At 46.4% G+C, this 67,058-nt stretch overlaps 1 protein-coding gene across 2 annotated transcripts; it reads left to right on the forward strand.

Moving 5' to 3' along the window:
• The first annotated feature begins 32,157 nt into the window (after nt 1-32,157).
• On the forward strand, nt 32,158-60,585 carry OBI1 (ORC ubiquitin ligase 1). Of its 2 annotated transcripts, none has more exons than XM_083501213.1 (6): nt 32,158-32,347; nt 43,264-43,399; nt 44,788-44,879; nt 46,590-46,838; nt 49,187-49,275; nt 58,019-60,585. In XM_083501213.1, the coding sequence occupies exons 1-6, from the start codon at nt 32,276-32,278 to the stop codon at nt 59,586-59,588; spliced, it is 2,208 nt and encodes a 735-aa protein (XP_083357339.1). In that variant the 5' UTR covers nt 32,158-32,275; the 3' UTR covers nt 59,589-60,585. The 2 variants fall into 2 exon arrangements, with proteins under 2 accessions (XP_083357339.1, XP_083357340.1); XM_083501214.1 differs by lacking the exon at nt 32,158-32,347 and adding an exon at nt 32,515-32,932.
• Nucleotides 60,586-67,058: the final 6,473 nt, after the last annotated feature.

The following is a 67,058-nucleotide window of genomic DNA, read 5'->3' on the forward strand; positions in this document are numbered from 1 at the left end:
CCCTCTGAAATATACTAGTTGCTATTGACCTCATGTTCTGCTTCTAGTGTTCCCAGAGGCAACTAGTTGTCCACGGTGGGAAAGAAGATGCTAAACTAGATAGATCTTTGGTCTGATCCAACATAGTTCTTCTTACAGGCTCTGCATAAATCCTTCTATGTGTGCGTGGCACATGGAACTCTGCATGATGTATGTTTTTCATAGTGACACTGTCAGGAAGACTATTGTGCCTTGTAATCAGAGGCTGAACTAGATGAGCTTTCAGCCCCTTCCAATACTGTGGCTCTATTATATTGTATTTAAAACCTAGTCTCATAATGCAGTGGTTTTCAACCAGGTGTGGTGATCACACAGGGTCCCCGGAGGTTTCACCGTCTATTGATCCCTGTGCCACCACTTTATTTCTCGCTGCCACCACCCAGGCCCTACCTGGGACAATACTGAGTCCAGTCAGGGTTAAATTGAAACATAAACTTCTGTTTGTTTATTTCAGTTTAACAAGCGTGTAGTCTCATAAACAGTCTCAGTCAATTACAATCATGAGGTGCCTATCCAGACCTATAACTTCCGCTACCTGCTCTCATTCACTAAACCACCTCTCAGATATTTACTTGTCTTCCTTGCTCCTAACTGTTCCTGACTCAGCTTATTTTGCTACACTAACTCAACCTACCCACAAACTCTATCCCAACTCACTGCCACTCCAACCAACCACCCAACTCCCAACGAACTCCTCAACCCTCCCAGAGCTGGTTTTATAGTCCCTCTGACTCTACCCCCTGGGTCCAGATTGGGTAACCTGTTTACCGTATTTTTCGCTCTATAGGACGCACTTTTCCCCCTCCAAAAATGAAGGGGAAATGTGTGTGCGTCCTATGGGGCGGATCCAGTCTTTTGCTGAAGCCTGGAGAGCAAGAGGGGTCGGTGCGCACTGACCTCTCTCACTCTCCAGGCTTCAGGCAGCTATCCGCAAGCCTTCAGAGCATGGTGGGAGTTCCCGCCAGGCTCCGAAGGCTTGCGGATAGCAGCCTGAAGCCCGGGGAGCACAGCGCCAACTCCCGCTGCACACCCCGGGCTTCAGGCAGCTATCCGCAAGCCTTTGGAGCCCCCCCCTAAAATCTAGGTGCGCCCTATGGTCCGGTGTGCCCTATAGAGCGAAAAATACGGTAACTATTTCACCTCCAGCACTCTCTCCTATGTTAACGTCACACCAGGCTACTCTGAAAGGTTAGCAGTGTTTTGATTTGTGCATTTTTTTCTGGGAAGGGCAAATTGGATAGGTCTGCACTGACGTGTGAACCGAACTGATCTTCTGTCCCATCCCCACCATGATGCGTGAACATGGCCCATGCAGGTCCCACCATTCATTTGGAAGCCTGTGGTTGTATTTTGATTTATGTGCAGCACCTAATTACCAAGGGCACTCTAGAACTTACTAGCGTTAATAAAGCCCGACCATGGATTTCAGTACCTTAAAACTCCCCTGAATTAGTTCCACCTCATTCTGCTACATTTCTAGATCCAGCCACAGCCTAGAGGGTACAAGGTGGCACAGACAGGCGGTTGGAGAGAATGAAGTAGAACATTTGCCAGGCTGTCATTTTATAATGCACTATATCCTGTATCCTTTAGACCCAATTACTGGCTCAGCAGTTCTCAATTCTCATTTCCTTACCTGAAGCATGTTTTTTTTCTCCCCCTCTTTCTCTCTTGCCTGTCCTTCAGGGCAAATTATCAGAGGCATATTTGCCTGTTGGCACGGAGAAAGGATTTACAGCATCCGCGCTAATATACATGATGGTAGCAGTTTTTGCTGCCAGCTATCAGAAATGAAGCACAATTTGGAGTGCACACCAAAATCCCGGCCGAGTACAAATAGGCTCCCACTGTACTCGAGGGGGAGAGAGAGGAGCAACGGTCGTACAGACTTGGAACCGACAAATGCAATAGCAAGAATTGTAAGGATGGGCATGGGCAAAGCAAAGCAAAGCAAAGGGAGAATCGACTAATTAGGAAAGGCAGAGGTTGGGGGAAGCATCAGGCTTCCAGAGAAAGCCTTGCACAGACAATGCCAATAACAGACCTCAGAAAAATAGCAAGAATAGCACCATTGTACTGCAATTTTATTTTATGGTGTGTGGTTTTTTTTATAAGCTACCACAACAAGTAATGTGAATGGAGATCTGTGCATTTGCGACACAGGTGGGATATGGAATTTTTGTCTACGCAGCTCTAAGACAATCCTCTTTCATTTAGTAAGTATGTAGCAAAAAAAATTTGTACAGTGGTACGAAAGCACGTCAAAGTGCAAGTAGATAAATAGGTACCGCTCCGGTGGGAAGGTAAACAGTGTTTCTGTGCACTGCTCTGGTTCACCAGAAGCGGCTTAGTCATGCTGGCCACATGATCCGGAAGCTGTACACTGGCTCCCTTGGCCAATAAAGTGAGATGAGTGCCGCAACCCCAGTGTCACGACTGAATTTAACGGTCAGGGGTCCCTTTACCTTTTTACCTTGGGTTACGAACTTAATTCGTTCCGGAGGTCCATTCTTAACCTGAAACTGTTCTTAACCTGAAGCACCACTTTAGCTTATGGGGCCTCCCGCTGCCACCGCGCCACTGGAGCACGATTTCTGTTCTCATCCTGAAGCAAAGTTCTTAACCCGAGGTACTATTTCTAGGTTAGCGGAGTCTGTAACCTGAAGCGTCTGCAACCTGAAGCATCTGTAACCCGCGGCACCACTGTCTAGCGCTTTCAAGTGATCAAAGCACTACACATTCATGCTCCAGTTTTGATCCTTGGAAAAGGGGGCATGGCGGGGTGCTGGGCTCAGAAGCTTCATGAATACCAGAAGAAGACCTCAAGAACACTTACTATAAGATAACATAGGAAACTGTCTTATCTTTTTTATACTTTTAGTCCATCTAGCCCAGTGCTGTCTACACGGAGTGGCAGTTGCTCTCCAGGGTTTCAGAAAGGGACCTTTCTCAATTGAATTTAGGACTTCCGCATACCAAGTGTGGGTTCCATTGCCTAGCTATAGTCCTTTCTCAAGATAGGCTAAGCTGAGAGTCACCCAAGATCATCCAAGAAGCTTCTTGCCTAGTGGGAATTTGAACTCAGCTCTGACACTGCTACCACTATTCCATGCTGGATATACTTTGGATTGTCTAAATCCTTTGCATGTTTTCCATGTACCGGTAGCTAAGATAGTTATAAACTACATGGCGCTCAGACCATTTGCAAAGAAATGCAGATGCGAGATTGTTTTTCCCTTGTTCAGATTCAGCACAACACGGTCCTTATTTTGAATAAAATTAGGAAAGTGCCTTTGCCTATCAGTTCACTTTACTATGACCTTTGGGGATTTCTTTCTTTTTAAAATGTAAATTATACAAAATCCCAACTTCAGTGCTCAGCTGAAGAATGGAACTCCCCTCTTCTCAAAGATGGATTTTAAAAGTGCTTGTTATCTTTAATGATTATGACAACCAATCCCTGTGAATTAGTATAGCTAACACACACATGCACACCTTTTCAACTTAATGCTGTGTGCACCTCATTTTTCATTGAAGAAGTAGCATGTTCCTAGACCTCATGGGCACATAAGGTAACTCGGAAGTGTATCTATTTGGCATCCTGGCGCTCAGAGGTTGTTTCCAATTTGCCAGCACTTTGATTGTACCCTAGGTCAGTCAATGCAATGACACAATGCCTTGTAGCAGAGGTTTTCAACCTTTTTGAATCAATGGCTCCCTTAACCGACTACTGGTGTTTGGAAGACATCTGAAGGCAGCCCTGTTTAGGGAAGTTTTTAATGACTGTTGTTTTAATGTATTTTAAATTCTTTGTTGGAAGCCGCCCAGAGTGGCTGGAGAAACCCAGCTAGATGTGCAGGGTAGAAATAAATTATTATTATTATTATTATTATTATTATTATTATTATTATTATTACTATTGTTGTTGTTGTTGTTGTTATCTTTCTGTGGCACCCCTATGGGGCTCAGGAGCCCAGTTATGTCACCTTTTTCCTGCAGAGCTGGCAGCCTCTCACCCTTTCTCAAATACCCACCCTTGTGGAGTGTTCCCTCAGCCTCTTCTCCCCTCTCCTTGGGAGTCCTCTGGGCAGCCGCTGCTGCTGCCCCTGATTTCTGAGCTGCCCCCAAAGAGAGGTGCCTCCTCACACTGCCCCACAGGGGCCTGGGACTTGTTTTTCCATTCCCAAGGCCTGGCAGGCGGGTGGGCTGAGCTCCCTCACCTGCTTGCTTGCTTATTCCAAGGCCACCTCAGCTCCTGGTACCCAGCACCCCCTGGCCAGCACCAGAGACACCATTCGCCTGGGGAGCTCATAGCCAGGGCTGCTGCAACAAACAGCTGTGCAAACCTTTGGGAGGCAGAGACACAAGAGGGCATCAGAGGAGGGAGGGAAGGAAAGAGGGACTGAGGCCAGTGTTGCCCACGGCACTCCTGACCACCATTCAAGGCATCCCAATGGTTGAAAACCTACTACAGTGGTACCTCGGGTTACATACGCTTCAGGTTACATACGCTTCAGTTTACAGACTCTGCTAACCCAGAAATAGTGCTCCAGGTTAAGAACTTTGCTTCAGGATGAGAACAGATTGTGCGGCGGCAGCAGGAGGCCCCATTAGCTAAAGTGGTGCTTCAGGTTAAGAACAGTTTCAGGTTAAGAACGGACCTCTGGAACGAATTAAGTACTTAACGCGAGGTACCACTGTATATGTAGGCTATAGAACAGGCATAGGCACCCTAAGGCCCGGGGGCCGGATGCGGCCCAATTGCCTTCTCAATCCGGCCCGTGGACGGTCCAGGAATCAGTGTGTTTTTACATGAGTAAAATGTGCCCTTTCATTTAAAATGCATCTCTCGGTTATTTGTGGGGTCTGCCTGGTGTTTTTACATGAGTAGAATGTGTGCTTTTATTTAAAATGCATCTCTGGGTTAATTGTGGGGAATAGGAATTTGTTCTTTTTCCCCCCTTCAAAATATAGTCTGGCCCACCACATGGTCTGAGGGACAGTGGACTGGCCCATGGCTGAGAAAGGTTGCTGGCCCCTGCTATAGAAGCTGTGATATATTGCTGGGGGGGGGCGGGGCTGGAGAAGAGAAGAAGAAAGCAAGTCTTCAGCCACCAATTTTGTTGATGTTTCATCCATCATTGGCTCCCAGTATGTTTCCGAGCACAATTCAAAGTGTTGGTGCTGACCTTTAAAGCCCTAAATGGCCTCGGTCCAGTATACCTGAAGGAGTGTCTCCACCCCCATCATCCAGCCCGGACACTGAGGTCCAGTGCCAAGGGCCTTCTGGCAGTTCCCTCGCTGCGAGAAGTGAGGTTACAGGGAACCAGGCAGAGGGCCTTCTCGGTTGTGGCGCCTGCCCTGTGGAACACCCTCCCAGCAGATGTCAAGGCAATAAACAACTATTTTGCTTTTAAAAGACAACTGAAGGCGGCCCTGTTTAGGGAAGTTTTTAATGTCTGATGTTGTATTGTTTTTAATATTTGGTTGGAAGCCACGCAGAGTGGCGGGGAAACCCAGCCAGATGGGCGGGGTATAAATAAGAAATTATGATTATGATTATGATTATTGATAGTATAGCCAGAGACATTTTGACAGATTTTAAATATCCACCCAGAGAGAAATGTTACCCCTGAAAAAGAGGGTGTGTCCTGGAAAAAGAGGACACATGGCAACCCTAATGTGACTGCCTCAGGCGGCAGAATCCATACAGGCCAGCAGATCCGAGTGTCAATCTTCTCCCACCACCACTTCCTGATGAAGATCTTCCCTGACTCCCCCTTCTTCCCCAGCTGCACGGGAGCGGGATGACATTTGGGGGTCTGCCTCAGGTGCCAAAAAGTCTCAGGCCATTTTCATTTCATTTCACTTTTAATTTGTATATTGTTGTTGTTGTTTAGTCGTTTAGTCATGTCCAAGTCTTTGTGACGCCATGGACCAGAGCACGCCAGGCACGCCTGTCTTCCACTGCCTCCCGCAGTTTGGTCAGACTCATGTTTGTAGCTTCGAGAACACTGTCCAACCATCTCGTCCTCTGTCGTCCCCTTCTCCTTGTGCCCTCCATCTTTCCCAACATCAAGGTCTTTTCTTCTCATGAGGCGGCCAAAGTATTGGAGCCTCAGCTTCAGGATCTGTCCTTCCAGTGAGCACTCAGGGCTGATTTCCTTCAGAATGGAGAGGTTTGATCTTCTTGCAGTCCATGGGACTCTCAAGAGTCTCCTCCAGCACCATAATTCAAAAGCATCAATTCTCCCGCGCCTCAAAAAGGCATCTATATACACATTTATTTCAATGTAGTCAATTGATTGGAATCTGCTAAAGAGAAAATCGTGACAGGGGTCATGGTGAGTTGCAGCACCTTTTTTGTAGAAAAATAGCACTGGTCACAGGGCAGAATTAAATTGAATTGTCTTTCAGCTTCAATCTTTGCACTTTTTTCCTTCGCACAGAGCTGACAATGGAGGGTCTCACTCTACGCATCAAATGAAACCTTATGCCATAATATTTTTTTGTTTGTCTTTAAGACTCCTTGTTGCTTCTACCTGGCATAGTCTTAGCTCTTGCTGGACTGACTGGTGAATGCTACACACATAGGACTCAGCTATACAGCTGCAAAAAAACAAAAACGTTTTAAGTATGTTTTAAGTGTAATATACAATGTGACACTAGATGGCGACGGTGAGCCTTATGGAAAATTCAATGTCCTCTTTTAAAACATTGTATAACAGTTCTTTATATGTGTGTAGATTCCACCATATTTTTTAAGATGCTGTCTAGGTTTGTCATTCCTTTTCTCCCAAGAAGCCGAGACATCACCTTGCCGACAAAGGTCCGTATTGTTAAAGCTATGGTTTTCCCAGTAGTGATGTATGGAAGTGAGAGCTGGACCATAAAGAAGGCTGATCGCCAAAGAATTGATGCTTTTGAATTATGGTGCTGGAGGAGACACTTGAGAGTCCCATGGACTGCAAGAAGATCAAACCTCTCCATTCTGAAGGAAATCAGCCCTGAGTGCTCACTGGAAGGGCAGATCCTGAAGCTGAGGCTCCAATACTTTGGCCGCCTCATGAGAAGAAAAGACTCCCTGGAAAAGACCCGAGAAGACTCCCTGGAAAAGACCCTTATGTTGGGAAAGATTGAGGGCACAAGGAGAAGGGGACGACAGAGGACGAGATGGTTGGACAGTGTTCTCGAAGCTACTAACATGGGTTTGACCAAACTGCGGGAGGCAGTGTGAGACAGGAGTGCCTGGTGTGCTCTGGTCCATGGGGTCACGAAGAGTCGGACACGACTAAACCACTAAACAACAAGATTCCACCATATGCTAGAATGTATACAGAACTAGAATGTCAGGGGAGACATGCTAGGGTATGTTAAAACTTTCACCTTGACATGCTGTACTGAATGTACAGATAATTTTGGGTGTGCGCTATTTGGAGTGGGATGGGGTCGAACATGGGACATAACCAGAATGTGAAATGGTATAGCCATGCTGTCGGAAAATTGACAAAATGTCCAGAGCTTTAAGGTTGATTGCCTAAAAACAGCTCAACAACTTTGTTTTTCCTAAAAACAAACAAACAAACAAACAAACAAACAAACACAACCCACCAACTTTGATTTTTACTTCTAGACATTTTACTTCTAGAAATATGGCAACGCTACTACAAGTTTTTATGGGAAAGGCTAGCGGTTAGGAAGGGGGTAGTCAGGCCTCATTGCATGACCTGCTGTAGGATAGGTAAAGGTAAAGGGACCCCTGACCATTAGGTCCAGTCGTGGCCGACTCTGGGGTTGCGGTGCTCATCTTGCTTTATTTGCCGAGGGAGCCAGCGTACAGCTTCCGGGTCATGTGGCCAGCATGACTAAGCCACTTCTGGCGAACGGAAACACCGTTTACCTTCCCGCTGGAGCAGTACCTATTTATCTACTTGCACTTTGACGTGCTTTCGAACTTCTAGGTTGGCAGGAGCAGGGACAGAGCAACAGGAGCTCACCCCGTCGTGGGGATTCAAACCACCGACCTTCTGATCGGCAAGTCCTAGGCTCTGTGTTTTAACCCACAGCGCCACCCACGTCCCTTAAGACTCTCCTCCTTCAATAGAGGGGAGTGGTTGTGGGCGGGTTCCGATCCAAGCCTCAAGCAGGGGGCATTAGCCCCTGCCACCCACTCACCTAGCTGGCGCACCACGCCCACGGACAGGCGGCCAACCAGGCGGCTAGAGGGGGGCGTGGATAGGAACTTAACTAGTTGCTGCGCCAGCCATGCGGCCTCACTTTTCGTCGTCCCGTTGCAAGTCACCCACCCTCCACTCCCTTAGAGCTCAGGGTTCCAATTCTCTTTTGGCCTTGCTATGGACCTTAGGTTGGTCGCCCTGGTTGGCTGGGGGGCCTGGTAGGAATTTTTCCATTTGGCATTTGGCTTTGTGGTTTTTTCGCCTACCTCATAGCAATCGTCACAACTTTCGTGGTATTGGTGGGTAGGTTAGGCATTGGAATATGTTGCGGTGTGTGGAAGGGCTAGGTGTGGCCATCGCCTACACCTTCAATTTTTGGGTATTCTGTTAAAGGAATCCGGTGGTCGTGGATCCTGTCCGATGCCTGTGTGGCGGGGGGCCATGGCACAACCCTCGGTGACATCAGGGGAGAGCTTATAGTTGTATTAGCATCAACGGGCTCCACCTACTGGTGAATAACCCCCCCCCCTTTTCAGACTCACCCCTCTCCGAGTGGGTGGAGTCAAGTCACCTGATCCAATGCCTAAGCCAATACCTTTTCACTTGCTGTAATCAATAAAGTTGTGGCCTTTTCTTGCCCATTAATCTTATATTACTTGTCCTTGTGTCTTCATTTCACTACGCGGGGATCGGGACCTCGAACCACAATTAAGTGTTTAAAGGTACCCCTGCCCGTATGGGCCAGTCGTGACCGACTCTGGGGTTGCGCGCCCATTTCGCTTAAGAGGCCGGGGGCTAGAGCTGTCTGAAGACACTTCCGGGTCACATGGCCAGCGTGACGAAGCTGCTCTGGCGAGCCTGCACCAGCGCAGCACACGGAAATGCCGTTTACCTTCCCGCTATAAAGCGGTACCTATTTATCTACTTGCACTTAAGGGTCCTTTCGAGCTGCTAGGTGGGCAGGAGCTGGGACCAAACGACGGGAGCTCACCCCACCGCGGGGATTCGAACCGCCGACCATACGATCGGCAAGCCCTAGGCGCTGTGGTTTTACCCACAGCGCCACCCGCGTCCCCAATTAAGTGTTTAGGGGTTTCCAATAAGTCTGGTTTGTGTTCCTGCAATTCTTCCCACACACACCCCAGTCCAGAGAGACGTCAGTGATAGTACATTGGCAAAATCCTCGCTTGACCTCTCCCAGATTTAAGACCCACAGGAGAGTCCTTTATTGTCACAGGTACACACAGAATCAGAAATCCCAACAGCACCGATTTACCCCTTAATCCTATCACAATATTACCTTCCTCAGAATCTATTTATTGAGAAGGAAAAGCGCATCACCTTTTGGGGAGGGTTGCTTTGTTTTGCTTTGAATATAACATCAGGTTACCCTTAATCACATTGCTCAGCTACTGTACTTAAGTATACATCTTTAAGTAATGGTGAAAAATCAGAGGTGTCATTGTTTTCAAGGTTGTTTTCTTAATAAAGGGGCATAGATTTGCATCCTGTATGAAACAGCTGGACCATGACGAGATCCCATTAGCACTAATTAAAATTATATTTTTTGGGTGTAGGGTTGTGTTTTGTGCGTTTTGGCTTAATCCCACTTCATTGGACTCAAAAGGATTCTGGAAAATCTGAAGTCGAAGCTGTTGTACAATCTGAGCATCAGGATAGCATGAAATCTGCCTATAACCGTATTTCCTTAAAACTCTGACCCCATAAAGTCAGCATTAAGGTTTTATTTTTATTTTTATTTTATTTTTAAAAAACGGTTATAGCATTTCCTCACCAATATATGAACTTCATTTAATTTTAAAAAATTAAAGGCTTTAATTTTTTTTTCCTTGACGAAGGGTGGGGGGAACTACAATATTAAATGAAATCGCTTTGCAATGTTTCTCTTCCTCAGCTCACTTTACTGGGTCCCTGTTGTTCCCAGCGTATAATTTGCAAAACATATTGCTTCAATACTTACAATCAGAGAGGCGGCCCAGCTGTGGGAGGGAAAGGACAGCAGTCTCCAATATTACCATAATAGTCTGCCGAAGGTCCCAAGAGCACTCGGGTATATACAATTCTCTATACTGCAGGCCCCAGCTGGAGAACATTCTCTTGACATCTATGCCAACCTTTGCCTCCAGCAAAAAAAAAAAAAAAAAAAGGAAGGGGGGGAGGCAGGGAAGTAATCATGAAAATAAAAAATCTTGTCAACTATATCAGGGATGCTGTTTCTCTCTCTCTCTTCCCCTCCCCACCACTGCAATAAGCAGGCCTTCTGCTAAAATGACAAGACTCTTTAAAAAAGAGAAAAGGATGCAGCTGGTAGATATTTAGCTGGGGGAAGCGGAACACGGGTGGATTGTATTAATTCTGCAATTTAGACACTGGGGGCGGGAGAAGGGGAGAGAATCGCAGGCCCTGGTGCTCTTGCTACTGTCATTGAGTGTGTGACAGCTTTATCTTCCACCTCTTTCATAGGCTGCTCATCACAGAGCCCAGGTGACCAAAAAAAAGAGAGTCCTTGTGGACTGGGAGGCTCACGCAGCCTCAAACCAGTCTTTGGCTATGGCAGACCCTCCAAATATCCCTATTTTCCAGGGAATTCCAGTCCCAGACTTACAGAAGCCGTCCTGGTTTCTGATTTTACCCTGGAATGTCCCTCTTTTCCTTAAAAAAGTAAAGGGACCCCTGACCACTGGGTCTAGTTGTGGCCGACTCTGGAGTTGCGGCCCTCATCTTGCTTTATTGGCCGAGGGAGCCGGCGTACAGCTTCCGGGTCATGCGGCCAGCGTGACTAAGCCGCTTCTGGCAAACCAGAGCAGCGCATGGAAACGCCGTTCACCTTCCCGCCAGAGTGGTACCTATTTATCTACTTGCACTTTGATGTGCTCTTGAACTGCTAGGTTGGCAGGAGCAAGGACCGAGCAACGGGAGCTCACCCCATTGTGGGGATTCGAACCGCCAACCTTCTGATCGGCAAGCCATGGCTCTGAGGTTTAACCTACAGTGTCCCCACTTTTCCTTAGGACATCTCTATTTTCATTGGAGAAATGTTGGAGGTACACCCTCCAACATTTCTCCAACAAAAATAGGGACGTCCTATTCCATTAAAAAAAAAATATTATTTATACCCCACCCATCTGACTGGATTGCCCCAGCTACTCTGGGGGGGCTTCCAACACATATAAAAACATAATAAATCATTAAACGTTAGGAAAGCTTCCCTATACAGGGCTGCCTTCAGATGGCTGAGGGGTCGGATAACTCCATACCCTCCAACATTTCTCCGATGAAAGTAGGGACAACCTACCATACCCTTCAATATTTCTCTGATGAAAACAGGGACATCCTAAGGAAAAGCTGGACCTTCTAGGATCAAATCCGAAACCAGGACAATGTTTGTAAATCTGGGACTGTCCCTGAAGAATAGGGACACTTGGAGGGTATGGAGTTATACAACCCCAAGGCAAGGAGATAAGTAACTATGCAACCTTTAGAAGTGGCTGGGGCAACCCAGTCAGATGGCTGGGGTATAAATAATAAAGTTGTTGTTGTTGTTGTTGTTGAATGGGACGTCCCTATTTTCACTGGGAAAATGTTGAAGAAGAAGGAGGAGGAGGAGGAGGAGGAGTTTGGATTTGATATCCCGCTTTGTCACTACCCGAAGGAGTCTCAAAGCGGCTAACAATCTCCTTCCCCCCCCCCCTCAACAAACACTCTGTGAGATGAGTGAGGCTGAGAGACTTCAGAGAAGTATGACTAGCCCAAGATCACCCACCAGCTGCATGTGGAGGAGCGAGGAAGTGAACCCAGTTCACCAGATTACGAGTTTACTGCTCTTAACCACTACACCACATTGGCTCTCAGTGTGACTTTGTTGCTGAACAAGCAAGTATACCTAACCACTACACCACACTGGCTCTCACGCTATGAAGGGCATGCTATGGACTCAGAACATGCACAGCAGTCTCAGAATATAGTGACCCCCATCTCTGTTGTTGACTGTGAAACCCCCTTTCCTCCTGCAAAGCAACACAGCAAATATTCCATTGACTGTGAGGAAAGGGAGCAACAGGTCTGTAGTCAAAGAAAGAAGCCACTTGCAAGGATCTCATGCTCAGTGTTCGAAACTCCCATTGTTCTGGGCGCATTTTGCGACAGGGAATTTCATTAGTGTGAGCAGCCTCTGAGCTCTGGGCGCAGTACTGCGCCAAAGATTTCAGATTAAAACTGCAGAGTAGAAGGAAAGGAGGACCTTTTTCCGCCTCCCCACTTCCAGCTACTCTCCAAAGTCTGGAGAAGAGATCCTCTTAAGAATATTAGACCATGTGCAACACGAATGTAACATTTTAGCTGCAGTTGATTCATTTTCAGCTTTGTATTCTTGTCCTATAAAAAAGCGTTGTGACTTTACATATGAGAGTGCTGGAGGTGAAATAGTTAAACACGTTACCCTATCAGAACCCAGGGGGTGGAGTCAGAGGGACTATAAAACCAGCTCTGGGAGGGGCGAAAGGAGGAGTTCGTTGGGAGCTGGGTGGTTGGTTGGAGTGGGAGTGAATTGGGATAGAGTTTGTGGGTAGGTTGAGTTAGTGTAGCGAAATAAGCTGAGTCAGGAACAGGTAGGGGCTAGGAAGACAAGTAAATATCTGGGAGGTGGTTTAGTGAGTGAGAGCAGGTAGCAGAAGTTATAGGTCTGGATAGGTACGCCATGTTTGTAATTGACCGATACCGTTTATGAAACCACACGCTTGTTAAACTGCAATAAATAAACAGAAGTTTATGTTCCAATTTAACCCTGACTGGACTCTTTATTGTCCCAGGTAGGGCCTGGGTGGTGGCAGCGAGAAATAAAGTGGTGGCACAGGGATCAATAGACGGTGAAATGTCTAGGGACCCTGTGTGATAGCCACAAGCATGTCTAGGCATTCCATTGTTGCGCCCATGGCCTAGGTTTAAGGTGCCATTGAGCTCCTAACCTTCCTATCTCGGTTTCTAACACTGCTCATTTTTTTATTTTTTATTGGTGCAGCTGCTCTGTAAGGCCTCACCTCAGAACTATAGACTGAAAGAACTTCTCGAGTGCTGAAATGTTTTATTTTATGTTAATAATTATGTAACAAAAGATGGTCGTGTGAAATAATCTTGAACTGCAAGCCTACTGGGTTCCACTTCATCATAATCTCTTGCGTTGGTAATGTCTGCCAGCATACTGCGAAACAGAAGTAGTAAAGGATGAGTAAAGTATGTGTAAATATGAAATAGTAGAGGCAGAAACAGCAGTTATTGCAGACAGAGTTATCACTGATGTACAGCACAAGAATGACAAATATATGCAAATATGCATAATTTATTCACGTCGTAGAATTCCACTTGGCCCAGAATTCGTTGATGTTCTTGTTTGCATAGTTCTTCCTGAGTATAACTGTGTTTACGCATGCAACTTTGTGCTGTTGTTGATGCAAATATGTTTAGGATCAGGTGTCCTCACAGCATGGATTGGTTGACATTCATCTTTTTAATCATTATTTTTTTCCTCTCTGTCGATGGCAATAAAATAAGCATGGGCAGCCTCCACAATGTTGCAAAACAGAACATTACATCGAAATTGCTGGCAGATACATCAGTGCAAATGTTCGAGGCTGGAGGGTTAGTTTTGTCTATAAATCCATGAGAGGGTTCTCTTTCTGCACTGCTTTTTAAAAGAAAAAATGCTTTTTGATTTAGCCATCCTTTGAGGAAGAGTAGATTATTATTTATGGGCCATCTTTGGGCACATGCAGGAGGCTATATGATGCTGAAACATGACTCAGAAAATCTCTGATAATTCACCAAAAGTCCTAGGATTTTTTAAAATCAGTACTATAATAATTTCATGGGATGGGGGCAGGAATTAAGTCCATACCTTCCAAGCAGAGACATCACCTTGCCAACAAAGGTCCGTAAAGTTAAAGCTATGGTTTTCCCAGTAGTGATGTATGGAAGTGAGAGCTGGACCATAAAGAAGGCTGATCGCCGAAGAATGGATGCTTTTGAATTATGGTGCTGGAGGAGACTCTTGAGAGTCCCATGGACTGCAAGAAGATCAAACCTATCCATTCTTAAGGAAATCGGCCCTGAGTGCTCACTGGAAGGACAGATCGTGAATCTGAGGCTCCAATACTTTGGCCACCTCATGAGAAGAGAAGACTCCCTAGAAAAGATCCTGATGTTGGGAAAGATGGAGGGCACAAGTAGAAGGGGATGACAGAGGACGAGATGGTTGGACAGAATTCTCGAAGCTACCAGCATGAGTTTGACCAAACTGTGGGAGGCGGTGGAGGACAGGAGTGCCTGTCGTGCTCTGGTCCATGGGGTCACGAAGAGTTGGACACGACTAAACAACAACATTCTATGATGGTGATGGAGATGGTGAAAATTTTATTATTTATACCCCACTCATCTGACTGGGTTGCACCAGCCACTCTGGGCAGCTCCCAACAGATATAAAAACATAATAAAACATTAAACATTTAAAAACTTCCCTATACAGGGCTGCCTTCAGATGACTTCTAAAAGTTGTATAGTTACTTATCTCGTTGGCTCGGGGGTCATATAACTCCATACCCTCCAACATTTCCCTGATGAAGTTTGGGGCGTCTTAAGGAAAAGCATGACATTCTGGGATCAAATCAGAAACCAGGATGGTTTCTGTAAATCCGGGACTGTCTCTGGAAAATAGGGACACTTGCAGGATCTGTAAGTCTGTCAAGGGAAAAGTTTGCCCACTCCCTATGGTCCTCCTCATTTTGTATTCATGATCATTTTGTGGACATGATGGTATCAGGATAGCTCTACACAATATTGCTTTCAATACAGTTTGCAGCTGCAGAAGTATCTGAACAGACATATTGCTTCATTTCCAATCATTGCATGTCTAATAAAGGTCTAACTAATAAAACAGAGTGATGTGTGAACAGTCTAGTTTAATTTATGACAAATGCACTATTAAGGGACAGGGGTGGCGCTGTGGGTTAAACCACAGAGCCTAGACTTGCTGATCAGAAGGTCAGCAGTTCGAATCCCCGCAACGGGGTGAGCGCCCATTGCTCGGTCCCTGCTCCTGCCAACCTAGCAGTTCAAAAGCACGTCAAAGTGCAAGTAGATAAATAGGTACCACTCCGGTGGGAAGGTAAACAGCGTTTCCATGTGCTGCTCTGGTTCACCAGAAGTGGCTTAGTCCTGCTGGCCACATGACCCGGAAGCTGTATGCCGGCTCCCTCGGCCAATAAAGCGAGATGAGCACCGCAACCCCAGAGTCAGCCACGACTGGACCTAATGGTCAGGGGTCCCTTTACCTTTTAATGCACTGTTATTGTGTTTTGCAGCGGAGGGGTGGGACCAGGAGGAGTCATTTACTATTTGTTAACAATTTTTCCACTTCATTATCTGAATGAAAACAAAATCTTGAGAATTCATCCGGCTGCAGTCCTATGGATATGTACTTGCAGCTGGTTCTGGCCTATAGAACAGGAATGGGGAGACCTTTTCAGCTCAAGGTCTTCGTTGACATGTGGATAACCTTATGAGGCCCACACGTAAACAGTGGGTGGAGGCAGAAGCCAAAGTAGATGGAACAATGTATATGACTCTTAACCTTTGTATAGTCGGCTACATTCCTGCCATGCAAAAGCCAGAGGTTTCTACACCCTGCATCTCTCCATCCTCCAACCTGATCAGGAAGTTAACACAGCTCAAAGGCACATTTCAGCCAGGCAAAAGTATTTGAGGAAGGTGAGGAACAGGACAGGTGAGGGGTGTGGGCTCCAGAGAGGGTGTGCACCAAAGGGGAAGTCCTGCAAGCCAGATAGAAAAGCCTGGGAGGCCATAAGCATTTTGGGACCCAGCCTTGGTGTTGAGATCCTCCAGAAAGAATCTTCTCTCTGCCCCACAGCCACCAACATCTTATATGTTTGATGGGGCCTTTTCAGTGGCTGCTCCAAGATTTGCAGGTTCCTACCAGGGTAGGTTCATCTAGCCACTTTGTTGAAAGACTTCCGCAGGTAGGCAAAAGGAACAAGAACCCTTTTTATTTTCACCTGACTGGTGCTCTGGTCAGGGAGCTGCTTTTAACGTTGTCACTTTCATTTTGTCGCATTAAAAGATCGTCGGTTTTGCTTCCTCCAGAGTCCCTGCTTAAGTGAAAAAATCCCCTCCCACACAGTTCAATGTAACAAAAGGTTTATTGTCTCCAGACAAAGCTAAACGCTGCTATCTATGATATATAGTTCTTCTGGTCTTTGAGGTAGAGATACATATGTATGGAGATCCACCAATACTATCACCATGCTATGTAAAACCCACAGCCTCTTCCCCTGATTCTCACAGATGCAGAGTCAGACCTTGACAGCAGACAGGACAGGACAGGACAACATATAATGAAAGCAATGACCTAGAGCAGGCATAGGCAAACTCAGCCCTCCAGATGTTTTGGGACTACAACTCCCATCACCCATAGCTAACAGGACCAGTAGTCAGGGATGATGGGATTTGTAGTCTCAAAACATCTGGAGGGCCGTGTTTGCCTATGCCTGTCATAGAGACTATTATCCCCATAGGCATATTTCCTGAACCAATGGGAGGGTGATGGCTCAGCAAATCATACTCTCAACCTTGCTATGATAACCCAGTGTACCTGGCATCCTTGTCTCAGAATATCAAAAGTGTGCTACTCATAGCATAAGACCAAGCACTGTGTAATTTAACCCATTGTTTACAACAATCCAGCCCTGGTGACCTGTTTGTAATCTGTGAGTTAGCTCTGATTGTAATATGCCAATGTGTCCCAGTTAAGACAGGTGAATATCCTACTGGCAGCATGTTGTTTTGTTCCCCAACACCTCCTCAAAAAGAAACCAAGACCCGTTCAAAAACAAAGCTGCTCTTGTTTTTTTCCATTCAGGCTTTGTCAGCTTTAAGGACTAAAGTTGAGCGCATTTCTCCACAAGGTGACTTGTCTATATTATTATCACTCTAGTATTGGCTGACGGCAACCACCTGCAGGCAGACATGGAAATCTGTGTCACCCCAGATGGCATTCCTTCACTGCCAGCAGCTTCTGTTTCTTCATAGTGTGATATTTTAGTTCCACAGATCTATCAGAAATAAACAAGCTAAGGTGCCCCTTTTCACCTGTATTTAACTCTTAGAACAGGGATGGGGAAACTGTGGCCCTCCTGATGTTGTTGGCATCCATCTGTCATCTAGGGACACGGGTGGAGATGTGGTCTAAACCACTGAGCCTCTTGGGCTTGCTGATCAGAAGGTCGGTGGTTTGAATCCCTGTGACGGAGTGAGCTCCCGTTGCTCTGTCCCAGCTCCTGACAACCGAGCAGTTCGAAAGCATGCCAGTGCAAGTAGATAAATAGGTACCACTGTGGCGCAAAGGTAAACAGAGTTTCTGTGCACTCTGGCTTTTGTCACAGTGTCCCATTGTGCCAGAAGCAGTTTAGTCATGCTGGCCAAATGACCCGGAAAGCTGACGCCGGTTCCCTCAGCCTGAAAGAGAGATGAGCACTGGACCTCATAGCCACCTTTGAATGGGCTTAACCATCCAGGGGTCCTTTACCTTTTACCTTAGTCCAACCCCCTGCAATGCAGGAATCTCAACCAAATCATCCATGACAGGTGGCCATCTAACCTCTGCTGAAAAACCTCCCTCTATTCCTGAAAAAAACCCTCTGTTCCTTACACTCTTGGCAAGGAGATGTTGGCCACCCAGAGCAGTGGTCCGGGAACTGTGGGGGTGGGGAGATGGGCTCCTAGCCACTGCGAGCCAGCATGCAGAAGCACCAATTTTGTGCCAACCTCGGCAGGGGTAAACCTATGCTTGGAAGGCAGAAGGTCTTTGGGTCAATCCCTGGCATCTCCAGTTAAAATGGACCAGGGAATAGGGGGTGAGAAAGACTCCAGAGAGCTGCTGCCAGTCAGAGGGCTAGAGGGACAGAGTCTGATCTCATCTTATGCTCCTATCCAGCAGGTCTGGTCTTACGTGTGCAGGAAGTAGAATCATAGAGTTGGAAGGGACCCAAGGGCCATCTACTCCAAACCCCTGCAGTGCAGGAAACTCAGCTAAAGCATCCACAACAGATGACCTCTGCTGAAAAACCTCCAAGGAAGGAGAGCCCCAAGGGAGTCATTTCCACTCTCAAACAGCTCTTACAGTCATTTAGTCGGAGTCTCCTTTCTCATAACTTGAAGCCATTGGTTCGGGTCCTACCCTCCAGAGCCGGAGAAAACAGGCTTGTTCCCTCTTCCATGTGACAGCCCTTGAGATATTTGAAGACGGCTGTCATATTGTATGGGACACAGGTGGCTCTGTGGGTTAAACCACAGAGCCTAGGACTTGCCAATCAGAAGGTCGGCGGTTCGAATCCTCACAACGGGGTGAGCTCCAGTTGCTCAGTCCCTGCTCCTGCCAACCTAGCAGTTCGAAAGCACACCAGTGCAAGTAGATAAACAGGTACCGCTCAGGTGGGAAGGTAAACGGCGTTTCCGTGTGCTGCTCTGGTTCGCCAGAAGTGGCTTAGTCATGCTGGGCACATGACCCGGAAGCTGTACGCCAGCTCCCTCAGCCAGTAAAGCGAGATGAGCGCCGCAACCCCAGAGTCGGCCACGACTGGACCTAATGGACTTTACCTTTTACCTTTATCATATTGTATGATTATTAGAGAGGAACCTCAGACACACCATATAAGCAAAAGGAAATGAGAACCACTCAGTTGTCTTCTTCCAATGGCCACCCTGTGGTTACAAAAGCTGCAGGATGTACGTGAAATGTTCTCACCTGCACACAAAGGAGGGCACTTGTGAAGCTGCACCCTCCACTGAAGTGAACAGAGATGCTCATCTAGGAAATCCAGTTACCCAAAGAGGAACATACAGAACTCTGGGCTGTATGCTATGTATGTAAAGGATAGCTAGCTTGTGACACCTACAATTCTGCTGTACTTCAGCTCCCATCAGAAGAAGAATATTTATTTGAATCTGCCACTTTGTTGTTTAGTTGTTTAGTCGTGTCCGACTCTTCGTGACCCCATGGACCAGAGCATGCCAGGCACTCCTGTCTTCCACTGCCTCCCGCAGTTTGGTCAAACTCATGCTGGTAGCTTCAAGAACACTATCCAACCATCTCGTCCTCTGTTGTCCCTTTCTCCTTGTGCCCTCCATCTTTCCCAACATCAGGGTCTTTTCCAGAGAGTCTTCTCTTCTCATGAGGTGGCCAAAGTATTAGAGCCTCAGCTTCAGGATCTGTCCTTCCAGTGAGCACTCAGGGGTGATTTCCTTCAGAATGGAGAGGTTTGATCTTCTTGCAGTCCATGGGACTCTCAAGAGTCTCATCCAGCACCATAATTCAAAAGCATCCATTCTTCGGCGATCAGCCTTCTTTATGGTCCAGCTCTCGGACATGACTAAACGACTAAACAACAACAACAATTACTATACAACTTTGATCTTAACTTAACTCTAAAGAATCTACCACACAGCTGAAATTTCCTGTGGCATTTCCCGTGATAAGATATATCGGTGCATAAAGGGAAGGATTTCAATAGGCTATACATACTTAAAGTTATGCATGGTCTGGGATATTAGTGTTAATGGGAACAAAATGTCTCAATTATATCAGAAATTTGAAATACAGGCTATGGAACCTCATCCTTCTCATCTGAATCATCCTTAGTCCCAGTGGACTATTATGCTAGTGGTAGTAAGATTAGTTCTTTTATTTTCATTAGCCTTACATGGATCTTACACGGGGATGTGCTTGCCTCTGATTAATTGAATGATTAACTATGCATAGGTACATTTTATTTTATTAAATATTAGTTACTGACCCATCTAATCTGTTAATAGGTAATAATGTGAATTGATTAAATGCAAGACCGCTAACAATTTCATACAGTATAGAGGCATTAGCTGTGAGGGAGAAATGGTGATCTGGGGAGACGTGCAGTGCAGAATGGAGAGCCTTGCAAAGCATGGGCAGGGTCTTCAGTTTGTCAGGGGCTTGACAAAACCTCCTTGATATAATTGGTCTCCAAGCTATGGTCTGAAGACACCAGGGGTCAATACTTTGCTGAAGCTAAGCAGGTCTGGGCCTGGTCACTGCCTGGATGGGAAACCTCCCAGGAATCACATTTATGCCGCCTTGGGTTCCACAGGTTAAAGAATCTGAGAAAATAATAAATGAAATAGCCAGTTCTGCAGCTCAAATTGAGATGAGTTCAATGCGGTAGATATTTTGGCATGGATTAGAGTAGGGATAGTCAACATACTGCCTTCTCATGTTGTTGGACTCCAAATCCCATCAACTCCAACCAACATTTCTAATGTTTACAGATGTTGGGAGCTGTAGTTTTAATCATGTTTTTGAATGTTTTTAACTCTGTGTATATGGTTTTTTTTTAAAAAAAATAGAGAATGCAATGTTTTGTTTTACGTTTTTTGTAAACTGCTTGGAGATCTTCTTTCAAATGGTACATACGTTTTGCTAAATAAGTACAGTGGTACCTCGGGTTAAGTACTTAATTCATTCCGGAGGTCCGTACTTAACCTGAAACTGTTCTTAACCTGAAGCACCACTTTAGCTAATGGGGCCTCCTGCTGCCACTGCACCACCGGAGCACGATTTCTGTGCTCATCCTGAAGCAAAGTTCTTAACCTGAGGTAATATTTCTGCGTTAGCGGAGTCTGTAACCTGAAGTGTATGTAACCTGAAGTGTATGTAACCTGAAGTGTATGTAACCTGAGGTACCACTGTAAATAAAATATAGTTCGAATGGCATCACCCATGAACCAAAAAAATAAATAAAATCAATATAGTAGTGTTCTTGGAAAGGATATCATAGGCAAGGATGTTTTGTTCAGTCTGGAGCAAATCCCATTCCGTTTTACAGTATATTGGACCTCTGTTGAGACCCCAAGCTAGCCGCACCGCAAAATTTCATTGCAGCACTAACTTCAAACTAAGGTGTGTGTTCCTACGCCTTTCAGTTTTCAGAGTCCTCTTCTGAAAACATTGATTAGTAGGAGAGAGAGAGAGAGATGAAAGTAGAATCAGATGTCATTCAAGGAAATTACCACTCTGTTGAGGACAGTTTGGGGCTGAAGCATCATGTTGCCATGCTGTGCCTTTCAAAGTTGCCGACAGTTCGTGTCATTAATAATCAGTAAATAAGATCTGCAGGTGGGCATTGAAGGCACCCGGTCCTGAGCCAAGAAGCAGGAGCTGGAGCGTCTGTCTCTAAGATGGGTGGCCAGGCTCATTTGCACAACCCTGCTTATGTTTCCACACAAAAGGGCAACCCTATTTAGCATCGCTTCAGGGAAGCTGCCACAGTACAGGGAATGCTAATTACTGTTACCAACTGGCAATGATGCATCCAAAATTAAATGGCCTGCGACTGAACAGATGAACAATTTTTATAGCCCTAAGATTAGAGAACATGAAATTTCCCCCCCAATTAGCACAATCCCATTGGTCTAAATGGGCATGTCGCAGAAACATCTCCTCGATTAAGCTGCGCGTGTGTGCATTTTACACATAATTGCTTTTGCAGGTTTACCCCACGTTCAAACCCAAATCCGACTTTCTCTTGCTTTCCGTATATCTGTGCACATTGCCACCTTTCCGCAGCCTTTTTGGGGGGCAGCTTACAATAACAGCAATAAAAGAAAACCCAACAGGAAGCAGTGCAGCAATTAATCTCGTTGTTGTAACGGCAGTAAAACCAGTCAAACACAAAACGACAACTTCTGAAAGCAACACCGGGGCAAAAGGCAAGAAGCCAAATGATAAGGAAAGGTTCAAACATCATTGAACGGTTGGTGGAATTTTAATTACCTACCAATAACAGTTTGAGTCTGACAAATCTCCCTCTGATGTAATTCCTTAATATGGGAGCCAGTGCTAAAATACTCCATTCTTAGACTAGGGCAGGCAATCTCACAGCAGAGGCACCTGCAGCAATAGTCCCCTGGATGGTCTCCAGCTGACGGATGCGTAAATGGCTAGAAGAACTGCAAAACGAGTTTTTTCGACTATTCTCCTCCCATATCCCATTCTCAGTAAAGGGCACCAGTCAGGCATTGAATGGTGGAATCGGGGATCTGATATTTGACAGTGTCCCTTCCCAAGCTTTTCTTTTCTTTTTTAAATTTTTAAATTTTATTTATTTATTTTATTTTCACCAAGTACAGTGGTACCTCAGGTTACATACGCTTCAGGTTACATAGGCTTCAGGTTACAGACTCCGCTAACCCAGAAATAGTGCTTCAGGTTAAGAACTTTGCTTCAGGATGGGAACAGAAATTGTGCTCCGGTGGCATGGCGGCAGCAGGAGGCCCCATTAGCTAAAGTGGTGCTTCAGGTTAAGAACAGTTTCAGGTTAAGAACAGACCACCGGAACGAATTAAGTACTTAACCCGAGGTACCACTGTACGTGGAGAGTCGGACGGTTAAACCCTCTCAATCTGTGATAGAGAAATCTGTCCATTTTGGTTTATTTTCTCTGTTTTCCAGTTTTAAATACAGCCCACCATGGTTCTGTACCACTTTGTGATTCTGTCTAAATCCTCATGAAAATTCGCAAGTGTTTCAGTGTGCACTTCTGAAATTGAGCAACCTTACCTAACAGGGACCCGGGTGGCGCTGTGGTCTGAACCATTGTGTCAAAAAAGAAGAAGAAAGAAACACGCTGCCAGGCATTAGCATCCTAGTAGAAATTTTTAGGGACGTGGGTGGAGCTGTGGTCTAAACCAGTGTTTCCCAACCGGTGTTCCGCGGCACACTAGTGTGCCGCCGGACGTTGCCTAGTGTGCCGTGGGAGGGAGGCGGGCGAGTCGGGCTAATCCTCCGACGAGCTCCACCTCCAGACCCATTGCTCAAATCCTTTAACCCAGGAGGGCGGGGAGGGGGGGGGAGAAAGAGAAAAAAGAAAGGGTGGAAAAAAAGAAGGGGAAGAGAAAATATTTTTTTAAAAAAAGGAAAGAGAGGGAAAAAAGCGAGGGATGGAGGAAGGGGAATAAACAGAAGGGGAGGACAATGAAGAGGGGCGGGGCTTGGCAGGCAGCAGATAACTGGGGAGGGGGCGCGGCTGGCGGCGGCTCAAGGCAGGAAGGGAGGAGCTGCCTCGCGGAGAGTCTTGGGCTGCAGAGATTTCCCGTTCAGGAGCGCGGGAGGCCACGCCGTGGATGGGAATCTCCTCTTCCTCCTCCTCCTCCAGGAGAGAGGGTGGTCCGCCCCACCGAGTCGGGCCTGCTCAAGCGTGGGAGCCTATAGTTAGAGCTCAGCTCCTTTTCTTGCCTTCCACCCCCCCCCACGGAGCACATTTTCCTCGCCCCCCCAACCCCCACATGTAGAATAGAAGCCCTCCAGCCTCCACGGTGCACAAACTCTCCCCTCTGCAACGAAGCGCTTTGTTGCATATCTTTGGTGAGGTTTTTAGGCAGTCTTGGTGCACCTTAAATCAGCGCTAATTGCGCCTGGACGCAGTATTTACTTCCGAGTAGGCCCCCTTCTCCCCCCCCCCCCCCCGGTAGCACCTGACATTGCTATTCGTATCATCAGGTTTGTTTGTTGATAATTTAATTGTTTTAAAAGCATCATGCTAAAGAGCTCTCTTCCACCCCCCAGACCCTTGGGCAAAACAGAAACACACACATACACAAACACAGAGATTGAGCCCTGCAGGTTTTATGAAATGAATGGATTCTGAATGCCTGTTTCAGTGGCTTGTCCGCCTTAGGCTGCTGGGCCAGACACCTGTTACACGGTGCAGTCTGTAAGCTGTGAGCGCTGCTACCTGCCGCCGAGACCACGTAACGACAGTCTTGAAAGACCTACATTGGCTCCCAGTACCTTTCCGAGCACAATTCAAAGTGTTGGTGCTGACCTTTAAAGCCCTAAGCGGTTTCGGTCCAGTATACCTGAAGTAGCGTCTCCGCCACCATCGTTCAGCCCAGACACTGAGATCCAGTGCCAAGGGCCTTCTGGCAATTCCCTCACTGTGAAAAGTGAGGTTACAGGGAACCAGGCAGAGGGCCTACTCGGTAGTGGCGCCCGCCCTGTGGAATGCCCTCCCATCAGACATCAAAGAGATAACCATTACCTTCTATGCTGTTACTATTTTTTTATTTTTTTTTACATAAGTAAAAAGTGACCTTTCCCCATCTGGCATGGTGGTGTGCCTCGAGATTTTTTTCATGAAACAAGTGTGCCTTTGCCCAAAAAAGGTTGGGAAACACTGGTCTAAACCACAGAGCCTAGGGCTTGCCTATCAGAAGGTTGGCAGTTTGAATCCCCACGACGGGGTGAGCTCCTGTTGCTCGGTCCCTGCTCCTGCCCACCTAGCATTTCAAAAGCAAGTCAAGTGCAAGTAGATAAATAGGTACCACTCCAGCGGGAAGGTAAACAGCATTTCCATGCGCTGCTCTGGTTTGCCAGAAGCAGCTTAGCTATGCTGGCCACATGACCTGGAAGCTGTCTGCGGACAAACGCCGGCTCCCTCGGTGAGATGAGTGCCGCAACCCCAGAGTCGCCTTTGACTGGACTTAACCATCCAGGGATCCTTTACGGTACTTTTACCTTTACTCCTTGGGTCAATTTATAAATTGAAAGCCTCTTGTGGTAGGGACCCACCCTCTCATTATGCCCAGGGCACTTTGCAGAGACACGATAATGCTCCAAAATAAAATAAGTAACATTTGGAGGCTGGAGTTGCAATTGGCACTTGCGGTTAGATTTTCTTGCTTGAGAAAATGTACCTTTACGTAACAGACACATTTCTGCAAGCCATTTCCTCTAACATGAAGAACTGGTGTAATTTCAACTGTGCATTTTTATGGAATCCCTAATATATGGTTTTTTTGTACATGTTACTCACTTGGACAATTGTGATGTGTGCATTTCTAAGGAGACTTAAATTTTGGTTTGGCTACTTTTTTGGGAAGTGCAAATTTATCTCCATCCCATTCCACATTCCTTTGCACAGATCCTACTAGTACGTGCAGAAATTTCACACAACCAGCATTCAGCCTTCAGGATTCTGTATAAATAATCTGTAAAATTTAAGAATATTAAACTATAGCCCCCATGAATCGAAAACTGAAATCCCATTCTCGAACGTTATAAGGAAGAAAAAAGCAGAGAGAACGGAAAACTGAACAAGAGGCCTATAAAAAAACAAAATCTAGCTATTATATCTGCTGAGTTTGCTTTAGCGATTTTGCCTGTCTCAAATGTTTTCAGCCAATCAAAGTGTTCCATTAATCCAAACAGATTTATAATGAAAAGTCAACCTTAATTGAATTTCCTCATTAAGAACACCATCAAATAGATACAGAACACCTTCCACCACCTTGTTTAAATTAGATTCATTTTTCCGATTAATTATTAAAAGGAAAGTTTAAAAAATCATAAAATCTTAAGTGCTATTAAAAATTGATTGACTTCACTCTTTCATTGACCCATTTAGTGTGTGTGTGTGTATCACAGGTAATACATTTGGGTAGATGTTTCAGACCTGGCTTTGTAATCATTTTCTCATCTGTCAGCTAATCATGGCTTCATAAATATTGATTTCAGATCCAATTTTCTCTTTTCCTCCTGAAAGGCAGCATGTTTTTTTATTATTATTCTCTCACTCTAAAAGAGCAAAGAAAGCCAGAATGATATTTTTCTTCCCTTCCCGCCCCATAATCTTTCTTAAATTGAGATGATTCTAAATTCCATATCCCACAGACCGTGGTTTTGTGTGTGTGTGTTTGGCCAGGTTTGCCTTCTTGGGATGGATATGGAGTTCCATTTGCCCCCTCTTCAAAATCAGAATGGTCCTGCCCAATCCTAGGCGTCTTTATTCAGAAACAGGTGTGTGCGTTCAATGGGGTTTACTCCCAAGTATATATAAGATTGCCGTGCTGAGCCTGAGTCAGTAATCGCTTGGAGCAGGGCTCAAAAAGCTCTGCATGGTCCATTTCTCATGGAGAATTGTGTGGCGTCACTTCCACGTGGAGCCAATGTTAAGTATAATTGGTTTAATTGACACTGACGTGGGAATGCCTTATATTGGTGAGAAGATTTAACATGGGGAGATTCACCAGGTCTTATTTTTATATTATTTCATAGCAAGGTATTAAAAGTTTCAAGAACAAAGTATGCCCAAAAAACCCCCACACCCAACAAATCGGATACAAAGAGCCATGTCACACAAGTGTTCTGAAAATGATTTTAAAAATAATAACCCCCAAAGCAGTAAGCTGTGCTAGTGAAACTTTATTGATTCAGAAGGCTGTATTTATGGCACATGGTCCCGCTAGACTGGTGTTTTATTGCAGTTGTGTTCTGCAATGTATTCTTAACACAAATAATAGTGCATTAGTAGTGGATTCATTCTGCTTTAGTTTGTTCCGCAATGCTTCCCCAGTGCTGCCACGTTATTGCTGTCCGGAGAGGCTATAGTGCAACAGAATAAGCGGTACTTAAATAAACCAGAACATTTGTGGTATGAAAGGTTACTTATAGTACGAACCTGTAGCCGGATGTGCACTGAAATGAAATTCAAAGCATTTAAAGCAATATCATACCACTTTAAACACCCATGGCTTCCCCCTCAAAGAATCCTAGGAATTGCACTTTGCTGAGAGTTGTTAGTTAGGAGATTCCTGTATCGCTTGTCAGCTTTTTGACTAAGATCAAGTGTACTATCTGTTCCCTACCCTCCAACCTTTCTCCGATGAAAATAAGGAAGTCCTATTCCAAAATCAAAATAATTTTATTATTTATACTCCGTCCAGCGGACTGGGTTTCCCCAGCCACACTGGATGGCTCCCAACAGATATAAAAAAATAAAAGAACATTATGCATTAAAAACATCCCACTACAGGGCTGCCTTCAGATGTCTTCTAAAAGCTGTATAGTTACCTAGCTCAGGGGTCATATAACTCCATATCCTCCAACATTTCTCTGATGAAAATAGGAATGTCTAAGGAAAATAGGGACATTTTCTGAGTGGTTTAACAATAATTCTGACAATTCTGAGTGGTTTAACAATAAATCCCTCTTCCCAGGGAACTCTGAGAAAGCTCCCAATAACTCTCAGTACACTTGTGGGACGCGGGTGGCGCTGTGGGTTAAACCACAGAGCCTAGGACTTGCTGATCAGAAGGTCGGCGGTTCGAATCCCCGCGACGGGGTGAGCTCCCATTGCTCGATCCCTGCTCCTGCCAACCTAGCAGTTCGAAAGCATGTCAAAGTGCAAGTAAATAAATAGATACCGCTCCAGTGGGAAGGTAAACGGCGTTTCCGTGCGCTGCTCTGGTTCGCCAGAAGCAGCTTAGTCATGCTGACCACATGACCCGGAAGCTGTACGCCGGCTCCCTTGGCCAATAAAGCGAGATGAGTGCCGCAACCCCAGAGTCGGCCATGACTGGACCTAATGGTCAGGGGTCCCTTTATCTTTACCTTTTTACACTTGGAGGAGAACTGGTGAATGGAAGGAGGAAATCATCCAGCAGTAGCACATTGTGGAACAATAATAAGGCAAATTTGCTTGCTGAGTGGGTTTGCACCTTGAAGGCTGCTGATATCCTTGATCTAGTGAATGGACCTAATGGAAGCTGGCAGACATTGGTGGGTAGAAAGCACTGGAGTTTGCACACAGAAGGCGGTGAATGCATATTATGCAATTAACATAGCAATAGATGCAGAATTGCATCTTCTCAGGTTCACGCTATTGCAGTGTTTCCCAACCGGTGTTCCGCGGCACACTAGTGTGCCGTGAGACGTTGGCTGGTGTGCCGTGGGAGGGAGGCGGGCGAGTCGGGCGGTGAGAGGCGGCGGCGGCGAGGATCCGCGTCGAGCCGGGGGCGGCTCCGCGGTGGTGGTGCCGAGGTTTCTCTCTCCATTCTCCCCTCACACACACACACAGGAAATAACACAGGATCAGCTGACAGGACCCAGCCAATGGGGCGGCGGCGGGGCAGCGCGTGCAAAAGGGAGGAGCGCGAGACAGCGGACGAGGAGGAGGCCGGCATGTCCGGGCAGCAGCAGCAACAACAGCAGCAGCAACTCCCGGCGACGGCTCCTCAAGCCCCGGGCAACCCTACTCCCTCACCGGCCTCGGCCGCCCTCCTGCTCCACCCACAGCCGCCTCCCCCGCCGCCGCCGGCCACCTCGGCCCCGCCGCCGCCCCCTCCTCCGCCTGCTATCGCCGCCACCACCACAACAGCCGCCGCCGCCTCAGCTGCCGCCGTCCCTCAGTCCCTCGCTTTGCTGCCTCCTCCCCCCCACCCCCAAAGCTTGGAGGTTCCCCGGCAAGGGGGAGGGGAAAAAATTGAAAACTTACACCGGCGTGACGCTGCGCGCTGACGTCACGGGGCTGTAATGGTGGTGTGCCGCGAGATTTTTTTCATCAAACAAGTGTGCCTTTGCCCAAAAAAGGTTGGGAAACACTGCGCTATTGCATCTGAAGTCCGGGAAATGCAACAGAAGCTCCTTTTTTATGGCTATTATTAAAGAAGACACACAGACCATGCCGACATATGATAAACAGACGCACATTTATTACGCACACAAAAATGGCCATATGGACAGGCCCAAAGATCACCAGCTTGTCAGGTAGCTGTTTGAAGGGCAAACACAAAGAGTCCGACTGCATGCTAGTTCTACAGACTGGGGTTTCTAACTCCATCAAAACCAATTGACTTTGGTGCGCCTTCAAACCCTGTACATGACACAGTTTATTTACTTGTTATTTTGAAGGGGGGGAAGAATCCAAACCGCAGCTTGTTACACACCATACATTTAAAACGCACCACAAAGAATGGTTGGAATTGTAGCTTGCTATGGGCGCTGGGAGTTGTAGCTCCGGGAGGGATGAACTACGGTTCTCAGGATTCTTTAGAGGGGTGTGCTTGAAATGTTTGGAGGTGTATACAGCTTGTGTCTTCATCCGAAACATTGATTCCAGGGTAGTGTACACGAAATATCAATCTGAGAAATGAATTACAGTGGTACCTCGGGTTACAGACGCTTCAGGTTACAGATGCTTTAGGTTACAGACTCCGCTAACCCAGAAATAGTACCTCAGGTTAAGAACTTTGCTTCAGGATGAGAAAAGAAGTGGTAGCTCAGGTTAAGAACAGTTTCAGGTTAAGAACAGACCTCTGGAACAAATTAAGTTCTTAACCCAAGGTACCACTGTACACACATGTATGCTGTTGTATCAATTCTCCAAAAGCAGTAGCATATACAGTGGTACTTCTGGTTACATACTTAATTCGTTCCAGAGGTCCATTCTTGTAAGGATCCATAGGGGCAGACAATCCCAATATAGATATTCATTTCCCACTTATTCATGGCATAGATCTCCACTCTCTCCTTCTTCCCTTGAGGTTGTGTGGGGTGACATTTTGTGGTTTGCCTTCTTCGTGTGCCTCTTCCTCGAGAGGTCCGGTGGATGGCAACATGAGAACGGGGCCTTCTCTGCAGTGGCTCCCCGTCTGTGGAATGCTCTCCCCAGGGAAGTTAGCCTGGCACATTCATTATATACCTTTAGGCCTTTGGTTGACTTGATTGATTGATGCCGTTTTAAAATGTGGGGGTAATTTGTGGGGGTTATGGGATTTTTGTTTTTATTTTGATTATATATTTTGTGGTTTTATATTTTCCTTTTTTATTATTCAAAATTATAACAAGACATATTATCCAAAAACATATCATCCTTGTTTTCTCCCCCATTTTTCCTCCCTCCCTCCCTCCCTCCCTCCCACCCACACAAAACCCACCCACCCCCCAACTTCCCTCAGTTCCAGTCTTTGGTTTCTCTAAGAATGCTGTTTTCTGCATGTTACAAAGTTGTATAGATCCTCAAACTATTTAGCTGATTATTATCAGTAAAAAGTTTGTGAATGTTTATTCAAAACCTGCCAAGGAGTCCAGTTTGCTTTGTTGCGTCTTCAGATACTTTGTAAAGGGTTCCTATTCATCCTTAATGTCACAGTTATCCTTGTCCCCTAGCTTATATTTCAGTTTTGCCAGTTCTGCATAGTCCGTCAATTTTTCTTGCCATGATTCTTTAGCTGGGGTTTCTTCAGGCTTCCATCCTTGTGCTGCCAGAACTCTCGCGGCCGTTGTCACATTCTTCTTCCTCTTCTTCTTCCTCTTCTTCTTCTTATTATTATCATGATGATGATGATGAACCAGTCAAACCTCTCCAAGGTGAATATTCTTCATCTGGGGTGCTAACACCCCATCCTATGCACTTTTAAAATGTGGGGCTTTTTCGAGTGGGGGTGTTATTGGGTTGTTGTTATTATTATTATTTTGATGATGTATTTTGTGGTTTTATATTTTGATTTTGTTCTGTGAACCGCCCTGAGACCTCCAGGTATAGGGCGGTATATAAATTCAATAAATAAATAAAATAAAGATGCCAAGACGTCTTGGGCCAGTCTTGCACATGCATGCACACCATCTCCAGCCAGGCAAGAAAGGTGCAATGTGCTAGTCCTCAGCGTTCTTGGGCAATTCCAAGACTGAGTACTAGCTTGATCTCTCTGTTCACTGGGGCAAGCAGATAGATTCTAGATAGCAGCATTAGTTGCTATGAAATCAAAATCATATTGAACGTATTGTTTGCGCTCCGTAGCACAAATCTGAATATTAAATTTTCCAGGTATGGAGTGGGCAGCATTTCCAAGAGACGCTTTTGCGGATCAGACCTATATGCAACAGATATATTACGTATGAATATGCCATGCATGATGGAAGCAAGTTCTGCAGTCTGGTTTCAAGGAGAAACATGGTGGAATTTACATCAGCTCAAGCTTAATTTGGCCACAATAAGGAAATTTTGTCCATGGTATGATTATTTCCCCCCTAGTCCTTTTGATACATTGGCCCCCTATTTGCAAAATGTAACAGTTCCAAAATACAGATGCGCTTTCACTTTTGCAAGATTAAATATACTGCCTTCAGCTGTAACTTGAGGGCCGATTTCAAAAAATCCCGCTGGGAAAACGCTTATGTCCATGTGGAGATGGCAGTATTGAATCAGTAGCTCATGTGCTGCCAGCTTTCACTCTTTATAAAGATTTGAGGAGTGAGGTTATTGCCCCTCTACTGCTATCCATACCAGCTCTCACGACCATTGCTACTGTGTTGTTTTCTTCTAGCAGATCAAGATAACCTGCTGACAGCAAAAACTGCAAAATAAAAAATTAGCAGGGGCAATTATAATAAGATCTATTATTGGATTATTGACGGAAACCTCTAGAATGTATTTTGTATGGTTTTTTACCTGTGTCTTCAATACATTGTACTTTATTTTATTGCTATGGCTAGTGGCTGATGCAAATTCTTCTGACTGGGATTCGATATGGTTTCAAGGAGAAACAAGGTGGGATTCACAGCAGCTCAAGTATACACAAGCAAGAACCGCTTGCACTGCTGGAAAAAAGCCAGCGTGTGAATTCAGCGTGGCTTTTGTATCTCTTCGAGGGTTAATTGGAGAAAGTGCAGTTTGTTTTAAATCATTTGGGTTAAGAGTTTGTTTGTTTGTTTGTTTGCTTGCTTTAATGTCCCTGACATTGAGCCGGTCGCACACTCAACCTCATTTATCTCATAGGGTTATTGTAAGGACAAAAGGGGAGGGGCTTTGGTAAGCCTGTTGCACGAATTCCGACTGAAATTCTTACACATTCGAAATAGATACGTGTGCGCACATCCGTGTCTGCCAAGGCAAGGCAAGAGAGGACAAACCCGGCGACAAACTCGCGTTTTCCACGCTCAACGTGCTCAGATTTCTCGGCTCCTCCCTCCTCCCTTTCTTCCGATGAGAAGTCTTAAAAAGCGTCCGCGTCAACGCGAGGAAGATTGGCCTAGCTGGCTTTCCGTACTGGGAGCCCTAACAGCGTGAGAGTTGAAGAGAGCGAGTCTTCCTTCGCCGCCGCCGCCGCCGCGGTCGCCGCCGCCTGTGGATTGGAACTTCCACGCTCGCGGGATTCGAAACGTCACAATGGCTCAGAACGTTCAGAATGTAACACTTTCTCTCACGCTGCCCATCACTTGCCACATTTGCCTGGGAAAGGTAACGGCACCTTGCGCTCGAGATGCAACCGCCCCCCCCCTCCCCAAAGAAGGGACACTTTGAAGCGTGCGTGGTCCTCGGGAGAAAGCCATGCCTTGCCAGGGAGGAGAGCGAGAATGGATTCCAAGGAGGATTTCCTCTCTCTTTCCCCCCAAAAAGCTGTCGCGTTTCCCTCTGACACGTAGCCGATTGTTCCCCGGTTCCCAGATTTGTCCCTACAGCTCGCCGGAACCTCGTGTGTGTGGCTGCTTTTAGAGCCAGGAGGAGGAAGGGAGGCCTTAGCTGGACCATTGCCGTGTCGGAAAGATTCGCTTCCGCTTTTCAAGACTTATTGGGCTGTACAGTACTTAAATGAGGACGCGTTCACTTTTTGTAAAATGAAGGGAAGCTCCTGTGATGAAGGGTTGGCGGGGGGGGGGGCGAAACGAAGACTTCCCCCTTCCTCGTTTGTTTCGAGTTTTTAAAAAAATATTATTTTAGAGTGGTTGGAAATTGCTTGGATCAGAGTTGATGCCTTGTCAGTGGTTTTGAGAGACGAGCTTTCCAATGTGGGTTTTTGCAGGCTGAGAATCTGCTAGTAACAAGGTAGGCCAAATAATTTGGAGTAGAAGCCTAGGCCAGACAGGCTCGCTCCCCCCCCCCCCCCCGGTTTAAGGACAGTCCTGCTTGCTTCACTAAGCTCTCCACAACCAATAATGTTATAGGAGTTCAGCTGGAGTTTGTTTGTTTGTTTCCTCTTGCTTTCTACCTTCGTTTATGGCATGTATGCTGAGAAAATGTTGACCAGCACTGCAAGAAATGATCCTGAGCTATGATTTCAGATCTTATTTACAACCACTCTGTGGCCTGCTGTCTTCTTTTCCTCCCTCCCAATCTGTTTGTTATGATGTTGTTTAGTCATGTCCGAGTCTTCGTGACCCCATGGACCAGAGCACGCCAGGCACTTCTGTCTTCCACTGCCTCCCGCAGTTTGGTCAAACTCATGCTGGTAGCTTCAATAACACTGTCCAACCATCTCATCCTCTGTCGTCCCCTTCTCCTTGTGCCCTCCATCTTTCCCAACATCAGGGTCTTTTCCAGGCAGTCTTCTCTTCTCATGAGGTGGCCAAAGTATTGGAGCCTCAGCTTCACGATCTGTCCTTCCAGTGAGCACTCAGGGCTGATACCTTAAGAATGGAGGGGTTTGATCTTCTTGCAGTCCATGGGACTCTCAAGAGTCACCTCCAGCACCATAATTCAAAAGCATCAATTCTTCGGCGATCAGCCTTCTTTATGGTCCAGCTCTCACTTCCACACATCACTACTGGGAAAACCATGGTTTTAACTATACGGACCTTTGTTGGCAAGGTGATGTCTCTGCTTTTTAAGATTCTGTCTAGGTTTGCCATTGCCTTTCTCCCAAGGAGCAGGCGTCTTTTAATTTCGTGACTGCTGTCACCATCTGCAGTGATCATGGAGCCCAAGAAAGTAAAATCTCTCACTGCCTCTATTTCTTCCCCTTCTATTTGCCAGGAGGTGATGGGACCAGTGGCCATGATCTTCGTTTTTTTGATGTTGAGCTTCAGAATATAATTTGCGCTCTCCTCTTTCACCCTCATTAAAAGGTTCTTTAATTTCTCCTCACTTTCTGCCATGTTTGTTATGATACTTATGGGAAACTGTGTTCGCCGAATAGACCTGCAACCCTGTTTTCAGCAGGCTCTGTATACACATTGAAAGTTTGTGGCCGTGAGTATGATGGAGCTCGTTGGAAAACTTTTTCCCTCTTTCAGATCTGGTGGTGGCTTTTCTCATGGAGAGAGGAGTGTCTCCTTCTTTGGCGATCACTCGTAGCTGAGTAAGATTGTCTTCCATGAACACGATCTTAATGATGTGTCCATAAGTGACTGTGGAGGCCAATTCTGGATCCACACGTCCTTACACAGTGGGGACATAGGTTTCTGGGTGTGAGTTGATCACAGTGAGTTTTTGCCTTCCTCTTAGCACATTTCTCCCTTTCATCCTGAGTTCAAATGTCTTCAAAGTCCATGACACCTTTGGCAAAGGCTGTTCTCCAATTGGAGCACTCACAGGCCAGTGTTTCCCAGTGGTCAGTGCTTATACTTGATTTTTTTAGATTTGCCTTGAGAGTGTCTTTAAACCTCTTTTGTTGACCACCAGCATTATGTTTTCCATTTTTAAGTTTGGAACAGAGTCGTTGCTTTGGAAGACGATAATCAGGCATCTGCACAACATGACCAGCCCAACAAAGTTGATGTTGAAGAATCATTGCTTCAACACTGGTGATCTTTGCTTCTTCCAGTACACTGACATTAGTTTGCCTGTCTTCCCAAGTAATATGCAGTTTTTTCAGAGACGCTGTTGATGGAAACTTTCAAGGAGTTGGAGATGGCATTTATAAGTGGTCCATGTTTCAGGGAGAAAGCTGCACTCATAGAGCTCAGGTGATGCTGGATTTTGGCATCATTGTTGGCCCTTGTGGAAAGATAACTGCCCAGGTAGGAGAAGTGATAGACACTTTCCAATGTTACACCATTGAGTTGGATTTGTGGCACTGCAGAGGGGTTGTTTTGTGCTTGTTGGTGCAGCACCCTGGTTTTTTGGATGTTGAGCGATAGGCCAAGCTTCTCATAAGCTTCTGCGAAGATGTTTAGGATGGTTTAGAGGTCACACTACGGTGTCATCAGCATACTGAAGCTCTATGATGGAAGTTATGGTAACCTTACTCTTTGCTTTCAGCCTACTCAAGTTAAAGAGCTTTCTATCTGTTCGATATATGGTTTCTACCCTGGTGGGGAGTTTCCCTTCAACAATGTGTAGGATCATGGCAATGAAAATAAATAATAAATAGAGTCGGGGCGATAACACATCCCTGTTTAACACCTGATCCCACTGTGAATGGTTCGCTTTGAGAGCCATTGTTATCTGCAATTGTTACTGTCATACTATCACAGAGGCGCCGAAGAATGTTCACAAATTTATCTGGCCAGCCAATTTTCAGAAGAACAGTCCACAGGGTATTACGATTTACAGTGTCGAAGCCCTTACAGTGGTGCCTCGCAAGACAAAATTAATCCGTACCGCGAGTCTCTTCATCTTGCGGTTTTTTCGTCTTGCGAAGCACGGCTATTAGCGGCTTAGCAGCTATTAACGGCTTAGCGGCTTTAAGAAAAAGGAAACAAACTCACAAGAACTCGCAAGACGTTTCGTCTTGCAAAGCAAGCCCATAGGGAAATTCGTCTTGCGGAATGACTCAAAAACGGAAAATTCTTTCGTCTAGCGAGTTTTTCGTCTTGCGAGGCATTCGTCTTGCGGGGCACCACTGTAGTGAGGTCAGTAAACACCATATACAGGGGTTGGGTTTGCTCTCTGCATGTTTCTTGAAGCTGTTGAGCCGTGAAAATCATGTCTACTGTCCCTTTAGAAGGTTGAAAACCATTTTGGGATTCAGGAAGGGTAGCCTTGGATATAGTTAGGAGATGGTTTGCTAAGATCCTTGCAAGAATTTTGCAGGTCACAGCTAATAAAGAGATGCCTTCATAGTTTCTGCTATCCGTTCTATCACCTTTTTAAAAAAAGGTTGATAATTTTAGCAACCCTAAAGTCTGCTGGGATCTCCTCTCCCAGATTTTTTCGATGAGCTTGTGAAGTTGTTGTGTAAGTTCAGTTCCACCCACTTTGAAGACTTTGGCAAGTATCCCATCAGGTCTACTGGCTTTGTTGATTTTCATTTGATTAATAGCTGTGCACAACTCTCCCAGGTTTGGAGATACTGCAAGCTCATCTTCAATTTGTTTTTGCGGGATTTGTGAGAGGACCTTGGCCGCTACAGGGGTGTTGTAGTTAAGGAGATGCTGGTAATGTTCTTTCCAGTGCAATGCAATAGCTTCGTTATGTTTTTCCTTTAAAAAAATAAATAAAACATAATGCATTGTAAACATGTTAAAAACTTAGAAACATACCCGAATAAAAACCAAACACCAATATGAGAACATTCTGATTTTTTTTAATTACTGATACAGAAACATGAGTAGAGGTTGAGTCCTTATGGACTATAAATCTTTTATAATGATTATTGTTTTTAGACGGAAAAGCCACCATTAAATATTTTTCCCTGCTTCGGTAGAACCAAAATAACCTCTGAATAAACAAGTAGGCCCACTGATAAATTGGTCTTCAGTAATCTGCTAAAGCTATAGTGGATTGATCTGCTTGTATTAAAAGCAATGCATTCTTAATTATGAAACTGCTGAAATCTTCCATTCGACATTTGAATGGTGTTGTCAGTTGTGTTTATATATCTTCTAAACGTTGAGTCACTTTGAAACTCTAGGGGGATCTATTTGATGGATTGCTTGAACCTCTGACATACCTTTGTTCACTGAGTCAAGGTAAGGATCCAGACACTAGCCAGGCCTCAAACCATACTGTGCCTTTATTTGCTGTCTGCAGGCATTTTCACCTGAAGCAGAGAGGACATTAAGACTAGGACTTGGTAGAGCATCCTTCACCAACCTGGTCCCTCCAGATATTTTGGGCTAAAACTCCCATCAGCTCCAGGCAGGTTGGGACAGTAGGTTGAAACTGAACATTCTCCTGCCCATCAGAGAGAAGGTTTTTGGAATGCCCTTTCCAGAGGGTGCACCTGTTTCAACTTACTTTCCTGGACCAGATGAAGACTTTCATTGGTGCAAGCTTCTGGACTGGCTGGCTTTTATTGATGTATATTGTTGTATTTTAATTGTAGGCCACCTGGGAGCTTGAGGCCAAAGAGTGGCTTTCAGGTATCCTTTGTTCTTCACTAGCTAGTGTTTTGCAAGCAGCAAATGATGCTTTGTTTGTGAAATGGACTCCCAAGAATCAATAGGCAAAACTCGCCTGTGTGATTTTTGTGTGCACCCCACCCCACAAGTTTGAATCCTGTGTACCAGAGGTGACCAACCTTTGACCTTCCAGATCTTGCTGGACTCCCATCATACCCAACTGGCATGGCCACTGGTTAGAGATAGTGGGGGATGTGGTCTAGTGACTTCTGGAGACTGAGAGGTTCCCTATATCTTCTGTTTACATGTTCTCCTGGCATAGGTCTTTATGCAGCCAAAATGGCACCACCTCCGAGGTTAGCAGAAGTACCTGCATTTTAAAAAATGTAATAGAGGGCAACCCCAGAAAAAGCCGAATGAGAACTGAGCATGCTCAGTGGACAGGAAATGCCAATTGCCTAGGCGAGGAATAAAACAGAAAATCATGGGGGAGCAGGAGTGGAATGGAGTATCCTGCAAGAGGGCTGGAACAGAGTGTCCTTTGAGAGGGCACAACTGGCTAGCTGCTGCACGTATCAGGAAAACATCAAACAGCAGCGTTTGGTTGCTGGCCTCACCTTAAAACTCATATTTTCCGCAAAACCTTTGGACAGCTCCCTAGCCTCCCTAGCCCCGATACCCTCCTTCTGAAACAAACTCTGTGTGTAATTGAAACAATGGCATATTCTGCTTATTTTTTCCCCGTTTAGTGTTTCTCACCCCTTGGGATGTGGGTGGCTCTGTAGTCTAAACCACTGAGCCTCTTGGGCTTGCCAATCAGAAGGTCGGCGGTTCAAATCCCGGCAACGGGGTGAGCTCCCGTTGCTCTGTCTCAGCTCCTTCCAACCTAGCAATTCAAAAGCACACTAGTGCAAGTAGATAAATACGCACCATTGCGGTGGGAAGGTAAACAGCGTTTTTGTGAGCTCTAGTTTCCATCATGGGGTTCTGTTGCGCCAGAAGCTGGCCACATGACCCAGAAAACTGTCTGTGGACCAATGCCGGCTCCCTCGGCTTGAAAGCGAGATGAGCGCCACAACCCCATAGTCACCTTTGACTGGACTTAACCATCCAGAGGTCCTTTACTTTTACCTTTACTCCTTGGGTCAGTTTATAAATTGAAAGCCTCTTGTGGTAGGGACCTACCCTCTCATTATGCCCAGGGCACTTTACAGAGAAACAATAATGCTCCAAAATAAAATAAGTAACATTTGGAGGCTGGGTTTGCAACTGGCACGTGCGGTTAGATTTTCTTGCTTGAGAAAGTGTACTGAATCTAAGAAGAAGTTGACCCAGACCAGATGTGCGGCAGACTTCTCAAAATGGCGATTCATAAGAGCCATTAGAGAAACCACAGCTGGTAGGTGCCATTTTAGAAGAGGCACACTCTCTGTGATGCACAAACAACACTACTGTGTGCCCTTGAATGATTTGTGCGTAGGACAATCTATCGTATAATGTGCTGCTTTGGGGGACTTTTGTCTTGGGTGATGTGAAACCTCTGGTTGTGGTTGACTCCGTAGCCTGTCACAGAGAAGCTGGATGCTCAGAAGAGTCTCTGGCCCCAAGCCTGCACTTACCGTATTTTTCGCTCTATAGGACGCACCGGACCATAGGAGGAGGAGAATAGGAAAAAAAAAATTCTCCCCCTCTCTGCTCAGCGCCCCTTCAGCGAAGCGGCAGGAGAAACGGAGCCCCTTCCATTTCTCCTCCCGCTTCGCTGAAGGGGCACTGCGCAGCTCTCTGCTGAAGCCGGGAGAGTCTTGCTCTCCCGGCTTCAGCAAAAGGAACCCGAAGCCTTTGGAGCGCAGCGTGAATTCCCACTGCACTCCAAAGGCTTCAGGAGGCTATCCCTGAAGCCTGGAGAATGAGAGGGGTCGGTGCGCACCAACCCCTCTCGCTCTCCAGGCTTCAGTGAAAGCGAAAGCAACGCGAAGCCTCCAGAGTGCCTCCTTAAATTTTGGAGGGGAAAAAGTGTGTCCTATAGAGCGAAAAATACGGTATCCTGTAAAATGAGACAGTTGCAAACAATGCAGTGGAGGAGAGATTTATACCTGACCTCCTGGCAGGTGCTGCAGCTTCCAGGAGGGAGAGAGGTGGCAACAAGTTTGGCCCAGTGCAAACACACCAGCTGAGCCAATCTAGCCATGTGTTTGCACTGCGAGACCCTCCTGTCTACCCCCTCCCTCGTTCCCAGTAAGCAGTAGCCGTTCAGCTGTCAGGAGGACAGTTAAGCATCTCTGCCATGCCACCTGCTACTGGTCATACAAAAGGTTGCTTACTTGTCTGAGGGGTTTTTTTGGCACCCATTTCTCCACCTAGGCTTGTAGCAGTCCAAAGGCATTCTAGACCAGGGTTTGCGAAACTTGGGGCTATAGCTGTTCTTGGACTACAATTCCCATAGTCCCTAGCTAGCAGGACCGGTGGTCTGGGATGATGGGAATTGTAGTCCAAAAACAGCTGGAGACCCAAGTTTGGGAAATACTTTTTGAGACAAAGGCACTTGACAAGGGCATGGAAAACCGCTGGTATGGTCTGAGGAGAGTTCAGAGGGCAGATAGAGAGCCCTAGATGACTGTATTTGGCCCCTGAGATGCCCCACATGAATTGCAAGGCATTGTAGAGGACTTAGGTTGGTTTGCCTAGGACAGAGCAGTAGACCACAATGCTTGAGAAATTAGGCTTTTTTATTTTATCCTGTGTCTCATATCTCTGGAAGTAGAGCAGAGTTTAGAAGCACAAATATATCAAAGGCTTTTGGGAGCAAAAGTAACATTTGTTTTGGTCTCTAAAGAAGTTTTCGCAGTGGGCGAAGTAGCATTATGAAATGCAGAATTTCTCTGTTTATAGTTGATTATTGAATCCCAGGGTTGGACTCCAAGCAGAATTTTAAATTAAAGGGAGATCTTATTAGTAATGCCTTTCAGAAACTTATTTTTCTAAAACCGTTTGCGCTCCTTTAGGAAAATATATAAGCATCTTGTTAAGATACAAATACTTAAAGCCCCAATTCTCTGTGGCATAGCAGCTCTTTACTTCTGCCTTCTGTACAATAGAACATATTATATTGGATGGTTATCAGTGCTCAGAACATCTCAGCAGGGTGGAGAAAACCTCTTGCCCTTCCCTGGTAGCTTCACTAATTTTTGTCTGCAGGGAAATGGCAAACTGGCGGAGTTTTTTGTGCTGCAGATTCTTCAGCAAGTCTAAACTCCGTTTCGAGTTCACTTATTATTGCGCCCCTTGGGTCTTTTGTCCTGGGGTTCTATGCAAAAGAAACACAGTGCATAACTTGGGCTTTGGACAGTCTGGACTTCCTATTTATTTTCTAAAGTTTCTAGTTCTCAGTGTGGTGTAAAACCGGGAAGGTGAAAATCCTGGAATCTTGAGTTACATTGTGCCAGAAGCAGTCAGGGGCAATCTTCTAAAAGTCTAGCAAGCAATATCTATACTTTTTTGTTACTTTTTTCAAACATTTTCACAAAATCAAATAATTACATTGTTTCATAAATTGACTTCCTACCCTCACCTCCCGCAGTGTTTTTACTCAAACCTTTTCTACTGCATTATATACTTTATCTGTTACAAAAAGCTTCTCTATTACAATTATTTTATCTTTTTTCTTCCGCTGCTTTTATCTCAAATCCTGCCCACAATTCCAGTAGTAGATAGGTAGCCGTGTTGGTCTGCCATAGTCAAAATAAAAAATTCCTTCCAGTAGCACCTTAAAGACCAACTAAGTTGCTCAATGTGGTGCCTTAGTTGGTCTTTAAGGTGCTACTGGAAGGAATTTTTTATCCTGCCCACAATATCATTTGACTCTATACACACACACACACACACACACACACACACACACTAGTTCACAAAGAGCCTTCATTCTTCTATGAAAATTTCCTCCTTTTGATCTCTTAATTTCGCTGTCATCTTTGCCATTTCTGCGTAGTCCATTACTTTCAAAAGCTGCCACTCCTCCTCTTTCCATTTCTGTGCATATAATATTCTAGCTGCTTGGACCTGATATCACTTTCACTTTTCATCACTTTTTAAATTTGCAATACCGTCTTTCTATCTTACAATACCCAAGGCGGTTTACAAGCTGAAGAAACAAAGAATGTACACCTTATAATCTAATGCAATATAAAAAATCTAATGCAATATAAAAAAGTGATAATAAAACATAACCTTAAAATAAGCAACCTACTTCAAATAAAGTAACATTCAACAATCCATTAGAATAATATAGAATAATATTAAATATCAGCGTATAAAAATTAAACAGAAATCCATTCTTAACCATTACAATAAATAATTTCTAAACTACAATCAAGAAAACAAGGGCAAGCCACAGTGCATAAAATAATACAATACAAATTGAGAAGCAGAGGCTGTGGGACAAGGCAGGTGGAAGAAGCCTTGCCTGATGAAGTCTCTCCCCTCACTATTTACATTCTGCTCTGTTTACCCCTTCCTTGCCCATGTATTTTCTTTCTTTCTCTCTCCCTGTCTGCTTTGGTGGCATTGCTGTTTGTTGGCTTACTAGAAGTACGTATGAGAAGGATGTAGGGGTCTTGGTGGACCGCAAGCTTAACATGAGTCAACAGTGTGATGCAGCAGCAAGAAAAAGCTACCACTATCCTAGGCTCCCTCAACAAAAGTATAGCGTCTAGATCAAGGGAAGTATTAGTACCACTCTATTCTATTCTATTCTATTTGTGGGTGGCGCTGTGGTCTAAACCACTGAGCCTAGGGCTTGCTGATAAGAAGGTCGGCGGTTCGAATCCCCATGACGGGGGTGAGCTCCCATTGCTCGGACCCTGCTCCTGCCCACCTAGCAGTTCGAAAGCATGTCAAGTGCAAGTAGATAAATAGGTATCACTCTGGCGGGAAGGTAAACGGCATTTCCGTGCGCTGCTCTAGTTTGCCAGAAGTGGCTTAGTCATGCTGGCCACATGACCCAGAAGCTGTACCAATAAAGCGAGATGAGCGCCACAACCCCAGAGTCATCCACGACTGGACCTAATGGTCAGGGGTCCCTTTACCTTTACCTTTTATTCTGCCTTAATCAGACCACACCTGGAATACTGTGTCCATTTCTGGGCATAACAATTTAAGAAGGATGTTTTCAAGCTGGAACAGGTTTCCTCAACCTTGGCCCTCCAGATGTTTTTGAGACTTCAATTCCCATCCTCCTTGACCACTGGTCCTGCTATCTAGGGATCATGGGAGTTGTAGGCCAAAAACATCTGGAGGGCCAAGGTTGAGGAAGCCTGTGCAGAGGAGGGCAACCAAGATAATCAAGGGTCTGGAAACTAAGCTCTGTGAGGAACGGTTGAAGGAGCTTGATATGTTTAGCCTGGGAAAGAGGAGACTGAGAGGAGATATCTTCAAATATCTTAAGGGCTGTCACATGGAAGAGAAGGCATGCTTGTTTTCTCCTGCTCTGGAGGGCAGGACTCGAACCAGTGGCTTCCAGTTGCAAGAAAGTAGATTCTGACTAAACAGACGGGAAAAGCTTTCTGGCAGAGCTGTTTGACGGTGGAACGGTCTCCCTCGGGAAGTTGTGGACTCTCCTTCCTTGGAGGTTTTTAAGCAGAAGTTGGATGGCCATCTGTCAGGGATGCTTTCGCTGAGATTCCAGCATTGCATGTGAGTGTCTGGAGGCGGTTGGAGGATGGATGGTGGCTAACAGATTGAGGTTGAATCTTGACAAGACAGAAGTACTGATTTGGGGGGACAGGAGGTGGGCAGGTGTGGAGGACTCCCTGGTCCTGAATGGGGTAACTGTGCCCCTGAAGGACCAGGTGCACAGCCTGGGAGTCATTTTGGACTCACAGCTGTCCATGGAGGCACAGGTCAAATCTGTGTCCAGGGCAGCTGTTTACCAGCTCCATCTGGTACGCAGGCTGAGACCCTGTCTGCCTGCGGACTGCCTCACCAGCGTGGTGCATGCTCTGGTTCTAAATTATTATTATTATTATTACCCTTGGGTTCCTTCTAACTCTAAGATTCTATGTTCCTTGCATGATTTTTATGTGTGTTCCAAGCCAAAAAGGGAAAAGAGCAATTGCTGCTAGAATACCTTTTTAATTGTTATACCCTCTCCGTTGCAAGGTCCGTCATCCGGTCATCTGTGCCAACAACCATGTCTTCTGCTCCATTTGTATCGAAGTGTGGCTGAAGAACAACAGTCAGTGTCCTGCTTGTAGGATCCCCATCACCACTGACAATCCTTGCAAGGAGGTCTTAGGTAAGGCAGCCTTTCCCCCTCCCATTAAATGCATGCGTAATCTTTTTATCCTCTGAGTGGTGTGGAGCCTGTGCAGCATCCAGCTGCATTGTTTCTGCTGCGGCTCGCAACCAGCTTTTGTATTTTTATTCTGCCCTTTTTGCAACCGTGGCGTCCGTTTCACTATATCCCATTTTGTTTTTGCAACATCCCCGAGAAACAGATTTGACTGTGATCGTGTGAATGGGACATGTTATCCAGCAAACCCAGGTGTTCCCAGCCATAGCCTTGATTCTCGAGCCAGTGTGCTGCAGTGGGGTGTAGTGGTTAGAGCAGGTGTCACCAATGCAGCACCCACAGGGGCACGTGCCAAGATGATATTCCTGGCACCCACAGGGTCCCTGCCCCTGCTGAAATGAGGCTTGAAAGAAGCATTCTGTTGTAGCCAATAGAACAGATTCAACATGTGCTGAGTTTGTTGTTTGTGCCAGGCAAAGTTTCCCCAGTTTGCAAATAATATGCCCCCAGAGTCGGCAACCCTGAAGCGAAATGTTGGCCTGGGAAACTTGAATTCAAATCTCCGCTCAAGTCGCCAAGTTTACTGCTTGACCTTGGGCCAGTTACAGGGTTGTTGTCAGGTATATGCGTGGCACTGTGGGTTAAACCACAGAGCCTAGGACTTGCCAATCAGAAGGTCGGCGGTTTGAATCCCCGCGACGGGGTGAGCTCCCGTTGCTCAGTCCCTGCTCCTAGCAGTTCGAAAGCACATCAAAATGCAAGTAGATAAATAGGTACCACTCTGGCGGGAAGGTAAACGGCGTTTCCGTGCACTGCTCTGGTTCACCAGAAGCAGCTTAGTCATGCTGGCCACATGACCCGGAAGCTGTGCGCCGGCTTCCTCGGCCAGTAAAGCAAGATGAGCGCCACAACCCCAGAGTCGGCCACAACTGGACCTAATGGTCAGGGGTCCCTTTACCTTTACCTATATGTGTTACACATTCCAGGAAACTACATGGGAGCGATCGCAGAGGTGGTAGCAACCCCAGATTATAAGTAAAGAAGACTTTAGGCTGGAATCCTCTACCTGGCAGCAAGGCCTATGGAAATCAGCATTCTGATTTCTGAGTAGACACGCAGAAGATGTAATGAATTTTATAAATATAAATAAGATTTCATTGCACGTCTCTCAGGGTGTTTGTCAGGAGGAGAGTGACTTTAGGATTTGACAGCCTTTGTGAATCGTAATCTTAAAATAAATTACATTTAAACTTCAAAACGAAGTTTGCAAACTTGCTGCCCCTCCAGATGTTCAGGCAGGGATGTTGTAGTCTGGAGACATCTGGAGGGGCTGCACATGTTTAGAAGAAAGCTGAGCACTGAACGGAGCCTTGCTTGTTGTGTTGCTGCAGGAGGGACGAGTGAAAGCAACCCTGTGTTCAGCCCGACGGTCAGGAAACAGCTCCGCAAAACGAGGCTGGAGCTAATGCACAAAGAATATGAGGTAAGACGGTGTCAGGAAGGGTGGTTTGTGAGGTTCTGGTTTGTATGGAGTCAACTCCCTTGGGACACATTAGCAATGGGGAACCAACAACCTATGGACCTTATTAGGTCCGCAGGGCCATTTTGGCCAAGCCACACCCACCTGCCCTACACCTGTGAAGTGTGGGACAGGTAATGACCTGGCTCAGCTAAAAGCAAAGTGCTCCGCAAGACTCAGCTGTCATGCCCAGCCTTTTGCAGAACACTCCACAAGACAAGGCTTCGCAAGAGGGTCTTTGTGGATGTTCTGGGGGCTTTACAAGCCCTGGTGAATCAGTGGGTTCTCTGGTCCGGTGTCAGAAACCCAGCCTGTACACTATCTTAGGTGAGAGCCAGTGTGGTGTAGTGGTTAAGAGCGGTAGTCTCGTAATCTGGGGAACCGGGTTCGTGTCCCCACTCCTCCACATGCAGCTGCTGGGTGACCTTGAGCCAGTCACACTTCTTTGAAGTCTCTCAGCCCCACTCACCTCACAGAGTGTTTGTTGTGGGGGAGGAAGGGAAAGGAGAATGTTAGCCGCTTTGAGACTCCTTAAAGGGAGTGAAAGGCGGGATATCAAATCCAAACTCCTCCTCCTCCTCCTACACTGGATGGAAGCCCATATTTTGAAACTGCTTTGTGTTCCAAGGTGCTGTTCTGTACAGATCTGGCTAAAATAATAATTATAAGAATAATAATTTATTATTTGGACCCCGCCCATCTGGCTGGGTTTCCCCAGCCACTCTGGGCGGCTCCTAACAGAATATTAGAAACACAATAAAACATCAAACATCAAAAACTTCCCTAAACAGGGCTGCCTTCAGATGTCTTTTAAAAGTCGGATGGTTATTGATTTCCTTGACATCTGATGGGGGGGCGTTCCACAGGGTGGGTGCCACTATCGAGAAAGCCCTCTTCCTGGTTCCCTGTAACCTCACTTCTCATAGTGATGGAACCGCCAGAAGGCCCTCGGCACTGGATCTCAGTGTCCAGGCTGAACGATGGGGGTGGAGATGCTCCAGGTATATTGGGATAAGGACATTTAGGGCTTTAAAGGTCTGCAGCAACACTTTGAATTGTGCATCTGCCTAGGCTCTGCTGAGAAAAAGATGCTGTTTGAGATCAGCCTTTGGTCTGATCCAGTACTATAAGATCTCTCTCTCATTCACACACATACAGGGTGAGTCGTTTAAAAGAGGCCCCATGGATACAGAGGACACATGTTCCACAGGGCCTGTTTTAAAAGACTCACCCTATATATACATGTACAGTGGTACCTCGGGTTAAGAACTTTACCTCAGTGGTACCTTCAGGTTACAGACTCCGCTAACCCGGAAGCAGTACCTCGGGTTAAGAACTTTACCTCAGGATGAGAAGAGAAATCACGCACCGGTGGCAGTGGGAGGCCCCATTAGCTAAAGTGGTACCTCAGGTTAAGAACGGTTTCAGGTTAAGAACAGACCTCTGGAATGAATTAAGTACTTAACCAGAGGTACCACTGTTCTCTTTGATGACAGATTCAAAGCCAGCTCATTTTCTGTACCGGGATCAGCCTACAAAAACCTGAAGAATTGAGCAGTATAACAAAGAAACTTAGCCGATGTTGTTGTTGTTTTTCCCTCTTCTTTTCCTGCCTCCTGCAAAAACGCGTTTCTTCTGCCCCTTAATCGGCCATGGGTTTGCGTCACTCGGAAGGATGAAATAGAATCTCTGCAGAAGGAAGTGGAGGAGCTAAAAGGGAGCAAGCTCAGCCTGGAGGCGCAGCTCAAATCTGTCCTGCACCCCGAGACGCTTGACGTGTCTGACAAAACCCGGGCGAGTCCAGGACTCTCGGAGGACAAGCACAAGGTGGATCCAGAGACTTTGGCGGTATGGACCCAGAAGCTTCAGGCGGCTAATGATATGTATGAAAAAGTGAAGGAGGACATGGGAGCGCTAACAGAGGTAATGAATGCGAAATCTGACAATATTGAATGGGCAGGGATAACTGGCGGTGCGACCTCTTGTGTAATTTCCTAGGTGGGTTGAGAAGCGAAATAGGGTTGAGGCACTGGGTCAGTGGACTTCCTGTTAATTGGCCATTGTCCAATATTCCATGAAACCAAGAATGTGGTTGTATCAGGTCCATGTTCTGTCTTCTTTTTCGACACACCATCATTGGACGGCATGGGCAAGCCCTGATCCATGCAGCGACTGAGTTCTGGGTCATTGCGCACTTGAGTGAAATCGTGTGCGATTGAAATACCCCGTCCCCCATTCCGCCCTTTTCGTGATATCTTTTATGACGTTTCCGGGTCACTTTGGGGCTCGGCACTGTGTGCGATTGTGCACGTATCGGCCATGACTGTAATTAATGGCGCCTGAATGTTCCCTTCATGGCCGTCGAGATTATATAACACCGGTCCTGAAACTTACATTGGCTCCCAGTATGTTTCTGAGCACAATTCAAAGTGTTGGTGTTGACCTTTAAAGCCCTAAAAGGCCTCGGCCCAGTATACCTGAAGGAGCGTCTCCACCCCCACCATCCAGCCCCGGATACTGAGGTCCAGCGCCGAGGGCCTTCTGGCGGTTCCCTCACTGCGAGAAATGAGGTTACAGGGAACCAGGCAGAGGGCCTTCTCGGTAGTGGTGCACTCTCTGTGGAATACCCTCCCATCAGATGTCAAGGAAATAGACAACTATCTGACTTTTAGAAGACATCTAAAGGCAGCCCTATTTAGGGAAGTTTTTAATGTTTGATGTTTTATCGTGTTTTTAATATTCTGTTAGGAGCCGCCCAGAGTGGCTGGGGAAACCCAGCCATATGGGCAGGGTATAAATAATAAATTATTGTTGTTATTATTATTACAGGATGGTGCATGCATGTTCCCTTCATTGAGGGCCCACAATCTTGTAACTGTCCCTCCTGAAAGCTTAGACCTCTTTGCCTTCGCTCCACCTATTTTGGCTCCCCCACTCCACTTTTTCTTTCTCCAGATTCTCCGCACCCCCATGACATTTGCTCAGTGCCAAAGAGCCACAGCACCCCTATCCTGGTTTAGCATAATGTAAACAAGCTGTGAGGAGCCTCTGTCTCATGCTGTGCTCACACACCTTTCCTCTTGCATGGTCAGAAGGAAGCGTTAAGACACTTCCAGTTTTGCTTTAGTGCAATTTGTCCGACCTTGCAGGTCCAATCTGTGCCCACCCCAATAGGCTGACTCTGACAGGCAGGGCAACCTGTTTGCACGTCACCTGTATGCCAGATGATGGGCAGGGGGGTTTCTCCGCCTGCCCACGAATGACCCATGTCCAGCCGCTGACAGTCAATTGGTCTGTCGGAAACGCAGCACAAAGACACTTTGCAAGCCCCATGTCTGCGTTTCTCGAGCTCCAGGTCTTGGGTTGGTGGAGCTGCTTTGTGTTGTTTGTCAGCTGCAGGGTCCTGCAGGCTTGAACCAACAGCCCATCAGCTGGTAGACCCATGACTTCAGCCCATTTTTGGAGGTATTGGCTGTGCCTCACGGGGCAAGTAGGTGTGGTTTGGAGGAAACAGGGATATGGGTCAAAATTTGGCCTGTGGGCCGCAGCCCTGGTGCGCAACTGAATTTCTGACCTTTTCTTTGTTGCGAGTGTGCGAACGTGTGCGCCTGTGGCTTCCTTGCCCTTAACGGAAAACGAGACACTTGATTCCGTTTGCGGAGACAAGAGGGGCTTTAAATCCTGAGGCTTATTAATAGCAGCATTCTGCAAGCGACACCAATGGGGCCTGGCAAATAAGTTGTCATCGCGGATTTTGTTCTCTAGAGTGTGTGTGTCTGTGCCTCTCTTTTTATTTTTTTTCTATAAGGGGAAAAAGCCGCTTGACAATCTTAACTCGGTTTGGGAGAGTCGGGAAGCTGTTCGACACTCATTTTGCTGATACCTGCACATTGTAATGTTAATGCATTTAAAGTATTTAGTCATGTGGAGGAGAAGGAGGGGGGGAACATGGAATTGCCATTAGTACCTCCCCACCACCACCCCTTAATGACTGTCAGGCTGAACTAACATGGCTCTGTTTATTTCCCTGGGTAGAAGCCTTGCGGTGTATTTTGGGAATATAAATTAAAAATGCCTGTTCTCTCTCCAGTTTTTGCAAGCCATTTCCCAGGGTAATTTTTAAGTGGTGTCTCTGTCGAGGGTCTCGGAGAAGAGGGAGCGGAGTTAACTGTTGCTCCTGTCTAAATATGCTTCCCCTCCTTTAAAGTCTTACAAACATTACGAGTGAGTTTGTTTGGGGGTTTCTTATAATCCTATTTATTTCCATATAGGTAAATAAGAAGCTGAGGCTCGAAAACAGTGGCCTTGTGAGGGAGAACTTGCGGCTAAAGGCTGAGGTTGGAAGCCGATCGCCCCAGAAGTATGTAAATATTTTAAAACTTGTCGTGCATTATTCATACGATCATACGCAGCTACTGGAGGACCATAACCGCCGTTGCAGGAATGCAGACTGGGCTGGTGGAGAGCTTTGTCTTTGTTTTGTGTGTGTATGTGTGGAGATTAAATAGGAATTCTGAACGGCTTGTCTTCCTTCAGACTTAGATGCTACATGCCGTCTCTGTCTGAATGCATGGTGATTTATAATAGATTTGTTTCAAAACCACCTACAATGATATTACAAAAACTGCTTGATATTTGCCTGTTTCCTACTTCCCCTCCCCCGCCCAACCCCCTGTGCTGTTCTATAGAATTAAAAAAAAAATGGATTCATTAATGAGTCCTCAAAACAAAACTTGCACCACAGGTATTCAGGTGGAAATTTATTGGTTTTGTTAAAAGCGTTTGTAGCCCACCCTGCAGCCCGAAGGTCCAAGGGTGGAGATGCAAAAACAGGACAATCAAATCAACAGCAGTTAAAAATGATTCCCCCTTCCTTCACGACAATGGTACTGCTAACTACAGCCTTGTATTCAGATGCTTTGGTGGCAAGGGGATCTATGGAAGTAAATTAATGGACAGGCAAAGAAAGGGTAGAGCAGGGATAGCCAACATGGTACCCTCAAGATGTTGATGGACCTCAACTCCCATCAGCCCCAGCCATGGGAGATGATCAGGGAGATGATGAGAGCTATAGTCCAACAACATCTGAAGGGTACCATCCATTCTTCCTCCACCAACCCGTAGTGTTTCCAGGTTGGCCTCAGGGGTGGGAAAGTCTAGCCTACTCCTGGTTGCTCTCAAGGTTACTTAGAGCAGTGTTTCCCAACCGGTGTGCCGCGGCACACTACTGTGCCGTGAGACACCGGCTGGTGTGCCGTGGGAGGGAGGCGGGCGAGTCGGGCGGCGAGAGGCGGCGGCGGCGGCGGCGAGGATCCGCGTCGAGCCGGGGGCGGCTCCGCGGTGGTGGTGCCGAGCGGCGGGGCAGCTCGCGCAAAAGGGAGGAGCGCGAGACAGCGGAGGAGGAGGAGGCCGGCATGTCCGGGCAGCAGCAGCAACAGCAGCAGCAGCAACTCCCGGCGACGGCTCCTCCTCCGCCCGCTATCGCCGCCGCCGCCTCAGCTGCCCTCGCTCTGCTGCCTCCTCCCACCCCGGCAAGGGGAAGGGAAAAAACGTTCACTTTTGTGCGCCCCCCCCCCCCGCGTGACGCTGCGCGCTGACGTCACGGGGCGGGGCTTTAATGGTGGTGTGCCGCGAGATTTTTTTCCGGTAAGCAGGTGTGCCGTTGCCCAAAAACGTTTGGGAAACACTGACTTAGAGAACTTGGTGGAAAGCCATATTGTTCCCTCTTCTCAAAGCATTGGTTGAAACAGATCATAGCAATGGCGTGCGGTAGAAGTCCACCTTTTCCACAATGACTCCTCCAGTAGTTTGGTGGCCATCGTCCATTTCCCCCAGCACTCATACAACAAGTTTTGGAACCCGGGGTCCCCAGCATGGCACCTGTGGGCACAGTGGCACCCTTGGAAATTCCCGTTGGGACCCCCCAAGGCCCACCAACCTCTTCCAATGTTTAGTTCTTCTTCTTCCTTTGTTGAATTTAAAGAGTGTGGTGAACAGCTCCTATCACTAACCATTGGCCATGGTGGTTGGAGGTGATGACAGTTGGAGTCCCAACATCTGGAGAACTTGGTGTTCCCCACTCCTGATCTGCTATGTTAAAAGACTCATCACTTCAAAGAACCTGATGAGACTGGGAGAGCTTAGTTGGTAGAGCAGGAGACTCTCAACCTCGGGGTTGTGGGTTTGAGCCTCACATTGGACAAAAGATTCCTGCCTTGTAGAGTCCTTTCTGACTCTACAGTTCTATGATCCTTTGAGAGAGAGGGCGGTCATCTCATCTTGGCTGTCTGATGTGTGCAAACCACAATGTTGGGTCGGACATGAGATACTGTACATTCCTACCTAACTTCCTTCTTGTGTTAAATGCACTAGAAATAGACTGGTGGGTTAGTTAATGTGCTGATGTAGCCCTGCTCAGTCTGTACTTCTCCATGTGTCCCTTATGGCTGCTACAATGGTGGTCTTTCTGAGGTCCAGAGACACTTCTTAAGAGAACCTGCGCTTGAGAGTACAATGCTTTCTCTTGGTAAGCAAATTAGAGGTTGCCTCTAATGCAAGTTGCATTAAATAAACATCTTACACATTTCTTCCATTGGACTTTTCTGCTAGATCTGCATATAAGTGAACTGTGCATATTTTGCACAGGCAAGTCTCTCTCTTCCACGGCAACTACGGCTGGATCTCAAAGTAAATGGCAGCTTGCTAACAGGCCCCCGCGTCTTCTCACCATGAATCCTGTCTTGCAGCCCCTTCCAAGGGGGCTGCTACTGAAGATAGATGGTGACCAGCTTGAAGGGAAAGCGACATGCTCCCTGGCTTCCAGTGGGAGACAAGTATTGTTGGAATTTGAACAGTGGAAGCTGTCCATGGAGGCACAGGTTAATTCTGTGTCCAGGGCGGCTGACTATCAGCTCCATCTGGTACACAGGCTGAGACCCTACCTGCCCGCAGACTGTCTTGCCAGAGTGGTGCATGCTCTAGCTATCTCCCGCTTGGACTACTGCAATGCGCTCTGTGTGGGGCTACCTTTGAAGGTGACCCGGAAACTGCAATTAATCCAGAATGCTGCAGCTAGACTGGTGACTGGGAGTGGCCGCCGGGACCACATAACACCGGTCCTGAGAGATCTGCATTGGCTCCCAGTACGTTTCCGAGCACAATTCAAAGTGTTTAAAGTTTAAGTTTAAAGTTTAAAGCCCTAAACGGCCTCGGTCCTGTATACCTGAAGGAGCATCTCCACCCCCATTGTTAGCCCAGACGCTGAGATCCAGCGCCGAGGGCCTTCTGGCGGTTCCCCCATTGTGAGAAGTGAGGTTACAGGGAACCAGAGAGAGGGCCTTCTTGGTAGTGGCGCCCGCCCTGTGGAACGCCCTCCCTTCAGATGTGAAGGAAATAAGCAGCTATCTTCTCTTTAAAAGACATCTGAAGGCAGCCCTGTTTAGGGAAGTTTTTAATATTTAATGCTGTATTGTTTTTAACACTTGATTGGAAGCCGCCCAGAGTGGCTGGGGAAACTCAGCCAGATGGGCGGGGTATAAATAATAAAGTAGTAGTAGTAGTAGTAGTAGTAGTAGTATTCTGAGTCCACGGCTCATTTGACCAACTACGTTCTTTCTGTGGCACCCTGTGGGGCTCAGGAGCCCAGTTATGGCAGCTCCTCACCCCTTTTCAAACACACTCCCTCGTGGAGTCTTCCCTCAGCCACTTCTCTCCCCTCACCTTGAGAGTCCTCCAGGCAGCAGACGCCACTGCCCATGGTCTTTGAGCAGCCGCCCCCAAGAGAAGTGCCTCCTCACATTGCCCCACAGGGGCCTGGGAAGATGATTCCCCCAGCCTTAGCAGCCTGGTGGAGACTGGCCAAAGGTGAATGTGAGGCCATCTTACTCACCTTGGGAGGCAGCAGCAGCAGGCCTCACCAGACCTGCATGGCAGGAATGTGCCCCTTCAGCACCAGACACTGAGCTCCTAGGCAGGCCTTGCACACAGGAAGCACAAGAAAGGCCAACACAGTGCCTGCCTGCCCAACCTCCCACTTGTCTGTCCATTCCCAACAGCAAGGGCTGGTGGAGTGGCTGGCTGGGTTCCCTCACTTGCTTGCTTGCTTGCTCCAAGGCTGCCTCAGCTCCTGGCAACCAGCACCCCCTGACCAGCCCCAGAGGCACCATTCAACTGCGGAGCTTGTAGCCACGGCTGCTGCAACAAACAGCTGTGCAAGCCTTTGGGAGGCAGAGATGCAAGAGGGCATTAGAGGAGGGAGGGGAGGAAAGAGGGACAGAGGCCAGTGTTGCCCACGGCACTCCTGACCACCATTCAAGGCATCCCAGGGTGCCACGGCGCACTGGTTGAAAACCACTGCTGTAAGCCAAAGCATGGTTTACTGAGACCATGTGAAGGTAGAGAAGAGAAGAGTCCACAGCCAGTTTGTTCTTCCTTAAGGTCCTTTTTGGGACGTGGGTGGCGCTGTGGGTTAAACCACAGAGCCTAGGACTTGCCAATCAGAAGGACGGCGGTTCGAATCCCCATGACGTGGTGAGCCCCCGTTGCTCGGTCCCAGCTCCTGCCAACCTAGCAGTTCGAAAGCATGTCAAAGTGCAAGTAGATTAATAGGTACCACTCCGGCGGGAAGGTAAACGGCGTTTCCGTGCGCTGCTCTGGTTCGCCAGAAGCGGGTTAGTCATGCTGGCCACAGGACCCGGAAGCTGTACGCCGGCTCCCTCGGCCAATAAAGTGAGATGAGCTCCGCAACCCCAGAGTCGGTCAGGACTGGACCTAATGGTCAGGGGTCCCTTTACCTTTACTAAGGTAATTTTTGCTGCCATGCTGAGCTAAGGTGAGGTTTGGCTTAGCACACGAGTCACTGACATTTGATGGCAAATACTTTCAGGGCGGCTTATAAATGGGAAAATAGCAAAAATTTAAATGGCGAGTAAAAGTGGGCAACCCACCCACCCCCGCCACCTAAATTCAGACATCTTGAGAAACCAGGAATGAATGAATTTTATTATTTCCGTCACATACCAGTTCCAGCCCACATACAATATCAAGGAAGTCATAAAACACAATAGGGATACATTTGAATTTGCAGTTAGGTATAACAGGGACAATACAGATATAGCAACAGTTTAAAAATATATAAATTAAAACTTAGTCACTAACATATAACCTAAAATTATCATTTAAGGCCTTAATCATTATGATAGCACAGCTTGTTCTCCAAGTTTTATGGCAATTGCACAGAATTTGGTTACCCTTAACGTGATCTCAGGATCCTTGTCCTCTGCCAGGGATTTTAGACATTGAAGTTTGGGTTCATTTGGAGATTTTTGCATAGCAGGGGTAATAAATACCGAGCGTATATCCTCGTAGAAACGGCAGCGTAACAAGGCATGAGAGGCAGAGAGAAACCAGGAAGAATTTTGCCCAGCACAAAAATTATAACTGATACATTTATGTATGTGTGTGTGTGTGATACTTCTACCCAGCACTTCAGTTCAAATGAATACTCAACAAGGCTTAGAAAAGAAACACAAATCCAATATGCAATATTAAAACCGCAAATACAGTGACTGAAAGTAGTGTATGTTAACTGCAGCACCAAAACAAATGTTAAATATACAGTGGTGCCTCGCAAGACGAAATTAATCCGTTCCGCGAGTCTCTTCGTCTAGCGGTTTTTTCGTCTTGCGAAGCAACCCTATTAGCGGATTAGCGCTATTAGCGGTTTAGCGGCTATTAAAGGCTTAGCGGCTATTAAAGGCTTAGCGGCTAAAAGGCTATTAGTGGCTTAGCGGCTTAGAAAAAGGGGGGGGAGCGGAAAAAAATCGGAACACTTGCAAGACGTTTTCGTCTTGCAAAGCAAGCCCATAGGAAAAATTGTCTTGCGAAGCAGCTCAAAAACGGAAAACCCTTTCGTCTAGTGGGTTTTCCGTCTTGCGAGGCATTCGTCTTGTGGGGCACCACTGTATTTATAAATCTGTACAAGAAGAGTTCAGCTTGTAGTCTGTTCACAGTTAATTTTTGATCAGTTTTTATTATTTCTTGCACCTGTGGGTGTGCTTCATGTTGCATCTTCAGTCTCTTGGTCAGGTGTGCACTTCAGCAATTGCAGAACGCTTTTAAGTTCCTCCCACCACATCCTTCAGAATTTAGCAGCTCTTCTGTCTAAGGACTTACCCCCAATTTTGCTTCGGGTGAAATTTGAGCATCAGCTCTCAGTATGAACCAGGCAGAGGGCCTTCTCAGTAGTGACACCCGCCCTGTGGGACGCCCTCCCATTAGATGTCAAGGAAATAACTATATGACTTTTAGAAGACATCTGAAGGTAGCCCTGCTTAGCGAAGTTTTTAATGTCTGGTGTTTTATTGCTCATTTAATTCTGTTGGAAGCTGCCCAGAGTGTCTGGGGAAGCCAGATGGGTGGGTATAAATAAATTATTATTACTATTATTATTATTATTATTATTATTATTATTATTATTATTATTATTGTGAACCAGTCAAACCTCCCTAGGGTGAATATTCTACATCGGGGGTGCTATCACCCCATCCTATGCCCTTTTAAAATGTGGGGCTTTTTCGAGTGGGGGTGTTATGGGGTTGTTGTTGTTGTTATTTTGATGATGTATTTTGTGGTTTTATATTTTGATTTATTCTGTGAACCTCCCTGAGACCTCCATGTATAGGGCACTATACAAATTCAATAATAATAAAATTCAAATAATAACAAATTCAAATAACATTCAAATAATAACAAATTCAAATAATAACAAATTCAAATAATAATAGCATAATATTAATACCACTGAGAAGGCTCTCTTCCTAATTGTCACGTGCCTCGCTTCAGATGGCTTGGGGCAGCCGGAGGAGGAACTCTGAAGATAAGCCTGAGTTTACAGGTTGAGAAAGGGCATATCCTTCAGAGATCTAGGTACCAAGCCATTTTAGGCAAGCCCCAGCACTTCGAATTACACCCAGAAATCTAACTAAAACTTGTGAAGCAAAATGATCTAGGGAGTCAGCACAAACTCTTCATCAAAAGCACCGCTCTGCTCAACTGACTGCTGTGTTTTTTTTTTTTTTTTGAAGTGTGCGGGTTTGGAGTTCCAAGGAAACAAGGAGCTTTGCAAAAGATTTTTCATTTTATTTTTTTAAAAGTTCCAGCCCTGCGTAAGCCGGGAGAAAGCTGTACATCAGAGAGGAAAATAATCGCAAGGCTCCAAATGAGTCTTTAAAAAAAAAAAAAATCTCTAAAGGATGGTGACAATTACTGAATCTCATATTGGCATTTTTATATTTGACAAGGTGACATTGTGGATGAAATGTATATTGTAAAACACTGCTGAGCTGTAAGAAAATGATTGAATGTAAATATTTCAAGATGTGGACTGCTGTTCAAATGTTATCATAAATCTCTGCCATTGTTTTAGGGGATAATTCTTCATGCATATTTGAGTTGAATGGATAGGTCCAGCCCCTGGTAGGGTAATCTTCTGCTTGTTATTGCCTTAGTGCTGCTAATGGTTTAATTTTCAGCCGTAGACTCTCTTTTTTCTAAAGTATTCTCTGCTTCCTTTTATCATAGATGTAGAATTTTGGGGCTTAAATAGGGCATAATCGCCATGCTCTCGGTTTTGTCGCAGAGTGGTGCTTTGCTGACTTTTAAAGACATGGGCATGACCCATCCTAGTGTGGGCACAGCTTCCAAGTATGGAGGAGCTGGTATCATCATCATTTTAGTTGTACCCCACCCATCTGACTGGGTTCCCCCAGCCACTCAAAAGATAGAAAACCATAAGCAGAACATCAGACATTAAAAACTTCCCAATACAGGGCTGCCTTCAGATGTCTTCTAAAAGTCGTATAGCTATTTATCTCCTTGACATCTGATGGGAGGGCATTCCACAGACAAATTTTATGCTGTTTACTGTTAAAATAATGCTACAGAGGTCTTGACATTGAGGAAAGAAGGGTCAAGAAACTAGGATTTATCACGAGTGTGTTGCCAGGGCCATAATAATAATAATAATAATAATAATAATAATAATAATAATAATAATAATAATAATAATAATAATTTATTAATTATACCCTGCCCATCTGGCTGGGTTTCCCCAGCCACTCTGAGCAGCTTCCAACCAAACAATAAAATACAATAACCTATTAAACATTAAAAGCTTCCCTAAACAGGGCTGCCTTTAGATGTCTTCTAAAAGTTTGGTAGTTATTTTTCTCTTTGATATCTGGTGGGAGGGCATTCCACAGGGCGGGCTCCACTACCGAGAAGGCCCTCTGCCTGGTTCCCTGTAACTTCACTTCTCGCAGTGAGGGAACCGCCAGAAGGCCCTCGAAGATGGATCTGGTGTCTAGGCTGAACGACGGAAGTGGAGATGCTCCTTCAGATATACAGGGCCGAGGCCATTGAGGGCTTTCTCCTGCACTATTCTGCTGCCTCAGAGCCTTCCCAGTCTGATATTTCCATGGGAGGTTCCCTAGGCTGTTGCCTCCCCACATTCCTCCTCATCTAGCCAGTCCTTGGCAAGAATCTGTATTGGAATTCTTTTCATGCCGATATTGTTTTATCGCTTGTTGTGTGTTGGCCACGGATCTATTGGGAGGATGGGAAGGATATACATTTAAGTAATTGTTATTATTTATGGGACCCCTTTTTTCAATAAAATGTAAACTCAGCACAACTTACAATAGTTAAATAAATAGCCCAGCAATGCCTGGAGAGACCACAGATGCCTCATCTCCCTTCCCATTCCATGTCTGCCATTTTCCCTTCCTTCTCAGAGTCCCTCTTATTTTCCTAACTCCATAAATGTGTCTGTCTTCTGAGCCACCTTCGTCAGAGCTATGAGTTGTTTGCATATAACAAATCGTCTATTTAATTACCTTTAACTTTCAAGCCACAGGTTTCTTCTAGGAGGCCTATAGAACCACGTTTTGTTGATCTTCCCTCTGTTGTAAAGCTATGGCAGGGTATATGGGATTGTTGAGGGTTGCTTCTTGTATAAATAAGTGAAACAGTAAGAATTGGGGTGTTGGTTGACTCTCTGTTTCCTTTAACCCTCTTTAAACGCCTCGCATTTTGGTTTCCTGCAGATTCGGGAGGTTTACCGTCGCCGTGCTTCAGTCCAAGCTGGAACAGTGCGAGCGCGAAACCAACCGCCTGAAGAAAGCTTTGGAGAGAAGCGATGCCTACATCGAAGACCTGGAAGCTCAGGTCGCTCGGCTGAAGAGGGAAGGCAGCCAACGGAAAAGCACAAGCCCGGAAATGGAATCCGACACGGCGGATCCCATGGAGGACAAAGAAAGTGGCAGGAGCGCAGCCAGCGAGATAGCGCTGCTGGAGAGCCCAGAAGAGCCCATAGACCCAAGCTGCTTGTGCGCTAGCCACAGCCCGGATGACCTCGAGCAGCCAGCAGGTAGCGGGCTGCTGGGGAGCAGTAATGACGTGTGCCTAAATTCAGCCGGCCGGGGATGTTCGGATGAGCCCGTTGCTCAGTGCTCATCTGGCACGGACGTTTTCGCCGGCTCTCAGGAGGGCCTCTTGGATATAGGGGGCTCCGAAATGGACACCTGTTCGGAGCAAACATGGGATAAAATAGAAGACTGTGTGCCGTATAAAGAAGAGCTTTATGAACTCCCAGATCCCTGCACACCCCTGTCTCTTAGTTGCCTGCAGCTAAACACTCCTGGCAACAAAGACGACCCTGCCACGAAAGAGGAGGATCCCAGAACGACACCCACCTTTCTGAGAAAACTGGAGTTTGAGGATTTTGGCGAGGCGTCGGATGACGGGAACAAAGACTCTCCGGAACATAGCGCCAGCAGTTGCGAGGGCGGCGAGACCAAGGCGGCCTGTTTTGCTTCGGACAAGCCGGTGTTTTGGAACAGGTGCCAGCCACGCTATGACGAGAACTTTGAGGGCGCCGAGCCCAGCGCGGCCCCCGGCGACTCTGGCGAGCCTTCGGCGAAATCCAGCGACAAAACGCACAACACCAGCGTCCCCAAAAAGCTGCATCCTGTCCGCTCTTCAGAAATGAATCGAACCAGGACGTCGAGCGAGGCGTCTATGGATGCCGCCTACCTTGATAAAATCTCCGAGCTGGATTCGATGATGTCCGAGTCGGACAATAGCAAGAGCCCCTATTACACTTCCAAGTCGTCTTCTGACCTGGATAACTCTTGCAAGTCGACGCAGTGTCCTGACCTCCTCAATGAAAAGGATAAAACTGTCAAGGAGAGGAAGGAGGAAAACGCTCTGAAATGTCCTCTTGCAGGTGATAATTCGGAAGAGGGGAGCGACTGGAAGTCTGCCACCTTTTCCATCCTTTCTCCATCTGCGTTGGAGACGACAGAGCCGTTCCCGCTATTTGCCAGCCGGACTTCAGAAACGAGTGAAACGAAACCTCGGAGTTTCCTATTCCAAAGAGAGCTTTCCCCAAGCTTTCTGTTTAGCAACTCTCGAGGGTCATTTGAAGAGCACAAACTTGGGTCCCCGCTCTATAAGGTGGCGCCCGAGTTGCAGACCCTTCACAACCAACTCCAGTCTCCTTGGTCGTCTTCCTTCATACCCGACAGAAAAGCCAAAAGTATCCACGCGTCAGCGAAAAGGAAAATTCAGAGTAGCCTGTCCAGCGCGAGTCCCTCAAAAACGACCAAGAACTGATTCCCTTCTTGACTTTCAGTGGGTTTTTTTGTTTTGTTTTCCTAAACACAATACTTTAGTGCCAATGTGAAAATGTTCGTTCCTTCACCATCCCTTGCAAATTCCTTTTGGGTTCTCCAGTGACCTCAGTCTGTCCTACTTTGACACTGAGCGACGGAGTGTCGAAATCCTTTGGTGCAGAGGTGAGGATCCTGTGGCATTCCCAGATTCACCCAGACTACAATTCCCACCATTCCTGACAATCTGCTGGGCTGGTGGGAGTCTGGCAACATCTGTAGACCCACAGGTTCTTTCCCCCTCTGCTTTGGAGTACATTTTCTTGAAGAATAAATCTTCATAACGTTTATCTCTTGATAGATGTCTTCAGGTTTAGGCACCTCGGGGTTTCTTTTTGCTTCTTTAGCGTTGGGTTATAGGAGGTCTCTATCCTGTGAGGAGCTGTTAAATGCCCAGTTACTGAGCCTTGACAGATCTTCAAAGCAGTTTCTCGTGGAGACAAATCGTGATATGGGTTTGACACCAGTGGGGTGGCTGCGTTGCTTCTCGTTTTCTTCTGCAAAAATGTGACAGGAGCTATCATCACAAAGCCCAGCTTCTCTCCGAAACTGGTTTCCACCGCAAAACATTTGCTTGCTCGCACCTGCATGAGTCTTTGCTGAATCTGTAGCTTTGAATATGTAGCTGTTAGTCTCTTTCTTTGGCAGTTTTCATTTGGAAAAATAATGTTGTTTTGCTGAAGTCACAGAACCCAGTCCTTTTTGCTTCTTTGCTCTCCTTTTTTTTTAATTAAACACTGCTTTCAACTTTCCAAAAGAGAGAAAGTGCCACTGTTGTACAAGACCGTGTTGTTTTGTGACTGTGTAGTTCATAAAAATGGGTTGGTATGCTAATGCCTTGTTTACCAAATGTGCACTGAGCATTTTACATGAATACTGTACTGTTTTACATTAATACTGCATGCTTTTTTCTATGTGGAATGAATAAAAAAAAATGTCACCAGCACCGCATTTCATTGATGCTGCTTCAGATGCTGAATTAGCATACAAAGAATTGGAGACTTTTGTAATTAGAAATCCTACTCGGAATGTTCATTAAGTCGTTCCCTGTGATAGCAGCGCGTACCAGTTTTGTCAATGTGGTATCGAATAATGTAGCTGGTATCTTTTGATTTCCATCCTGCATTAATGTTTGGTTTCAAATTCACTTGTATTCTACTCTTGCCTTCAAAGATCTCTGGGCAGCAAAATGTTCAAGGGGCTATTGCTGTTCATTTGTGTGGGGGGTTTTTTTGCATCCCAACTCCTCTCAACTAGGGTCAAGCAAGAGAAACTGGCCTGAACTACACATTACGGCATAATCAACCCCTCGTAATTAGTACAGCTGAGAATGTGTGACGCATCATATTAGAGTTTTTTCTTATTCTGTGATCTATTTTACTGGCTTGTGGCACTGGGGGAAATAAGGGGAGCAACCTCCCAAGAAGGGCTGAATCTGTCAATTTCGCTTCCTCTAGCATTCTCCAACCTTGATTTCAATTCTCCACATTTCTGCAACGGTTTACCACTGATGGGAGGAATCCTCGTGAAAATTCACCAGAATCTTAGCATGAACCTTTTCCAAAGATACGTTTATACCTGCCAGGCACATTTTTTTTGCAAGAAATTTCTCCAGGTAGAAGGCATTTTTTCCACTATTACATACAGATTTGTCTTGTTTTCTAATTTGGTTGGAGAACTTCCCAAAATTCAAACAACTGCAAATTTTGACAGTTAGTGTTTATTTTGCTTTCCATGCCATTCCAGGAAGTGAAAAACTTGTGGAATCAGAAGCTGCGCTTAGCGCCATCATTACTCAGTTTTAAGTGCACTGCAAATAATTTCCCTCCCCCCCCCCCACCGGCTTTGATCCTTAATAGGAAGGGTATTGTGGCCTCTTTCAGTGGGACAGGACTTGTATTCCTTTCTTTTAGTTCGACTGTGTTTTTAGTCTTTTATTTGAATTGTGTTTCTATGTTTTTATTGTTCAGAATTGGTTTTCTGGCAGGTTGCTTTGAGTTACCTTGTAAGCAAAGTGACTAACCAATGCAGTAAAGGTAAAGGGACCCCTGACCATTAGGCCCAGTCGTGGCCGACTCTGGGGTTGTGGCGCTCATCTCGCTTTATTGGCCAAGGGAGCCAGCGTACAGCTTCCGGGTCATGTGGCCAGCATGACTAAGCCGCTTCTGGCAAACCAGAGCGGCGCACGGAAACGCCGTTTACCTTCCCACCGGAGCAGTACCTATGTACTTGCACTTTAACGTGCTTTCGAACTGCTAGGTTGGCAGGAGCAGGGACCGAGCAACGGGAGCTCACCCCGTCGCGGGGATTCGAACCGCCGACCTTCTGATCGGCAAGTCCTAGGCTCTGTGATTTAATCCACAGCGCTACCCGCGTCCTTAACCAATGCAGTAGATAACTATAATTATTATGCAGGCTTGCATTTAGAAGCCGGACCAAGACGAGTTTCTCCCACGTCGCTACAGCTGACCCATATCCCTGTAACATGTAATTTGGGGCTGAGTTTTGAGGCTGATCTATGGGTTTCAACCCAGCTATCATCATCAATCAAAGGGGTTGTTTGGTCAAGCCTTACTATAGAACCTATCAATGTCTCTTCAATTGGGTCAGTAGTGTTTGGCTCCCTTCCACCCCACCCTTCCAAGCTCATTTCCTTGTGCTTAGAAGGTACGAACTTCTTCCAAGAACTCTGTCAGAGTAAGTACAGTAAGAGCTAATTCAACATTGGCCTTCAGCTTTAAGTGCACAGATCAGGGAAACGGAAAAGGATGAACAGCATATGGAAGAATAGTCCTCATCAATGAAAAGCCAGGCAGGAATAATGTATGTACAATCCAACTTCCCACCAGGAATGTATTACTTGTCAGCAAGCTGTTTGCCCGATGAGCAAAACAAAAAATAAGCCAGTGTTCTTGAACCTTGTGTTCCCAGATGTTGTTGGACTACAAATCCCATCATACCCTGTCAACTAAACCCAATGACCAAGGTTGTTTTGTTGTGTGTTTTTCATTGTGGAGGTTCATATTTTAATGGTTTTTATTGTAGTTTAATGTTTTAGGTTTTTATACTTGTAAAATGCTTGGAAGCAGTGTTAGAAACTCAGATATGTAAGCTAGATGCCAAACAGCTCCTTAAACCAAGGTTAGAGTCACCAAAATGGAATGCCTAGTTGCCATTTGGGGGCAAGATAGTTCTAAAGTCTTGTTTTTCAAGTGATGGACTGACTGTGATTGATTCTCAGTTAAACCTCTGGCTAGTTCAGATGACAACCTTGAGCTAGGTTAAGAGCTTTGAGGACTTAAGAAGAAAAGTCACTTGATCCAGGGACAGTCGACATGTATATTGGCCTATTCCGACCTCTTTTTCTTAATGGTGGCTGCTCCTGCTCAGACTGCACAGAAAAAAGCATTTTTGGTTCCTAAAATTCATTCTGATTGTGCAGATAAAAAGTAACAGAATTCTACAGGATGGGGTGTTAAGTCCAGATCCAAAGATCCCCAGGCATGCACTTTCCAGATGGTGGAGATGTCAGGCGCCATCCTGGTACCCAGGCATCTTCACTTGGTCGCAAATGGTCAGAAGCCAGGTGCAAAATGCACTGGGCACCTGGGTAATTTCAAAAACTGCTTAGAAACCTGTTTTTGTGCTCAGTGGCCTATAAATGAATGACTCATTGTGGACAAGGAAAGAAGCTGAGAGCATGGCCGCCCTGCACTGTGGACAGCCAGGGGTCAGTTGCATGATCATGATCCAGAGCTCAGTTTTGTAGGTCAATGTTACCGTATTTTTCGCCCCATAGGACGCACTGTTTCCCCTCCAAAAATGAAGGGGAAATATGTGTGTGTCCTATGGGACGAATGCAGGCTTTCGCTGAAGCCTGGAGAGCGAGAGGCATCGGTGCGCACCGACCCCTCTCGCTCTCCAGGCTTCAGGAAGCTATCCGCAAGCCTTGCAAGCCCGGTGGGAGTTCCCGCGGGCTCACAAGGCTTGCGAGCAGCAGCCTGCAGCCCCCGCGAGTGTCCGCAAGCCTTGTGTGCCCGGCAGGAGGTCCCGCCAAGCGCGCGAGGCTTGGGGCGGCAGCCTGTCGCCCGAAGCACGGGGAGCCCTCCGGAGGGTGCCCCATGCTTCGGGCAGGTGAGCGCAAGGCTTGGGGCGGCAGCCAGGGTGGGGGGGGGAATAATTTTTTATTATTCATTTTCTCCCCCAAAAACGAGGTGCATCCTATGTGCCGGTGCGCCCTATAGGACGAAAAATATGGTACTTTTTGAGGGCAATTTCTGCTGCCTCTTGTGACCCAACAGAATTCCAGTCATATATAGCAGGGGTGTCCAACAGGTCAATCGCGATCTACTGGTCAATCCCTGGGATGTTTTGGTAGATCGCGGTCGATCACTGGCTCCTCCTGCCCTCTAGATCGCTATACCAGAAGACAGAGCTCTTGCTTCGAGGCTGACTGTTGCATTAGCGATCTCTTGGTGAGCGACTTTTTTTACTTATTCCTCCAAAAGAAACGGGTTTTTCCTCCCTAGGAAAAGCTCAACAACTTTGACCTGAACCCCAAAAAGGGGGTAGATCACTGCCAGTATTTAATTGTGTGAATAGATTTCAGTCTCTTGGAAGTTGGCTGTCCCTGATATATAGGTTCTCAAACCACTGCGCCAAATCAGAGCTCCGGTGAAATGTTGCGAGAGCTTTTCTTGGACCCTGCAATTTTAAATGGAGCGTGTTTTCTGGAGCACAGGCGAAATGAAGCAACGTTTTGTCCAGTTAGCCCAGTTCTGTATAATCTGCCTGGCATTAGCTCAAGAATGTCAAGAAAGGCTCCTAATTAATTCTAAGGACTGCGCCTGGGCAGTCTTGCATCCAAACCATAGGCCCTGTCCCTGCACTACAGCCCTTCCGCAAGCAGAAGGCAATAGCAGCAAATGCATCTCTGAACTTGTAACCCAGGTGTGCAAAGGGTTACACAAAAGGAAATGGCCGCATTAACATAACCTCTTTAAATTCAGATCTTTCTTTTCCTTTGCATGACCCACTCAAGGGCACAGTGAATGCTTCGTGTTCATTTCTGTGCACATTGTTTAAATATTTAATGAGGTGCGTCCTGCACACAAACTGATGTGTATCAAAATAGTTACGACACAGGCAAGGGGCTACACAAACAAAAACTAGTCTGAATAAACAGCATTGCCCTATTTTGCATCTGGAGATTTTATTCCAAACAGCCACATCTGGTACCAATGGGCGGTTACTAGAGTGTATAAAAGCCTAATCTGTCTGGATTTCGCAGAAGTCTTTGCTATCGCTGCACCTCAACATTAGCAAGCCGCACATGTGAAATACAATTGCAGCGTTGAACTGTTGGGTCCTCCTTGTTCCCAGCAGGGAATTAGAAGTAGGCATGTGTCAGGAAACTAAGGTCTCTTTCAGGTTTCCTGCAGGATTACCCAAGAGCCAAAAAAGCCCAGTACTTTTGGTCTGTCCAAGGCTTTGTGTACTTATTGGAGTGTACTTTTTCTCAATGAATGGCAGAAGCCCTCTCTCACGCAATACTGCAAGCAACTTTTGCAATGACTCATAGGAAGCTACCTTAAACTGAGTCAGACCATTGTTCCATCTACCTTTAGACTGTCTCCTAAGCTGACTGGCAATGGTTCTCTGAGCTTTCTGACAGGAGCCTACTTGGAGATGGGCAATAAACCTGGGAACCTGCAAACCCACACTAAAAAACCATTGTGTCAAAAAAAAGAGAGAAACACTCTGCCTGGCATTAGCATCCTAGTAGAAATTTTTAGGGACGCGGGTGGCGCTGTGGGTTAAACCACAGAGCCTAGGGCTTGCTGATCGGAAGGTCGGCAGTTCGAATCCCCATGACGGGGGTGAGCTTCCATTGTTCGGTCCCAGCTCCAGCCCACCTAGCAGTTCAAAAGCACGTCAAGTGCAAGTAGATAAATAGGTACCGCTCTGGTGGGAAGGTAAGTGGCGTTTCCATGCGCTGCTCTGGTTCGCCAGAAGCGGCTTAGTCATGCTGGCCACAGGACCCGGAAGCTGTCTGCGGACAAACGCCGGCTCCCTCAGCCTATAGAGCGAGATGAGCGTGCAACCCCAGAGTCGCCCGTGACTGGACCTAATGGTCAGGGGTGCCTTTACCTTTACCTTTTCAAATTTTTTTAGTGAATCAAAGAAGTCACCTGCTCCACATGATTTCTTTATTATTTAAGCAGTGGTGTAGCGTGGGTTGCCACTGCCCAGGGCTAGGTGGAGGGGCTGGGTTGGAGGAAAAGGGAAGGATTGCACATGCACATTCAACCCAGAAGACTGCAGCCACAGAAATGAGAAGAGTCGTTCCGTTATCTGGAGAGTTCGCTTCCTGATTTGCATGGAGAAGCCGCTTTCAATGGAGCCCAATGATGGAATCGCCATAAACCCATTCCCGGCCCCGTATAGACAAATTCATAGAGGAGAAAGCTATCAATGGGTGCTGACCATAGTGGATACATTCCACATCCTGTGTCTCTATATCAGTTACTGGGACTCACAAGTGGGGAAAGTGCTGTTCCATTCATGACTTGCTTGCAGGCTTCCCTTAAGTATCTGGTTGGCCACTGAGAGAACAGGGTACTGGACTACATGCACCTTTGTCCTGAGCCTGGGATGTTCCTCTTACATTTTTGTTGTTATCTTTACTTTAATCATGGCTTGTTCTTATATCCTGCATTTCAGGCAAATACTGTCTTCTCAAAGCAGCTCAAATCAATAATTTCCAAAATGACATATAGACCCTGCCCTCAGGCTTATAAAATACAAAGACATGGTGGGGTGGAGGGAGAGCATACAAAGGAAGCGTGTAAAAGTAGAGAGATCTGCTTGATAATGCCAAACACAAATTGGTGGGACGTGGGTGGCACTGTGGGTTAAACCACAGAGCCTCGGACTTGCCGATCAGAAGGTCGGCGGTTCGAATTCCTGCGACGGGGTGAGCTCCCGTTGTTCGGTCCCTGCTCCTGCCCACCTAGCAGTTCAAAAGCACGTCAAAGTGCAAGTAGATAAATAGGTACCACTCCGGCGGGAAGGTAAACGGCATTTCCGTGCGCTGCTCTGGTTTTCCAGAAGCGGCTTAGTCCTGCTGGCCACATGACCCGGAAGCTGTATGCCGGCTCCCTTGGCCAATAAAGCGAGATGAGCGCTGCAACCCCAGAGTCGGTCACGACTGGACCTAATGGTCAGGGGTCCCTTTACCTTTACCTAAAGAGGCATTGATAGCCAGCTGGGGGCTAGCCAGTCTTCCTTTGCCAGTAGTCTTGCTTGCATAGAAGCACTCCAACTGACCCAACAGCCAGCAGATTGGCCGACTTTAACAGATGCCTGGAAAGTTTAAGAACATTTGCCTCTCCAGATGTAGGCTTTCAGCCCC

The sequence above is a fragment of the Podarcis liolepis genome (genome assembly GCF_965112155.1).
Source record: "Podarcis liolepis genome assembly, chromosome: 4".
In the NCBI taxonomy this organism is placed as follows: domain Eukaryota; kingdom Metazoa; phylum Chordata; class Lepidosauria; order Squamata; family Lacertidae; genus Podarcis; species Podarcis liolepis.

Bases quoted from the DNA above. Each gene is read 5' to 3' on its own strand.
- OBI1 (XM_083501213.1), top strand. From the start codon at position 32,276: ATGGCTCAGAACGTTCAGAATGTAACACTTTCTCTCACGCTGCCCATC. The intron at 32,348-43,263 runs GTAACGGCACCT...CTCCGTTGCAAG, and splicing joins GCCACATTTGCCTGGGAAAG to GTCCGTCATCCGGTCATCTG. The intron at 44,880-46,589 runs GTAAGACGGTGT...GTCACTCGGAAG, and splicing joins TAATGCACAAAGAATATGAG to GATGAAATAGAATCTCTGCA.